General features: G+C 43.9%; 2 pseudogenes; both read left to right on the top strand.

The window, feature by feature from the left end:
* Nucleotides 1–9,759: 9,759 nt before the first annotated feature.
* On the top strand, nt 9,760–10,485 carry LOC103088426 (eukaryotic translation initiation factor 4E type 2 pseudogene; annotated as a pseudogene).
* Nucleotides 10,486–35,651: 25,166 nt separating this feature from the next.
* Nucleotides 35,652–46,853, top strand: LOC103070423 (hypoxanthine-guanine phosphoribosyltransferase pseudogene; annotated as a pseudogene).
* The last annotated feature ends 5,266 nt before the right edge of the window (nt 46,854–52,119 follow it).

Genomic DNA, 52,119 nt, shown 5'->3' with positions numbered 1-52,119 from the left:
GGGGGGGGGGGGGGGGGGTGGCCCTGAAGCTGGGGAGGGTAGGGACAGGGTAGGCATCAGGAAAGATTTCAGTGGAGATGATGCTTGACCTGAGACTCTATTTACCTGGTCAAGAAGGTAGGAAGGAGAAGAGGAGAGGGAGAGGGAGGCACCAGCAAGAAGAAAGCACTGAGGAATCAACAACACAACCAGTTAGTGGGAATTTCTTGGTTTTGTTCATTCGTTATTTTGTTTTATAAAACTTCTTTTGCTTACTTAAGTAATGTTTGTTTATTGTAGCAAATGTGTCAAATATAGAAAAACAAAAAGAATAAAGCTATAATCCCACTACCTTAAGATAAATATTTAAAAATTAGGTATATATTCTGTCATTTTTATGTGAGTGTAAGTGTTTGAATAAAAATAAATGTGCATTTATGTGTGTGTATATATATATATACACATACATATATTAATGTATCAATAAGTAACAAAATGTAAGTGTACATGCTTATACCTCTCCATCTTATGTCTATACTGTATATATCAAATATCCTGCTTCACCAGCCCTAGGTATAAAATAAGATTACATTTCTTTAATGTACAAACTTGACAGGCAGGCTAGTTTTCCTCTGGGATTCTCAAGTAGTTTCTAAGAATATTCAAAAAACCCTTACATATTCCTCAACCTGTCTTAATAGTACTGCTCTCCATCTTCCCCCGGACGTATGTCTAAGATTTAAATAGGGAAAAGATGTATGGGTAGACTATTCATTCCAACTAACCCTAGAAGGAAAACACTTCCTGGGCCAGGAACCATGTCTTTCTTGTCAACTGCTATACCCCCAGCGCTTAAATAACACCCACCAAATGATAGATGTTCAGTAAATATGCTGAATAAATAAATGAATTCAAACGTCTACTTGTTCATAAAATGAACATTTATTGAACATTTTTGATGTGATGAGTTCTGTGCTGGGGAATAAAACTTTCATCTACGATGGATATAACTTAAAGATAAGCAGCTTTTAAAAACAAACTAGGCTTCCATGGGAGGCAGTGAGCTTCCTAGCATAGGAGGTATTCAAGCAGACTACTGACCAAGATTGTAGAAGGAATTCCTGCTTTGGGAGGAATGTTGGACTAAATGACCACTGATGACCCTTTCAAATGTAAAATTCTATGACTGAATAAATTTTAGATAATAATTTCTAACTTATGGGTCACAACAACCAAATAGGTGACAGAGATCTCCAAAGGAGATATATTTGCAAATGAAAAGCAAATGTTCTGATGGGATCTAAATATTTCTTGATAATAAAAGAGATTTCTTGAGAAGACAACAGGCTGTTGCTCTTGATTAGAGATAGATCATTTTAAAATAATGGAATTAGAGAAGTATTGTATTTCAGAATGTGTTTAAACATTTGTTCTTTAATCCATTTACCATATTCAAAACCCATATTTACAAACAACATAGCCAAGACCTGAATAAGACAACTAAAACAAGCTTTGGATGAATCTTTTTTGAGAAAGCCTAAAGGTCTGGACTTTGTTCATTGTTTGGGAAATCTGACTTCAACACTTTAAGACAAAAATTTCAATATGTTGGTCTTAAAGATGTGGGATTCAAAATTCATTCATTTATTCCTTCCTTCATTCAAGAAGTACATAGCTGGAAAAAAAAAGACATAGTTAACATCCACTAAAACACTACAGACTGAGCAATATGAATAATTCCAAAAGGAAAATGAGATAATCTATGATATATTTTAACAGGCTTTTAAAACATTTATTCTATTACAAAGTCATAATCATCCATTAAATAAACTTTTTTTTAAAAATGGAAAGAGTAAAAAGATCACCCATAATCATATTATTTAATAAATAACTACTGTTATTATTTTTTTATTTCTTTTGAGTGATTTTACACATGTAATTTTTATATAATTATAATATCACTGTAGAAGTTATTTTGAACTTTAAAATACTAATCTTTGGATAGGTTGGTGGAAATTTCTTAGTTTGTTGGAACTTAAACCTAATTCCCTAGAGCTTTTGTTTATGTGCCTTGGCTTTCCTTTGTGGACCTTAAATATAAATCTTTTGAATTAAAAAAAAATTATAACATAGGTTTGTGTTTAAACAACATTAAAGTGGATTTTAAAAAACTAGAATTAAAAAAAAAACAAAAGCAAAACTAGAATTTTATAAATTTAATGGCCAGATTGTAAAATTAGATTACAGATTAGTAGCTGGATACCTAAATGGCCAGAACTGACAGTTGTTGCCATCAGCCTTAATAGCACACATAGTATCAACCATAGATTATTTGGCCACTGTTTGTTTAATGGCAATCTCCTTTGTTAGACTCTAGGCTCTGTGAGGCCCGGGCTACGTCTGTCTAGTCCACAGCAGTATCCCTAGTGCTTGCTTATTGCCTGGTGTAGGCTTGGTTCTTAGTAAAATTTGAATAAGACAATGAGTGATTCATTTACTGGGAGGTTTGGGGGTGGCCAGGCATCCATCCATCCATTCATTCATCCATCATCAGATACCTTATGGAGAACCTGCCATGCACCAGGCACTTTGCTGGGCACCACAGACACAGGGTTGAGCAGATGTAGTCCACCCACACTGGGAGCTTGCCACCTGGTGGAAAAGGAGTAAGAGTTTGCCACCTGGTGGAAAAGGAGGAAGAGCTTGCCACCTGGTGGAAAAGGAGTAAAGTCCTTCACCATGGGCCCTCAAACACCTCTTCCATGGATCTCTTGCCTGATGGTCTACTATGGAAGCTATTCCTTGGTATCAAGGCACTGTTCCTTTAAATCACAAATATGCTGGGAGATGGGCATGTCAGTCATTCACAGTTCAGGGTTTTTGAGAACTAGTTTCTCAAATTTTGGAGGGGAAAGGGAGAAGGCAGGTCATACAGCCATGGAAGGAGCATTCAGGGAATCATTTTCTTCCTTTTCTGTAGCAGGAGGCCCCAGGCCGTGGGGAGGCAGCAGTGTAACAGCAAACATGCTCAATTGGCTGAGTCCATCACCACCTGTGAGGTGACAGGTAGCTCAGGTGCCCTACCTGCCTAAAGACGATGCAGATCAAATGGGGCTGCAGGTATGTTGGAGCCCTGGGAGTCACACCGGCCACGCTCTCCCCCCCATCAGGGAGGAGGCCAGCCTCTCAGACCTGCTGCTCTACAGACGCCTCTTCTGTGCAGCTTATTCTCTAGAGGAAGCCCTTTTGGTCTTCTGCCACAAGAACACTAGCTGGATCTCCTTTTCCCTCCGTCTTGTGGGCAGAGGCTGGAGCTGAGCTCCCAGCTGTCCCAGGTAGGAAGGAGGCTGTGCTGGAGAAAAGTCAGACCTGGGGGGAGAGGCAGAGCTTGAACCAAACTCTACTTTATTGCCACACAGTCCCAGCCACCGGGGCAGCCCTCCTGGCCCCCTGCATCTCCTGGCCCTGGGGCACTGAGCATCCTGAGAGGCGGCCCACAGAGGCCTGCCATGCTCTGTCCTGTCCAGCAGGACCTCATTTCAGTCACATGAGCATGAGGACAAGGCAACTCCCCCCTCCTTCCCTGACTCACATGGAGGTGATTGTGCAGGGCTGCTGTCAGGGTGGAGGTGGTGATTGTGCAGGGCTGCAGTCAGGGTGGAGGTGGGGAGGGGCTGGAGCGGAGGCCTCACTTTGCCTCTCCCTCAGCTCCGGAGGATTCCCAGTTTCTAGCTTATTCTCTGTGTAGTTCTCACACTGTCTCCTCTCCCCCGTAAGGTGGACCCGAGAGGAGAGACGCTCAAATAAACACAAGGCCAATGGCTCCCTCAGCTGGTCTCAGACAGGAAGCTCTGTCGCTTAGACCTCAGAGAAGGCTTGGGGAAGGGAGGAAAGGTGGCCTTCCTACGCTGCATTCCTGAGGGAAGCATGCATCGTGTCCACGTGGTTTTACCTGTTAGCAGTGCCATAGTTTTAAAAAGTTACAGTATAAAATTTAGAGTTGGGATGGTTGAGGAAATGAGGTCTGTCTGTTGAGTATAAATATGAATGCAAGGAAATAACTGCTCATTTCTGTAAAAGATTTTATTCAAGTATTAATTTCACCCTGTATGTGGGCTTCCCTGGTGGCGCAGTGGTTGAGAGTCTACCTGCCGATACAGGGGACGCGGGTTCGTGCCCCGGTCTGGGAAGATCCCACATGCTGCGGAGCGGCTGGGCTCATGCGGTGTACCGCAAAAAAAAAAAAAAATAATAAATAAATAAATAAATAAAAATAAAAAGACAAGTGCTTGAACATTGATTTTTCACATTCAGATGTGAAGCAGGTAGTAAAGGTGTAATTATTTCTATTTCTGACAGGTGGGGAAACTGGGGCTGCAGAGAAGCCATAGGACCTTCCCTGTGGGAGAATCTTGAGTCTGTGCCCTGAGCTGGTTCTTGAGGACTATGGTCACATGAGCCAAGTCTGAACATTGCAGAATCCTGACACACAGTGAGTTCTTAATAAATGCCAGCCAATCAGAGCCCCCCCGCCCCTTTACATAACTTCTCTGGTATGCTATGCTTTTCCTCTTAGCATGCCATACACCAGGCAGTTGACTCTTGAACTACATGGTTTGAACTGCGCAGGTCCACTTATACACGGATCTTTTTCAATAGTAAATACTATAGTACCATACGATCTGTGGTTGGTTGAATCCAAGGATGTGGAACGGTGGATAAGTAGGAATCTTGTATATGGAGGGCTGACTACAAGTTATGCACAGAATTTTGACTTCGTGGTGGGTCAGCGTCCCTAACCCCTGTGTTGTTCATGGGTTCAATGTATATACTTATTTGTTCAACGTCAATCCTTCCACACCCATTTCTTTTCTTTTCTTTTTTTTTGGAGTATAGTTTTTTCAGTTTCAGGTATATAGCAAAGTGAATCAGTTATACATGCACATATATCCACTCTTTTTAGATTCTTTTCCCATGCAGGCCACTACAGAGTGTTGAGTAGAGTTCCCTGTGCTATACAGTAGTCCTTATTAGTTATCTATTATATATATAATAGTGTGTGTATGTCAATCCCAATCTCCCAATTTATCCCTCTTCCACCCTCCATTTCTTGTTTTCTTTTTTTTCTTTTTTAGATTCTCTTTTTTGATGTGGACCATTTTTAAAGTCTATATTGAATTTGGCCCAGAAGCATGTGGCATCTTAGCTCCCTGACCAGGGATTGAACCCACACTCCCTGCATTGGAAGGTGAAGTCTTAACCACTGGACCACCAGGGAAGTCCCATCCCACCCTCCATTTCTTGATGACAGATACCAAACCTGTTTTGTTCAACACCTGTGTGCTAGCAAATTGCCTGGCACAGTGGAGGCCCTCGCCAAATAGGTTCTAAAGTAATGAATGAAAAACAGTCTTTCTCATAGCAATTCTGCACAGTTGTGACACTTGGCCACTGTTTGCCTCAATTGCTAATTAATTAAATGGGAGTAATATATCCTTTCTCAAGGATCAGTTGCCCTTCTAAAAGTTGGGAAATGCTGATGCTTGGGAAATGCTGCTGTCCCCATGGAGGTTCCAGGCTGGTGTGCTAGAGAGCATTCTCCCAGAGGCTCCACAATGCCACGGCCAATTTCTTCTCTTTCCCCACCCACGTATTAATTGGAAGGAGATGTTACCTTTCACAAGACCCAATAATATTCTTAACTTATACCCCAAACAGAAGTTTGGACATTGCCATATTATGAAGGAAAATCAGATCAGAAACTATCTCAAGGAGCTCCTGAAGTAGAGGCCCTTTGAAGGCCGCCATTGGTCATGGATCATTTGTCTCAAATCTTCTGTTGTGCTCAGCATGCAGACACTGAGGCATATGTTAATGACACCGTGTGTGTGTGTGTGTGTGTGTGTGTGTGTGTGTGTGTGTGTGTGTGTATGTGTCCCGGAAGCAGGCCAGGTGCTCAGGGAGAGGCCTAAGGATCTCTAGTAAGTCTTGAAGGACAAATGCAAATTAGGAAGCAAAAGTAGATGTTCAAGGTCAGGGGTCCCCAACCCTCAGGCCACGGAGCAGTACCAGTGGGTGGCCTGTTAGGAACCAGGCCGCACAGCAGGAGGTGACCTGCGGGTAAGCGAGTGAAGCTTCATCTGTATTTAAAGCCACTCTCCATCGCTTGCATTACCACCTGAGCTACCCCTCCTGTCAGATCAGCAGCAGCATTAGATTCTCATAGGAGCGCAAACCCTACTGTGAAGTGCGCATGCGGGAGATCTAGGTTGCGCGCTCCCTATGAGAATCTAATGCCTGATGATCTGAGGTGGAGCTGAGGCGGTGATGCTAGTGCTGGGGAGCAGCTGCAAATACAGATTATCATTAGCAGAGAGGTCTGACTGCACAGAGACCATAATAAATCAATGCACTCGAATCACCCCTAAACCATCCCCCCCCCACCCCATCAGTGGAAAAATTCTCTTCCACGAAACTGGTCCCTGGTGCCAAAAAGGTCGGGGACCACTGTTCTAGGTGAAGAGGACAGGATGATGAAAGCCACAAAGGTGTGAGAACTCCCAGCAAGTCTGGAATCCATCTCTGCATATTTTCTTAGGGTGTGTATATGGCTTAGTGGTTACTGTTTGTTTCAGGTGACAATGCTTTCTCACCTTGGAGTGTCCACACTCCTGGCCAGCTGATGCCAGTGGGGGGATGAGAAGGCACCCCATTTTCAGCTACTTCCTTAACAAGGATCCCAAAAGAGCACTGTATTGCTATATTTATGATTCAGTTTTTGGAAATGGAAAGACCTCTTGCCAAATCCCTGTCAACAGAGGTAGGAATGAGGACGGGGCACCCAGGGTCTGGGAGAGGTGGATGGGCTAAACCTTGGGGTTTCCCAGAATTTCAGAATTAGAAGGGGCTGAAATGGGTGGGTTGGCTGGCCTCCCCTGGACGCTGATGTCTGAGACCTCTGTGGAAAAGTCCAGTGGGTTGCACGCTTGCCCTCTGGCTGGCTTGTGAAGGAACACGGCCTGAGCCAGTTTGGGCCAGTTTACCTTTAGGGTGGACCACTGGGCAGTAGGCCTGGGAGAGGCACCCCCTCAGATTAGCCTGTTCCTCAGCACAGGAGGTTGCTTTGTTTCCCTCAAGGCTGGTCTGCTTATGTTGACACTGATTCTTGTAAAGTGATGCATGGGCAGGGTTTTACTCACAGGTGAAAACACCATAAGGCATGGATCTCCGTGAGGTCATTTTGCTCCCACCTGGGAGGTAAAGCCTTCTTTCTAACTCAGGCTGATACAGGGTTTTGTACCACCATCGTCACCATAAACTAATGAGTAGCCCATTTTCTTATTGAGGCTCCTACAAGTTACCACATTTCCGGGGTGTCCAACTCTCACCAGCAGCTCAGCTTTCTGTCCCAGTGAACTAATGTTCTCATCAGTAGTTCCCTCTGACAAGCTGAGGAAAGTGGGGGAGTTCAAGGACTGAAAACTAATTGGGGAAAGTGGGCACTTAAACTTCCTACCTGGTCAATGATCCCTTTGCTCTAGTCTAGCCTTCTCAGGATTTGGGGTGCAGTGAGAAGTGGATCTGCTATTTATCTCACATATTTTCATGTCGCCGGGCTCCTCCTTCACTGGAACCACAGACCGGAAGGGACCTTCGGGATGATTTAGCCCACCCTGCATCGCGCATTGCGCTCAAAGGCCCAGAGACATTATGCCTGAGAGCACACAGTTATCAGTGAAGGGATGGACCCAGAACCCAGGCTTTTTGACATCCAGCTCAGTGCTCAGTCCACCAGCCCATGCTGCCTCCATGCTCATGTTCAGCCCTGGGTATTTTATTACCTTCTTTCCCCCAACGCTTCGTGGCTTTGTAACCAGAGCACAGTGGTCTTTATGCAGATGATACTTAGGAAGAGTGTAGCCTAACTTTTGATTTGCTGGGGGTTGTCGCGTCAACTTGCAGGAAATGCACTAGAAGTGTGTGGGGAAACACTGCAAGGCATCCTCCATGACTTCCACGTTCAGTTTTCAAGGAATGGGGCAGTGATATTGTTCATTCTTGAACAGAAAAAACAAACCAAGCTTGTTTTCAGGGTCTAGCACAGCACTTCACACAGAGGCTGGAATTCCCCTACTGGCCATCATGCTGAGTACAGGGCATCACCAGTAGTGTAAAGTCTCTGGATCTTTTGGGCTTAAATGGAAAAGCATCATCTCTGAGGTGGGGAAGAAAGTACAGGCTTTGTAGTTTCACATAAGTAATATCCCTTGGAATATTAGCTACCACTGTGGCCTGTTTTCTATGTGTCGGTTATGGTGCTCCTATTAACTCATTCAGTGCTCAGCCCTAAGTGGTGCAATTATATTATTCCCAATTTTATGAATGAGAAGAGTGAGACTCAGTTGCTTGTCCAAAGTCATAAGGTAGAATGTTGTAGAACGTGGAGTCAAACTGGCTGACTGTAAGCCCTCCAATCCAGAAATGTCTGAAGACATGGCAGGAGGGCTCCCAGGGATAAAGGCCATTGAGCTGCCATCTCCTGCCAGATACTGGGCTTCTGTTCTCCATGCTCAGACTCCTAACGGGGACAGCAGAACACTTGCTCACGTTCTCACCTCCACATCCCATCCCCATGGAAGGGTGAAAAAGAAGCAGAGGAGATCCAGCCACCTCCACTTGCCCTCTCAATGTTTGTCACCATGAGCTGCAGCAACGAGGATGGACTGGACTCTGGTGTGATGGGTTGGCACATGGTCTCAAGTTTCTGGTCCAGGGGTTTGGAACACAGCTGCACTTGCTCTGGGGAGGAAGAGGGATGCTGTTTACCAGCACTGAGTCTCTGAACTCGTTCTAGTGACCTTTGAGAATTCACTCTCTATGGGAATAAAAGTTACGGAGAAGTAAGGTTTTTTATCCTCTATACACGTCTAGGTCGAATGATGATTGCCAAATAAAACAAGTATAATTTTCCCCTCCCATAATCTTAAATAGACATATTCTAGAAACATTTCATCCACATCTTCAGAAGACTGCTTTGCTTTTTCTGGCGTCAGGTCAACAGAAAAATCTGGTGTCAGGTCAACAGAAAAATGTGACACCCTGGTCGTGAAAGCCTGGGTCAGTTTTTGAGCAATATCTCAAACTGGTAGGTATAACTGGTATAACTGGTAGGTTTTATTTTGTTATTACTTTTTGTTTGCCCTTCATCATACACTCCTCAATAGAACTAAAGACACTCTCTGGTCTAAGGAAGCTCATGATCTAATGATGCCATTGGGAAGTCACTGGTTTTTATTGTGGATATTTTGCAAATCAAAGAAACAAAAAAGGTCAATGCAAGTCGTAATCCATATAGATAAACCTATTAAGAAGGAAATGGAGAAGCTACAAAGTATCACTGGAGATTTGTTATTCTTGGAGTTTGTTTTTCTCTCTGTAAGGAACTGGGTTGTTTTTTTTTTTGGTTTTGTTTTTAAAACCAGTTGCAGAAAAACTCCATTAAACGTGGTGGGAGGATGTACCCGTAGGACCACTTTACAAGGACCCTCCCTGCTGTTCCCCTTCCCCACCCTTGCCCTTTTGCCCTTTCATAATTCCCAAGGAACCTGAAGCCCTCAAGCCAGTCAAGCTCGCTGAGGCTCAGTGTATCTCCCACGATCTTCTCTGACACATGGAAGAAGAAGGAATATTTCTGAGTTCGATGATTTGCTTCTAGTTTATTTAAGGGTCAACAGCCAAAGGTGGAAAAGGGGTGTAAAGACTAGATCCAGGTGAGGCAGTGGCGACGGCGGCGGCGAGAGGATGAACAACGAGTTCGACGCATTGAAAGATGACGACAGTGGGGACCGTGATCGGAATGAAGAAAACAGCACACAGAAAGAGGGTGAGAAGGAAAAAACGGAACGAGACGAGGCTCAGAGCAGCAGCAAGAGGAAGGCTGTTGTCCCTGGGCCAGCAGAGCACCCCCTGCAGTATAACTACACTTTCTGGTACTCCAGGAGAACCCCTGGCCGTACCACCAGCTCGCAGAGCTACGAACAGAATATCAAACAGATTGGCATCTTTGCCTCTGTGGAGCAGTTCTGGAGGTTTTACAGCCACATGGTACGGCCCGGGGACCTGACAGGCCACAGTGACTTCCATCTCTCCAAAGAAGGAATTAAACCCATGTGGGAGGATGATGCAAATAAAAATGGTGGCAAGTGGATTATTCGGCCGTGGAAGGGCTTGGCATCCCATTGCTGGGAGACCCTCATCCTGGCCATGTTGGGGGAACAGTCCATGGTTGGGAAGGAGATCTGTGGGGCTGTGGTCTCTGTCCGGTTTCAGGAGGACATTATTTCAGTATGGAATAAGAATGACAGCGACCAAGCCACCACAGCCCGCATCCGGGATACCCTTCGGCCAGTGCTAAACCTACCTCCCAACACCATTATGGAATACAAAACCCACGCCGACCGCATCAAGGGTAATTCAAGCTTTTGAAATACAAAAATCACATTGTGAAAGTACACAAGCTGGCAATAATCCTTTTCTATATGTGTGTGTTTGTCCGAAACGGATGGGAGGTCTCCGGCTGGCCCGTCCATCTGCTCACTGAGGGGACGTCCCTGAGCCTCGTGCTCCCCTTTTGCATTCATTCCTGGAGGATGGATTCCGCTAGACACCCTCCAGCATCGCTGACTTTATAAAGCAGAGAAAATGGAAAACGTGACTTTGTAATAGACAAACTTTTTTTTAATGGGGCTCTGTGGCGGGGAGTTCAGCCTTCCCTTTTGCTGTGTGCTGTCCAGATGCCTCCCGGGCACCCTGTCGTGCTCTCCTCTGCTGTACGACGGGCGTCGTGACCACGTGTACAAGCCAGAGCTGTCGACTGAGCGTGATCAGTATTATGAATGTCTGTGCATCCAGGAAAAGCTTTTTGTTGGAGAGTCCCGGAATAGCTATAAATGCTGTCTTCTAGATCTGCCATTAAATTACTGGGACATGTTGTTTAAAAAAAAAAAAAAGACTAGATCTAAACATTGTTAAGGTAGAAAACTGGTACTTTGAGAGTCTGCATTTCTGCATTCAAGGGTAGAAATGGAAATTTACCTTTGGGGCACCCTAGTCATTTTTGAAGAAACGGTTAGGTGGCCCTTCCTCCATTATGCTGGCCAGTATAGCAGCAGGTGACTTGTTTTCCCATTTTGGAATACCTGGGAGGTGCATTTTGTTCATTGCTGTATCTGTAGCACCAAGAGCTGTGCCTGGTGCAAAACAGATAAATATCTGTAGGAATGAATGAATGTTTGATCAGTGGAGGTAATTCTCTTAGGCTGCCAAGGTGTGAGGGCTGGGAAGCACGTCTGAGAACCCTGCATGGGAGCTTGACATGCACTTTTTAAGAAGTTATATAATTAATAGTGACCGGAAGGAGTTGAAATAGCACTCTTGGCACCACAGTTACCGTAGGCACTTATGGCTTCACCTGAGGCCCTTGCACAGTCTGTCACACTGTTTCCATTGAAAATGCATCTGAGTCCCAAGAATTGGCTTATAAGTGAGCTTGGGAAATACAAACCAATCTTAGTTGAAACCTGCCTGAAACTCTGGTTCAGCTGTGGCTGTTTAGTAATATGTCCACAAATAAGGCGTTGCTGGGAAACCCGATGGCCTATATTCTTGCGGTTTGTTCCTAGCAGGAAGCGTTGGTGTAGCATCAGGAATGTAGACTTGGACTTTGTAGACCACTTTGCAGCTGTGACATTTTCCTAAGTGTCCCAAGAAGACCAGAGGATCTTATATGGGCCAGGGAGAGGTCCTTCCAGGTATGTTAATATCTTAGATGCTCTGGCAGAGCAGAGTGTGACTCAGAAACATCCGAGTGGCCACCAGCAGTCACGAGTTTCAGTAAGATGCAGATGAACCAGAGAAAATCAGGGTAACATCACAGAAGATCATAAGGTTTGACATGAGGCTGGTTGATCAGCTTTGAGAGATGGCTGGGCTATCGCACACAGCAAATAGCATTATTGCATAATGATGCAGGTTTGAAGGGATACTCTCCATGTAGGCTCATTTAGGCACCCCAACTTGTTGTCCTGGAGGTTGGGGTTTGTGAGAAGCAGGCAGTCTCAGATGGCATCTGTGCTGAGGCCACAGATATCCAGGCAGAAGCCTGGCACCTTGTTCTTCTGCATGAGGACCCTGGGGCCTCAGGGGAAGGTGGAGAGTCTAAGGCCTTCTGGCCATAAGACTGTGCCACCCTGCTGATGGAGGGGCTGATATCAGCTCGGAGAGAATTCCAGACTGACTGCTCAGATGTACTTCCTGGAACATGAAGAAGGGGCTAGCAGGTCTTGGCAGGGCATAAGGAGAGTGTTGTAATATACTAAGCAAGAGAGAGATTTTTAAGTAGCAGGAGAGGTTGTGCAATCAAGGTCGGGTGAGGGACAGCACTGACCTCTTCAATAAAGGCAGTATCGGTGGTCACTGTGTCCCCTATCAGGGGCTCCTCTGCTAGTGTCCGGTTGCAGTGACACTTGTAGCCTCTCGTGTGGGGAGGGAGAAAGCCATGAAGGGCATTAACCAGCCTGAGCAGAAAGATGGCACTGGGTTAGCTTCATTTCCACGCTGGCTCTGCTCAAGCGGTGACACAGATAAGCACTGGTAATGCCAAGTTCATATCCCACCAGCTTGTTACCAGAGTGGGAAGAATTTTTCCCTTTCCCAGGAGGACCAGTGACAGTTCCAAGGCTGGGGGTGCTCACTGGCTCAGCATGAGTCAGGCAGTATGACTGTGACCTTGGTCCGCTAGGCCAGGGGCAGGTAACTACTCTCAAGCCCTTGGCCTGAGACTGGGGAAGGAGTGGTTCTCCAAGAAAAACTGAGTTCCCTTCATCTAAGAAAAGGGGATGAGTGCTGAGCAGCAAAAAAGTCACATTTCCACACTTTCTGACTTGAAATGTGCGACTGGGTGTAAGTCAAAGCCAGAATTTCAATGAAGAACCGGTTACCTAAGGTCTTCGTGTAGCTGCAGTGTGCCTAGAAAGTGAAGGGGTTTCCCTGACCTGCTCTAGAATGTTTCTTAAGAAGTAAAGCATGCCCAAGCACTTAGCACTGAAAAAGAATCACGTGACTAACAAACAAATGGACTGGAAACTGGGGGAAGGGCAGGCAGGAACCTGAGAAGGCTCATATCCTTTCAACAAATAGGCAGCATTACTTAGAATAAAGGAGGAAATGAGGCAAGAATTGAAATAATGAAGTGGTTATTTTTTTTGGCAAAAAAAATGGTGCAACATCTGTGTGAATATTTAGCCTAAAGAAAACCCCAGTAATTTCCGTTATTGTGATGTTATTAGATGACAGCGACATTTTTAATTTTTTCCTTATCATTTTCTAAGTTATGAGTTAATCTAATCTGGCACTCAGGTCCTTCTCCATCAGGTAAAGTCCCGCTCATTCTGCAGCGCTCCCTCTTCGAAGGCACCATTCGTGTACCTTCTTTCCAGATCCAAGTAGGGGGAGATCCTTTTTCTCTCTTTCTTGTCAGCTTTTCTGCTTTTGTACATACCACTAAGATAGCACTTGTCACGTTGCACTGTGGTTTTTCATTTGTTCAAAAAGTTCTTTCATGCAAGACAGACTTGAGGTACATCATTTGACTTCTCTGAAAGTCAAAGGGGAATAACAGTTCCTTCCACAGAGAGGTGCTGTGAGAATTCAATTAAAGAAGCTGATGCATGAAAAGCACGTAGCATGATATCTGGCACACGGTGAGAGCTCAGTAAATATTAGTGCATTTTAGTATTAATTCTCATTGAAATAATAGTTATTATTATTGATACGTATTTTACCAGATGATGAGTTCCTAGAGGACAGCGGCTGTTCTGAGGTCATAGTAGATACTCTATATATGTGGAAAGAAAAAAAAGACAGGGAAAGGAGGGGAGGGTAGGGGAAGAGAGGGAGAGATGGAGGGGAAAGAGGGAGGAAATAATAATGGGAACAACTAAGAAGGGAGCACTGCCAGGTTTGTCCAGAAGTAATAGCCAATGGAGCTAGAACTAGCCTATCCAGTGAAGCAGGATCTTGAGAACGTTTGTTTTATAGATGAGGAAATGTAGGGGCCCAGAAAATTTAAGGAGCAGGTCTAAGACCACGAAGTGGGGCTGGAATACAGGCTGTCTCCCGGGGTTACTCGTCACAGCCCCTGCTGTTACCGGATCAGCGTTTTGTCCTCTCCATTTTCCTTAGCAATGCCACGGCATCCACATGGCTTGATAAACCTCAGCTGACCTCTGTCACTGGGAGAACAGGGCATTTCCTGTCCACCCCCAGATGGAGACTGAGGAAAATGTACGTACTTGGTGGGACTTTTTCAATGTCTCCTGTGAAAACCAGAAGACAGCCATTAAGGAGTAACACGGTCCTGGCCTTAATGTGGTTGGCTCCAAGGGATCAAATCCTACCTGCACCCATACTGAGGATCACGGACTCTGACTGCAAGTGATGAGGCAGTTAAAGAAATACAGTGTATGTCCTTCTTGAATATAGGTTTGGACTGAACTGCCTACAAGGATTACTGCCTTCCTTGGGAAATGGGCTTGCATTTAGCTGATATAAGAGCCTAGACAGGGTATCTGCAGCTCCTTCTAGAGGGAGTATCAGAAAAGAAACCCACTCCTGTGTTTGGGCGGATCTGGTTCCTTAGAAGTGAGTGAAAACTAATAAAGAGACTTGCAGGGGATGCTTAAGAGGGGATGTAGGAATGAACTTGAGAAAAAAGAGCCACACTGGGTGTTGTAAGGTCTGTAATATATTTTAAAATATTTCATCACAGGCAGTGTGCTCTCATGCATGTAGTTTACATTATACTCTAGGTACAAGCATTTGCCCTAATCGGGAATTCACACCCTAAGGTGGCAATCCAGCATTCTAATTAGGAGGGCTGTATTCCAGAAGCAGCTACTATAAGAGTTTCCACGATCTTTATCTCTGATCAATAGCGGTTGCTTTACCAGTTGACATAGAAATAGGTTTCCATTGCTGAAAGCAGTGGCTTTTTAATTGGCATAATGGATGCTACCAGTGGGGTTTCAATAGTGAGATTGCTAGTTGTAAAGATATGTGGATTGTCTAAAATATTTTAGAATAGCCCTTGCTTGAAAAGAGTATAAAAACCCAGATAGTTCGGTAGCTCTTGGTGAGCTTCCTGTGTTCAAATTTGAATTTAGAAGATTCTGGTTGCTCGATAATTATTGTAAGATGAATTGAATTCTGCTCCTAGAATATTGTCACATTTTCTGACATGATGATGTGATGTCAGGAGCTACAGCAGCTTTGCCTTAACTATGAAGGACGAAAGCCAACATGTTGAATGTTATTAGTTATATAATGCTACCTAACAAATTACCCCGAAATTTAGTGGCTTAAAACAACAACAATCATTTATTACTTTCCAGTGGGTTCTGTGAGCCAGGAATTTGGGAGAGGTCCTGGCTTTGGTGTTTCTCATGAGGTTGCAATTAATGTTGGCTAGAGCTGTAATTATCCAAAGGCTTGCCTGGGGCTGGAGGACCCACTTCCAAGATGCCTCACTCATATGGCTGGGATAGTGCTGTCTGCTGGAGGGGAGGCTCAGTTCCTCCCCATGTCAGCTTCTCCGTGTGGCCTGAGCTTCCTCACAACATGGCTCCCAGACAAGCATCCCAAAAGAGAGAGTGCCAAGGGGAAGCTGAATCCTTTCTGTGACCTAGCTTCATATAGCATCACTTCTACCTTACTCTGTGGATTGGGATGGTCATAATCCCCTGCCTAGATCTGGAGAAATATACAGGTGTAGCCATCTTTGTGAAATACAATCTGCTGCACTGTCTTAGTCTACTTTGGCTGCCATAACAAATACCATAGGCTGAGTGACTTAAACACTTAAGAAATATTTATTTCTTCCAGTTCTGGAGGCTGGAAGTCCAAGATCAGGGTGCTACCATGGCCACGTCCTTGGTGAGGGCCCTATTCCTGGTTATGCCCTCAAATGGTCTTTCCTTGGTAGGTGCACAAAGAGAGAAAGATCCCATGTCTCCCCCTCTTTTTTTTTTTTTTTTTTTTTGGCGGTACGCGGGCCTCTCAGTGTTGCGGCCTCTTCCATTGCGGAGCACAGGCTCCGGACGTGCAGGCTCAGCGGCCATGGCTCATGGGCGTAGCCGCTCTGCGGCATGTGGGATCTTCCCGGACCGGCGCATGAACCTGTGTCCCCTGCATCGGCAGGCAGACTCTCAACCACTGCGCCACCAGGGAAGCCCTCCCCCTCTTTTTTATAAGGGCATTAATCCCATCACGAGAGCCCCACATTGGGGGTTATGGTTTCAACTTATGAATTTTAGGGGAACACATTCAGTCCATAACATACATTAAAGATAATGTAAAGAGGAAAGATAGAAAAAACCTAGGTCCTTGATACCATAATTGTGCTGCTGAAATAACAAACCTTAGAAACATTTCTGAATGTCTTGTTTCATAAGATAGTACATTTTCTTTATTGATTTATTCTATTATTGTAGCTGAAACTTTATTACTCGGTATAAAAGCCAGAGCAAAAGAATTGGGTTCAGATTCTCCCAAAGCTGCTTAGATGATATGACTTCAACCAAAGCATTTAATCCAATTCATTTATTCAACAGATGTTTATCCATGGCCTTCAACGTGCCAACCAGGTACCAGGTACTGTTTAAGACACTAGGGATGCAATATAGTGAGTAAATAGAAATCCCTGTCACCGTGGAGCTAACAGTCTCCTCTGTGTTCTGTGGGTCTCTGTGTGTGAGGGCGGTGGTGGAATGTGGTGGCAAGTGAGAAACCAGATGAATAATTAAACTGATGTGAGTGGTGAGGAGTACGATGGAGAAAAATAAAGCAGGAAAGGAGGATAGAGTGGCAGGGGAAGTCCTCCCCTCAAAACTGACATTTGAGTAAAGACTTGAAGGAGGTGAGGAAGTGAAGCATGTGCAAAGGCCCATGTGGGAACAGACGTGTGTGCGTTAGGCGCATGGAGGAGCCAGTGGGACCCGGGGACTGAGGACCGTAGGAAATGAGGACAGAAAGGTTATGGAGGGGGCAGCAAATTGTATAGTGATATGGGAAGCCATCTGAGCTTTTGATTAGAGAGTTAATATGATCTGACACACTTTAACAGGATCACTTTAGCCACTGTGTCGAGGATTAGATTGAAGAGGGGCAAGCGTGGAAACAGGGTGACTAGTTGGGAAGCTATTGAAATAACTCATATGAGAAATGATGGTGAAAATTTGATAGCAGTGGAGGTGGTAAGAAGAGGTCAGATTCTGGACATGTTTTGTTAGAATTTTTTGACAGATTGGAAGTGGGCTACAAGAGACAGAGTGGTGGCAAGGATGACTCCAAGGTTTTGGGACTGGGCAGCGTGAAGAACAGTGTTTTAGGTTTCTATTGCTGCATAACAAGCCAATCTTAGTGGAATAAACAATAGCGACATGAATTCTGCTCCCAAATCTGCAATTTGAGCTGGGCTCTGAGGCAACAGTTTGTCTCTGCTCACTTGAGTCAGCTGAGGCAGCTTGAAGTTGGGGGCTGAAATCATCTGAGAGTTTGCTTGGTCACATGTGCAGTGATTGATGCTGGTTGTGAGCCGAGGTTGGGTCACCCCTGTGTGGCCTTTCCATGTGGCTGCTTGGCTTCCTCACAACATAGTGGCTGGGTTGCAAAGGTCCAAGGGTGAGTGTCCCCCAAAAAGAGAGCAAGCCAGGGAGAAGCTTTATCAACTTTATGACCTCGCCATGGAAGTCTGTGTCACTTCTGCCACATTTACTGCAACAAGGCGGTTACAAAGTTCTGCCAAGAGTCAGACAGAGGGAAATAGACTCCCTCTCTTGATGGGGGAGTAGCAAGAGCACGCAGGAGTAGATATATTGTCGCAGGATTTGGTTTTGGAAAATAAATTTCGCCACGGATGGAGTGGCCATTTATTTGACATAAAGAAAACTATAGAAGGAGCAGGTTGGGGTGCTTTGAGATCAGGAGCTGATATCAGGAGTTTGAGATAATTTTGTTTGACATGCCCCTTGGACTTTCAAATGGAGAAGTCAGGCAGGTAGGTGGATATGTGAATCTAGAGGTCAGGGGTTGTCACCAATGTATAGTTAATATTTAAAATCAGAAAGCCAGATAATATGACCAAAGAAGTGAGTGTAGACAGAAAAGAATGTGATGCAAGCATCGAGTTCTAGGACACCCAACATTTAGCAGTGAAGGAAAAGTGGGGCAAATGAGACTGATAGGGATAGGCCAGGGATGTAATGTGGCGTCCTGGAAGCCGGGTGAGAAAAGCGCTGAAGGAGGGGGCAATGAACCAGATTTTTCAGTTTTGAAGATTGTGATTGCGTGATGGGAAACACCTGAAAAGGCGTTTGTATTCCTAACTCAGGCTGTTAGGCTCCATCAATCCAAATTCTTCTCTCTTCTGCTGGATCAGAAGCTTCTGGAGGGCAGAGATGTTAGCTTTGGTCATCTCTGGACCCTCTAAGGTCCTGTCATGATGTTCTCCACACAATAGATACCTAATAAGTGAGGGTGAACAGACATTAGCAACAAAGGGATACTATATAAGTTAAATTCCCTTAAAAGGGCAGTTATAAGCTTGAGGAATTAGTCGATTCTCATTATTCGTGGCAGTTATGTTCTATAAAGTTGTTGTGAACATCGAATTAGTGAATACTGAACCATCACTCCTGCTAGAAATACAGGGTTAGATTCCTGCGAGCCTCTGATCACAAGTTTCGTCATCCAAGCAATATATAACCATCTATTATGTATTTCTGTTTAAAGACACCTTATTTAGGATATACTGCTGACTCATTAATATTAAGCTCATGGTCAACAACAGCACTATACCTCATGCCTGAACGAAGCTTATCTAACACAGATTTTCTCCATCACAACCTGTCTTCTGATTAGAAACACTAGACGGCACTTCAGCACGTGCTTGGGAGTTACCTTAAACAATGGAATCACCAAAAAAAGGGCACGAAAACGTGAAAAACATGACACTAAATAGACTGTGAAAAGAAGGCTTGTTTACAGTAAGAGAGCATAGAGCAGCGCCCTGTTCTGTACCCCTCTCCTTGCTCAGACCTTAGGTAGAGATACGTGCATTGGGTGACTCAGCTTTTCTTCTCTGCGCGTGTCTGCTAATGACCGCGGAAGGACAGAGCGTATTCATTCTGCGATTACAAATAAATTTTAGCGAGTACGCAAATTTGAAAATACGGAATCTGAATGATGAGCATAACTGTATCTAACTTGCCTTAAACTGAACGTAAAGGGCCAAAGAAGAAGGGTTTTATAGCTTTTTCTCTGTACATACATTTGGAAGGGGCCATAACTTCAGTATTTTTTTTTAAATTTCAAGATGTCATCAATATTTTGGGGCTTAACACCTTGCACAAATAACTGGAATTTTAGCTTACTCTGATCTCATTAGTTTGAAATCAGATTTTATTACTTTGAAAACGCCTTACCATTTCTGAGTCCATCCTCTTTGGTTAGCACGTTCTTCCTATATTCCCATATATCAGATGGTCTGAGCAGGTTTTTCTACTTGGACACTGAGGTCATTGAACAGAACATAAGTCGGGGTACCCCTTTAACACTCTTGGGGAAGATAGACTTCTGCAGTGTGTTTCAGGGTCTAATGTTTTGCTCTGGGCCATAGCTGAGTCCACCTAGAATCCCGCCACAGCACAAAGGTGTTTGTACACAGGCTCTCAACATTGTGTCAGTGGCAATTCACAGAAATTTTCTGGAAGATTTAAAAGCCCATAAGTGGGCCAGGTAGGTGGAAGTTGGGAAAAGCACAAACTAAATAATAGTATTTATGGAGATTGAGCCAAAGCAGCACTAGATCACTGAGGAGAGGTGACCACGTCCCTCCTGAAGATGCTATGAAAGAAAACTTCCCGTGAAGGAAAATAGACCACATGTGGCTGTAAGGGAGAAAAACATCTTGATCTTTTGGTTTTAATAAGCAATTTCCTAAACAGCTAAATTAAGTTAAATTTAAGAAGAAAACTAAAAATAAAATGAACAGAAATATGAACCCTAATGTCCTTTAAAAATGCCCTTATAATTTTCCAAGGAACAGTTTTTTGTTTTGTTAAGGAAAAGCAAATTTGTCATCTTTTCTGGCAGCCTCAAACTATTTGGTTTCTAATTCCTAAAGGAGTCATTTAGCTCATTGAAGGGTAAACCCAGCTCCCCCACCAAACACCCACTGCCTGCTTGGAGCTTGGGAATCCCTCTGGGGAGGCTCAAGGGCACCCCAAGGTCATGGCTCTGTGTCCAGTCCCTGCTGGACGCTGCTGCATAGCAAGTTCAAGACAAGCCAAGGGGCTCCAGGAGAGAGGGCAGCACCAATCTTGTCATTAGGGTGGTCAGCTTTCCTCTGCCTCTTCTCTTTCCCTAAAATATTAAGTCTTCCTGCCAAGATAATGTCCCGGATTGTGCAGATGCAAGAAACAGGACAGAAAGCTACTCCATTTTGTTTTGCCTGGAAGTTAACCTTGGACTCTCAAAGGAGCACTTAGAATTCTGTGGAAGCAACACCCTCCAAATACAGCAACCCCACCATTCTGGAGGGCAGATTGCTGTTGACCTCAGCTTTCCCAGCCACAAAATATTGGGAAAGGGCCTTTGAGGAAAAGGTGGTCACAAAGCCTATCCACTTTTCTCAGGCCGGTGGACCAGGCAGATTAAGGAGGAGGCCCCAGGAGCGGTAGGGACATTGCCTAGGATACTGGTTTTGAAGGAGTACTAAAACCCAAGTGGAATAAACTAGAAATGTGATGTCAGTTACCTCGGGCTTTCACTTACAGTTTTTCAGTGGAAGTGAGAGGTTCCTTGTTGCAAGGAAGGGTCTTCTCAATGAAGCATTCAGTTTTGTGATGCCTCCATGCAGGCAGCGGAGCACAACTGCAGGCCGGCCTCAGCCTCCCCCTGCTTGGGTCCACAGGTCAAGACTGGAGTCACATTTCCGTCAGCTGACCTGTGAAGCTAAATAATGCATGGCTCCTAAGATGCTGTTTCCTGGAAATGAGGGTTTTAAAAAATCTTTTATTGCCTAAACAATAAGCTCTTTAACATACCTCATAAACAGTCTAGCTTAGAAAATTGCCCACAATAAGTGTAAGTAGCCATTCTCTTGTTTTGAATGTGAAGAAAGAACTATATGATTTTTATTCATAGAATTTTCTAGCCTTCACTGTGTTGAACAAAATCTGCTTTCAAGGAGAGTGTCATTATTACTGTCTTGGGAGCCGCTGTGTCTGTCTGGCCCTAGTGGTTTGACTTGCTTGGTTAATGGTTCTTTCCCTGTCCCCAGTGGCTAGGGATGGACCACTGACAGCAGAACATCTGGTCTCCAAGAACCAAGTGTTATGGTGAGTGTTTTCTTGCTCTCAAGTGAGGGTGACCAACTATTGTGGTTTTTCCCGGATGGAGGGTTTTCAGTTCTAAAACCAGGATAGCCCCAGACAAGTCAGTCACGTTATTTCTGGCCAACTTGTGTCGAGGGAAGCAGCAGAGTAAGGGTTTGCCACATGCGGGCTCTGGAGCCGACCACCTGGATTAGGGCCTGTCTCCATCCTTTCACTCACCATGTAACCATGCGGAAGTGACTTCACCTCCCTGCTCTTCAGTTTTTCACACCTAAAAATAACATCTACCTCTTAGGGCTGTAGTGAATCCAAAGTAAGATAATGTACGTAGAGTGCCTCTCAGTGTGCTGTGCACGTAGGAAGTGCTCATAAATGGTAGCTGTTGCTGCTGTTGTATGTATTATTATCTGATGGTATAACGGCAGTAGTTGGTTGGGCAATCGTGTGGGAAAAATAGCAACTGATAGATCTGATGTCAACCCAGAGCTAGCCAGAAGTGATCAAATAACATTCATGAAAGCTTAAGAAGGGGGGAAAGTGGAATTATGCTCTTCCTTTTGGAAACTGTTTATCAAAATGAATTTTAATTTGAAAAGTTTGGGTGTCTATAGGGACAAATTTCCACGATCTGGAAAATCCAGGCAGATGGATTTTTTGGATAAGGGAGGCACAACTCTGTGTGCAGGCTCAAAGCTCTGCAGGGAGGGAGCCTGTTGTTAATCAGCCCCTCTGGGGCACAGTATCAGGCTGCAGACCCTTGGCATGTGTTATGGAAAACCTGAGCTGGGGCTCCAGACACATGTGTTTTAGATCAGTATTAATAGAGTCTGCTTCTGAAACTCTTTATTTCCTGTCAGTAAATTTTTGCTGAGTCATTTGAGCTCATGCTCAATGTCTCTTCTGAGACAGTGGTCACATGACCAAACGAAACTTGTGGGCCCACTGCTTGCCTGTAGGCACGTATTTTTGCAAACTTGATTGACTTATATTCCTTCACAGATCACACACACTGCATGCCCTGCATTGACTTAGGGGCCTGGAGCTTACTGGAAGCGGTAAGATCCAGCTTTGTCCACAAAGAGGTTGCTTTCTAGCCGGAGGACAGGTCCATATTCAAGAACTACAAGTTGAATCTTAAAGAGTTTTCTAAACCATAAACAGAAGTATAAACCGTGTGACCGCTAAGCACAGAGTAATACCTTCCGACTGGGGAGGATCGCAAAGGAAGGCACAATGAGTTAGGCTTTGGAAGAAAAATAGAATAAGTAGGACTTTGAAAAGCTGAGAAAGGGAAAGAAAGTTTGGGCAGAGGGCGTGAGGAAGCTGTAAAATGTATACAGGTTCAGGGCATCACGTCAAGCAATCGGCGTGCTTTATTGGACCATAGGAAGCCCAAAGGCAGTTTCATGGGAGATCAGTTGGGCCAGCTAGCGGAAGATGTGGACTGGATGTGAGACTACAGAGTCTGTGCTTTCTTTCATATGCAAGGAGGGAGGGAAGGCAGTTAAGAAAAAGAGTGGTATGATCATGGCTAGGTCATAGAAAAAGGAATTGGTCAAGGAGGGAGTCTGTCGGCAGTTCTATGCAGGATGCAGGAAGACAGGAGAGAGCAGAGGTATTAGCTACAAAATGCAGGTCAGAGTTGTTGAGGCCCTGAACTTTGGAAGCGCCAGAGAGAATGGAAGGGAGGGAAGAAAAGAGACTAAGGAAACACTTGGGAGGTGGAAAGAGAAGATTTATCTACACTTATCTACATCCAACTCCAGTGTGGGAATTGGGCAGGGTGGGAACAACTGGGAATGGAAGAGGGAATAGGATAACAACCTGTATGACAGGTGGTGAAGATGAGGGAAATGGGGTTGTTTAGCTCAGAAAGAAGGTTGACCAGCACCTTAATGAGAGTGTGAAAGAGACCAATGACAGCTGTTTCCTGATCTCTTCAGAAACTGGGTGAAGTTAAGGTTTGAAGAATGTGGAGGAGAGATAAGAAAGAATTTTCAAGTGGGGATCCAACAGCAGGAGACGTTTTACTGTGAGCTCCAATCTTGCATCACTGCCTGGAGATGGGGAGATATGCCTCCTTCCATCCCCCTTACTAAAAACCCAGCTCAGTCCCTCCTTGGTCAGTTGTTTCCTCCTAACCCAAAAAAGTCAGCATCACTGTTGCACGAAGCAATGGACATGGATTCACCACTGGAAATAGCTGTGCTAAATTCCTTTGTTAATTTAAAATAAGCATACTGAATGTAGCAGGAATAAGTGGGTTTGGGTTGTAAAACTATCAAGGACAAATCTCTAGAGGTGATTGGTAACAGAATGCCACTTAAAACAGCTTTGCCAGAAAAAAGGGTGTATTGGTAGGTTATGGGATCATCTCGGGTCACCCAAGACAGAAAGTGACTGAGACTTACTGAGTCCTGAGAGCCCTGCTTTGTTCCCTGCTTCTGCCTCCCTCTCAGTCAGCTGCCTTTTCTCTCTGCAGGCTGACCTTGACTGTTTCAGCCACCCCACAGCACCCGAATGGTCTGTGCTCAGTGCAGGGGGCCAGAGACAGCCAGATCTTGTCTTTCTATCCCAGTTCCAACTGCCTGTGGTCTCTGGCCCAGCCTGATGAGCAAGGTCCTACAGCACAAGCATAGCTGCTGAAAAGTGTGCATTGCTGTGGACAGGGTGGCAGTTCTCAGGGAAGGGGTCATGGGCCAGACAGTCACCTCCTAACATCTCTTTAAAAATCATGACAGGAACCTCAAATCTTCTCTGCGTATGTGGCAGAATATTTGAAATGTAGAGACCAGGAATATATTAACCAACATAAAGAACATCTAACAAAATTATTTAGAAAAGTCACCATTCAGAGTTACAGGATCATATTATGCAAATAAATTATCTATTAAGGTGACAAAGAAAACATTGACCAGCCAGCCTTTGGCATTCTTGAAACTCACAAGGGGTCAACCAGTCATCACTGTTCTGTGAACACGCAGGAGCCACCACTTCCAAACCTTCTTCAAGCTTCAAGTTTTGGCAGCTTTGTTTTGATTATGTCACTTCCTTTCTCAGAAATCATACGTATTTGTGTTGCAAGTCACCATCAAACTTTTTAGCAAGAATTTCAAGGCCCGTACCATCGCGTCTCATTACGCTCTAGTCCCTCCTATTTGCTTTGATTCTGTTTGCTTACCTCCTATTGTATCCAATCTCAGTGGTTTCAAATCCACGTTGTTTATTAGATTCCTGTGTCTCACCCCTGAAGATTCTGATTCTGGGTCTTGGGAGTGTGTATACTTTTTAAAAGCGTTTTAAAAATATATATAATTGGCATACAATAAACTATATATATTTACAGTGTACAATTTGACAAGTTTTAACGTATGTATATGCCTGTGAAACTACCACCAAAATCAAGACAATGAACGTATCCATCGTGCCCCAAACTTTCTTCATGCCCCTTTGTCACCTCTCCCTCCTGCCCTGCCCTTCCTTCTGCTCTGTCCCCAAGAAACAGCCAATCGGCTCTCAGTTACTATAGATCAGTTGTATTTCCAAGAATTTAACACAAATTCCAGCTCTTTCTCGTCTAGCTTCTTTTACTTTCTTTTTATAATGATTTTGAGATTCATCATGCTGTTGCATTTATCAATAGTTCATTCCTTTTTATTGCTGAGTAGTATTTAGTTGTGTGGATATACCACAATATGTTGATGCATTCACGTGCTGATGGACTCGGATTGTTCCCAGGTTTTGGCTATTACAAATAAAACTGCTGTGTATGTTTGTGCACAAGTCTCTTATGGGCATATACTTTCATTTATCTTGGGTAAACATCTAGGAAGAGAATGACTGGAGAATATGGTAGTTATACATTTAACTTTACCAGAAACTTCCAAACTATTTTCCGAAATGGTTGTACCATTTTACATTTCACCAGCAGTATATGAGAGTTCTAGCTCTTCTAATTCTTGCCAACATTTGATCAGTCCTTTTTTTTTTTTTTTTCCCCTGCGGTACGTGGGCCTCTCACTGCTGTGGCCTCTCCCGTTGCAGAGCACAGGCTCCGGACGCGCAGACGCAGCGGCCATGGCTCACGGGCCCAGCCGCTCCGCGGCATGTGGGATCTTCCCGGACCGGGGCGTGAACCCGCGGCCCCCCTGCATCGGCAGGCGGACTCTCAACCACTGTGCCACCAGGGAAGCCCCTGATCAGTCCTTTTAACTGTAAACATGCTAGTAGGTTTATAGTGATATCTCATTGTGGTTTTACTTTGCATTTCCCTAATGACTAATTATGTTGAATGTCTTTTCATATGTTTGTCATCTGTGTTGTTGTTGTTGTTGTTGTTGTGGTTTGGTGAAGTTCCTGTTAAAATCTTTTGCTGATTTTTAAAAATTGTGTTGTCTTCCTTTAATTGAGTTTTGAGAACTCCTTATATAGTGTAGATACAAGTCTTTTATCAGATATGTGATTGGCAAATATTTTCTTCCAGCCTGTGGCTTATCTTTTTATTTTCTTAACAGTATCTTTTGAAGAGCTCCTAATTTTGTCTTTTAAGAGTTCTAAGTTTTAAGTTTCGATTATTTGTTTTTTCTTCCATGGATCACACTTCTGATGTTATAAGAAACTTCTGTCCAACCAAAGGTCACATAGGTTTTCTCGCCTAATTTTTTTTCTAGAAGTTTTACAGTTTCAGGTTTTTCACTTAGGCTTATGATCCACTTTAAGTTAATTTTGGTTCGTTGTAAAAGTTATGTATTGAAGTTCAGTTTTTTGTGTGTGTATGTATAAGCAATTTGTTCTGGCACCATTTGTAGTAAAGACTACCTTTTCTCCATGAATTGTCTTTATGTTACATTTTTGTTGAAAATCAACTGACCATTACATGTGAGTCCATTTCTGAACTTTCTGTACTGCTCCGTTGATCGAGTTGTCTATCTTTACACCAATACCACACTGTCTTGGATACTGCAGCTTTGTAATGTCTTAAAGTTGGGTAGTGTAAGTTCTCCAACTTTGATTTTCTTCTTCAGAGTTGAGCTGTTTTACTTTATTTAGGTCTGTCATGGGCTGAGTGTTTAGAGGATTATGTCCCCAACAAAATTCATATGTTGAAATCCTAACCCCAAGTATCTCAGAATATGAGTGTATTTGGAAGTAGGGCCTTTAAAGAAGTGCTTAAGGTAAAATGAGGTCATGTGGGTTGGCCCTAATCCACTATGACTGATGTCCTTATAAGAAGAGAAGAACACAGGTATAAATAGAGGGAAGACCCTGTGAACACATAGGGAGAACATGACCATCTTCTACAAGCCAAGGAGAGAGACCCCAGAAGAAACAACCCTGCCTCCAGACCTGTGAAAAAATACATTTCTCTTATTTAAGCCACCTAGTCTGTGGTATTTATTATGGCAGCCCTAGCAAACTAATATAAGGACCATCACATTTCCACATGGATTTTTAAATCAGTCTGTGATTTTCTAAAAAGTGCTTCCTGAGATTTGGATTAGGATTGCATTGAATCTATAGATAAATTTGAGGAAGATTAATGAATTAACAACATTGAGTCTTGCAATCTATGAACACAGTTTATCTCTGTCTTTATTTAGATCTTCTTTAATTGTTATAAGCAGTGTTTTATAGTTTTCTTTGTGTGCCTTACCCAGCTTTTGTCAGATCTATCTCAAAGTGTTTAACATTTTTAATGTTATTATAAATAATATTGATTTTCATTTTAATACCTATTTCTTCACTGTGCATACACAGATTTTTAAATGTTTTGTTTCTTTTTTGTTTGTGGCACATGGGCCTCTCACTGTTGTGGCCTCTCCCGCTGCGGAGCACAGGCTCCGGATGAACAGGCCCAGCGGCCATGGCTCATGGGCCTAGCCGCTCCACGCGCGGCATGTGGGATCTTCCCAGACCGGGGCACGAACCCGTGTCCCCTGCATCGGCAGGCGGACTCTCAACAACTGCGCCACCAGGGAAGCCCAAATGTTTTGTTTCTTAATCAAACTTTTCATTTTGAGATAGTTGTAGGTTCACCTGCAGTTGTAAGAAATAATACAGAGAAACCCAGTGTGTCCTTTATCCAGTTTCTCCCAATGGTAACATCTGTAGTACAATATCACAGTCAGGATATTGACCTCAATACAGTCAAGATATACAATCATTCCATCACCATTCCATCACCGTAAGGATCTCTCTGTTGCCCTTTTATAGCCACACCTACCTCCTGCCTCACAACTCATCTCTGATCCCTGGCAACCACTAATTTGTTCTTCATTTCTATAGTTTTCTCATTTCAAGAATGTGAAATGTATGGAATCACACAGTATATAATCTTTGAGACTGGCTTTTTTTTCACACAGCATAATTTCTTGGAGATTCATACAAGCTGAGTATATCAATAGTTCATTCTGTTTTATTACTAAGTAGTATTCTACCCTATAGATACACCATAGTTTGTTTAACCATTCACTCTGTTGTTTCTTTTTATCCTTTTTGTTTCAGTTTTATTGAGGTAAAGTTGACAAAATTGTAAGCTATTTAAAGTGTACATTGTAATGATTTGCTATATGTATACATTGTGAAAGGATTCCTGCGTTAAGCTAATTAAAACATCCATCACCTCACATATTTATCTTTTTATAATTTATCTTTTTTTGGTGTTGGCGTTGGTGAGAACATTTAAGTTCTAAGCAAATTTCAATTATACAATACAGTGTTACCAACTATAGTCACCATGTTATACATTAGATCCTCAGACATTGTTTATCTTATTACCGAGAAGTTATTGAGTTGATCATAGTTTTTCTTTTGGAGTCTGTTATATGAAGAATTACACTAATTAGTATTCAAATAGTAAACCATCCTGCATTCCTTAGGTAAACTCCATTTTGTCATAGTAGATTTTTTCCCAATATATTCTGTGTTTTGACTTGTTAAATACTTGTTACTAATTTTTGCATCTATGACTATGAGGGTTATTGATCTGTAGTTTTCTTTTAAAATCTGTTTAGTTTTGGGCTTCCCTGGTGGCGCAGTGGTTGAGAGTCCGCCTGCTGATGCAGGGGACACGGGTTCGTGCCCTGGTCCGGGAAGATCCCCCATGCCGCCGGCTGGGCCTGTGAGCCGTGGCCGCTGAGCCTGCGCGTCCGGAGCCTGTGCTCCACAACGGGAGAGGCCGCAACGGGAGAGGCCACAACAGTGAGAGGCCCGCGTACTGCAAAAAAAAATAATAATAATAAAATAAAATCTGTTTAGTTTTTATATCAAAGTAGTGGTGGCCTAATAGAGATTTCCCTCTTCAGTCTTCTGGAAGAGTTTGTGTAGAGCTGGTATTATCTCTTCCTTAAATATTTGGTAGAATTTACAGTAAAACCATCTCTTCCTGAAGGGTTTTTTTTTTTTTTTTTTTGGTTTGGTTTTGTTTTTTATGGCAAGGTTTTTGAGTATAAATTTTATTTCTTTAATAGATATAGCAGTTATCTCTATTTTCTTGAGTGAGATTTAGTAGTGTGTGTCTTTCCAAGTATTTGTCTATTTCATATAGGTTGTTGAATTTATTGCCATAATGTTCATGTGCTCTTATTCTTTTAAATATCTATAGAATCTGTAGTTATACTGCTCTCTCATTTGTGACATGGACAATTTGTGTCTTCTTTTATCCTTATCAGTCTGGCTAGAGTTTTTTCAATTTTATTGATCTTCTCAATGAACCAGCTTTGGGTTTCAGTGGTTTTTTTCCCATTGTTTTTCTTTTTGTTCCATTAATTTAAAAATATTATTAACTAAAGTCTATACTTTATTGAAATTTCTTTAGTTTGTACCGGTCTGACCTGCATGATAGCAGACCCAGGTGTTCAGACAGTCAAACATCTGCCACTTGGAACAGGCAGGAACATATTCTGTGTGACTGCAGAGAATCACCTCACACCCATTAGCTAAAGTTAGGGAGGCGCTTAGACTCAGTGGTAGCAAAACTGCCACTCCAGCCTGAACTGTCCAAAGAAAAATTGGCCTTCCTATGAAATATACCCATGGTGATCTAGCTCCCAGCTTTCTCCCTGCTTCCTCTCCTGCTCACACTCCTGTCCCTTCCTCAATAATCTGCCAAGTTGCTTGAAATTCTTGCCTTTAATAATGCTACTTACATGTCTCCAGAAATTCTGGTTAAAAGGAGCGAGTACCATGGGATGGATATCTCACTAACCTATTAGTACCCGTCTTATCAGGAATGGCTTGATTACATAGGCTAGCTGAGAACCTAGATTCTAGGGTGGAGACAGAATGGGATCTAAGACAAGCAAATTTTGATGGAGAAGGAAGGAGAAGCAAAGGACCTGATGGGGCAGAGTCTAGGGAAGGAGACAGGGCAGAGAGGGGCCCTATAGGGCAGATGTAAGAATCAAATGAGAGTGTGAACATGATGACTAATGTATGCATTTTCTGCCTTACCGTATATAAGAGTATTAATGGGACGAGGATTTGGACTAGCTTCCCAGTCTCCTGAGAGCAGCATCGCGAAGACTTCTCCCACCTGGGGCTGCTGCTTAGGGCTGCTTCCTACTGATGAAGCAGGAAAACCACAGAAGTAAAACCTTCTGGCCCCAGGTGCAGCCTGTGCTCATTTCCAGGCCTCCCTCAGAGGCTTTGGAGTGGCAGGAAGCATGCTGGTCTTGGAGTCAAAAGACTTGGCTGCAGGCCCAGCAATACCATATACCTACTGAGAGATCTTGGGCCAACCTCAGTTTCCTCATTTGTCAGACTGTTACCAAATTAAATCTTATGGACCCTACTCAGGCCCTAGCCTGGCCGAGGCTCTCTGCCTTGGTGGGGGAGGCTTCTTTTTTCCTTTTGGGTTCGAGCAGCCGAATAACAACCTAAGCTGAGATCAAGACAGCACAAACTTCATTCAGTGGCCAAGTGGCCAAGTGGAGAAGCGGGACCTAAGTACACAGATCAACTTCTCACCCATGTGGTGAGAGGGATTTAATTTTACAGAGAGGAGGAGTGAGGCTAATGATGGGGAGGCATATGAATTGGTCTACCGGGGAAGGGGCAGAGCTTTTTCCCAGGAAGCACAGGGTGCCACTCCCTTTTATTCTTTTCTTAATGTCTGGTCTTGGCCACTGGCAGGTGTGTCATTTAATATGCTAATGTAGTAAATCAGTGTGCAATAAGACTCAAGGTCTGTTGCAGGTCAGATTTGTCGCCATCTTGGTCCCAGCTGGTGCCATCTGTTTTCTTTTTGTTTGTTTTGTAGCTTCCTTTTTTTTTAATCTCTGGACCCTTTAACTTAAAGACTTATGTTAACTCCTGCTAAAGGTGGGGCTTGGTGGGTTTTGAGCAAAACCTGGAGCAGCTCTGGCGAAAAATGACATCAGCCTTCTGCATCCACCCCCTGGGTGACCTCACATACTCCTGTTATAGCAGCTACTGCTAATATGCCAGTATCTCCCAAATCCAGATCTCTAAGCCAGACCCCTCCTCTGAATTCATGAGGCCTGAATCCAAACTTCCCTGAACGTTTCTATTTGGGATTCACAGGCCCCTGGAGTTTAGCATCAATCTATCTGCTCACCTTTCGTTCCACACCTGCTCTCCCCTCCTAGTCACACTTAGGTGAAGGACAGTGTCTCCCACCAACAGGCCCCCAGAGAAGGCTGGATGTTGGCCTTAGCTTCTCCCAGACTTCCCACATTCATCCAGTCACGAGTCCTGTATAGTCCTCTTAAATCTCTCTTTTTTTTTTAACATCTTTATTGGAGTATAATTGCTTTACAATGGTGTGTTAGTTTTTGCTGTATAACAAAGTGAATCGGTTATACATATACATATATCCCCATATCCCCTCCCTCTTGCGTCTCCCTCCCACCCTCCCTATCCCATACCCTTAAATATCTCTTGAATCCATCCCTCCTCCCCAGCCCCACTGCCACTGCTCTGAAATGAAATCTCAGTGTCTGTCTCTCCCAGACCACATCAGTATCCTCCTGCCTCACCCTCAGTCTGGCCACTGCCCAATTACGTTTTCTAAACTGCAAGACTGCAAAAATGTGCCTCTTTTACTTCACACCCTTAGTGATTACCTATTTATTCCCCTTAGGGTAAAAATCCAAACTCCTTAACATGTCCTGAAATATAGTCCCCTGTGATCTGGCCCCTGAGTTCCTCTCTTGATTCCTTCCCTGCCCACCTTCCCTACCCCATTTTACATTCTATCTCAAACTACATTCAACTACTCAGAGTACCACAAATGGGCCAGACTTGCTCTTTTATAACTTGAATGTCCTGCTCCCTTGCCTAGCATTCCTTTGGCCCCCTTCTTTTCCTGCCCAACCCCTATCTGCTCCCCCGCAATCAGGAGTGAGATCCATATTCTCCCTCAGGAAGCCTCCCTGGTCCACCTGAGTTAGAATGCACTGTCTTGAGGCACCTCCTCCCAGAGAGCTAGCATACTGAGTGGTGCTGCCTATTTCCCCCAGGGGTCTGTGAGCTCCTCTTGTGCTGGCAGTATGCCTCAGCCACCCCAGTCTCCCCAGTGCCTGGCATGGTGCTGAACCCTCCGTCAGTGCTTGTTGAATGAATGTGACTGAGTCTCCGTCACCTCACAGAGTATCTGTGAGAATTAAATGATGACATGTGAAAAGACTTTGCAAACTGTAAATGTGTTTGTTAGGGATTTTCTGGACAGTCAAAAGATTTAGGGAGGAAATGAACAAGCTAGATAGGTCCCCTGGACAGTAAACAAAGAAAGATGTTGAGCTGCGATGTCCTAGGGAGTCAGGAGAATGTGAGGACAGGCCTGAATACAGTACATGAGCTGGGACTACTCGAGAAGGGAAATGACGTCTTGAGGAATCACTCTAGGTCACGTATGCTTGGGGGGATCATTCTTGTACAGCCCTGGTCTGTTCATGTAGCACAGTCATTCTGTTACATGCTCGGGCGGGTGAGCAAATATATTTATAGCTTGAAACCAGAGCTTCCTTGTGTTTATATGATGGAACATGCAGACTTTTAGAACAACAAACACATGGTCCTCATTAAAGATGTAGATTAGATTTTGATGACATTTTGGCAGAGGTCCTGGGAATGTCCATATTCTCCTTGTCAGTGATGCCTTTCTTGGTGTGTGTGTGTGTGTGTGTGTGTGTGACAGAGGGGTGGGGGGGATGATAGCAAATGGGAAAGAAAGTACTGCTATTTTTTTGGGCGCTGCACAAGACTCACTCTACTCTCTCCCACCCGCATTCCCCTCCCCTCAGAGCAGAGGTCTAAAGCTAGACTGAAGTGGGGTCTCCTATTTCCCCCTAATAGTGAATACAGGTGTCAGGCTCTCACACTCCATGGGCTACAGAGAGAGTGCCAGAGGGACAGAAATAGAGAGAAGGGGCCAGGAGAACCCAGTGTGCAGGCAGGGTGGGGATGGAGGTGTCTGGTTGTGGACATATGGGTGTTTGTTGATTAATGGATTAACGAGGCCCTGTCACCTCATAGGGACATTGTAAAAACTACACCCTTGATGACCTGGGTAGTGCCAGCATATTGGCAATGGCATTTGCCTTGAGGAAGACTAAGAAGGATGTGGGTAAAAGGAGGGGCTCCACATATCTGAGAAGGCAGGCAGATAGATCATTAGTTAATTAATTAACCATTGGTGTTTATTCAATATGGTTGTGGATTAAATTGTGGTCCTTGCCCAAATTTGTATGTTAAATAACCCCCAATGTGACTGTATTTGGAGATAAGAGCTTATAAGGAAATAATTAAGGTTAAAAGAGGTCATAAAGGTGGGACCTTAATCAGATAGGACTGGTATTCTTTTTTTTAAAATAAATTTATTTGTTTATTTTTGGTTGTGTTGGGTCTTCGTTGCTGCATGCAGGCTTTCTCTGGTTGTGGCGAGTGGGGGGCTACTCTTCATTGCAGTGCATGGGCTTCTCATTGCGGTGGCTTCCCTTGTTGCGGAGCACGGGCTGTAGAGCACAGGCTCAGTAGTTGTGGTGCACGGGCTTTGTTGCTCTGCAGCATGTGGGATCTTCCCGGACCAGGGCTCGAACCTGTGTCTCCTGCATTGGCAGGCGGATTCTTAGCCACTGCACCACCAGGGAGGCCCAGGACTGGTATTCTTATAAGAAAAGGAAGAAACACAAGAGATTTCTTTTTCTCCACATATACATACAGAGAAAAGGTCGTATGAAGACACACAAAGAAGTTCTGCAAGCCAGGAAGAGAGCCCTCACCAAAAACAAACCGCGCCAGCACCTTCATTTTGGATTTCGAACCTCCAGAACTGGGACAAATAAATGTCTGCTGTTAAGCCTCCCAGCCTGTGTGTTCTGTTATGTCAGCCCCAGCAGACAAACAAATATCCATTGTGTGCAGAGTCCTTTGCCTTTGGGGCTTGCAAAAGAGGATCCCTTGCAGGGACCCATGGTTTCATAGGGATTCTCCTGTTTGAGTCCCATTCTCTGAGTCTCGTTAGATAGCATTTCTTTCTGTGACACTATGGTTTAAGATACAATGTGGCTCTCTAGAAGTTTTGAGAGAAGCCACCCTTCATCCTTCATGAAAAGCCACTCCCTCCTGTTGCCCTTTCTCCCTCCTAAATTCAGAAGTTCGTGTACCTCTGCAGTAAATGGGGGAAGAGTCATTCTCAAACCCTTGCTGCACAGGCTTTTCTGCCATAAACAGACTCACATCCGCAGTGGCCCCTGCCAGGCTGCGGGTGGGGGAACATGAGCTCTGAATTCCCCAGATCTTCCCAGTTTGCTGCATGAATGTACTAAAACTCCTTGTCTTACTTATAAAATTCCTAAGAGGCACATAGATGACTTCAAGTTTTCTCAGCATCATTGTGACTTTTCAAGGATTAATTTTCAGGAAGGGTTGGATGCATGCCCCCAAGTAAAATACTTTGTTCAAAGAGTGCTCAAGTTATTGAAATAAGCTGCCATGAGTATGGTTCTGAGCCGCAGGGGATGGAGAGAGTTCAGCTTATAGAAGCCAAGGTGAGAGCCCCTGGACTGCTGACAGAGTGGGCACTGGTACCTGCCAGTGTGTCCACCAGCTGCCACTCGCAGAACCTTCCATCTCACATTTATGTCCTGGTGGGAAGTGGAATATCGGGCAGGGCTGCCAGCCCGCCATGTTCCAGAGGATTGTTCTGGGCAAACAGAGGTGGCTCCAACCACAGGTCTCATGTGGGTCAACTCTGAGGGCAGAGAAATTGTGAGGGTCACAATTCAAGTAGGTGGCAGGATGGAGCCTGACTCAAGGAGAGAATACACAGTGTGGTGCAGCCTTTCCTCTTCGCCCTGAATTTCTCAATGAAGTGAGGAAGGAGGAGCAGGAGGGAAAGTTGGAGAAAGAAGACTATCAAGACTTTTAAACAGACAGTTCTATTATTGTGGATTAATAATTCATAAAGAGTTATGAGTGGGACTTTCCTGGCAGTCCAGTGGTTAAGACTTTGCCTTCCAATGCACGGGGCGTGGGTTCAATCCCTGGATGGGGAGCTAAGATCCCATATGCCTCGGGGCCAAAGAACCAAAACATAAAATAACAAGAAGCGGTCTTCCCTGGTGGCGCAGTGGTTGAGAGTCGGCCTGCTGATGCATGGGACGCGGGTTCGTGCCCGGGCCAGGAAAGATCCCACCTGCCGTGGAGCGGCTGGGCCCGTGAGCCATGGCCGCTGAGCCTGCGCGTCCGGAGCCTGTGCTCCGCAACGGGAGAGGCCACAACAGTGAGAGGCCCGCGCACCGCAAAATAAATAAATAAAATAAAAGTAAATAAAAAGAAGCAATATTGTAACAAATTCAACGGAGACTTTAAAAATGGTCCGCATGAAAAAAAAAATTTTTTTTTTAAGAATTATGAGTTAGTACTCACAGGATTGAGAGTTCACAAGTGGCATGTGTTTGCAACCTAAAATGTCTGCGCGAGGAGCTGAAGTAAAACTTCTGCTGGACTTGAATGATGTCTAGAGCCATTCATCGTAAAAACAGGCTGTCCATCCATAGGAGAAGTTTAAATGGCCAATCAAATACGAGAGATACTTAACCTCACTAAAAGTTACAGAAGGACAGGTTAAAGACGATATATGCTTTTTTGCCTCCAAGACAAAATTTTAAATGTTTAACGGTACCGCTTTGGGTTCCCAGTTCAGAGGGTGAAGTGGGCCCACGTGTTTCCTTCCCTCCTGCACAGAGGCCTATTGAAATGGCGGTAGAGATGTGTAAAAGGGAATACATCCATAGCGGTGCAGAGTACAGTAGGTGGGGACATCAGCAGAGTTTTCTGATAATTTTCTGGGAGATAGAAAGCAAATGAGATTGAATCGTCAAATAACCCAGAAACGGGGGAAGCAGTATCTGAGGTGCGGGAGAAATGCTGCAATGGAGAGAGAGCCGATTTCTGGGAAGGGGAGCCATCTTCCTGGGCGCTCTGGAAGATGTGCAAAGCTCTGAGTTGACAGAAAGGGAAAGTAGAGGTGGAAAGCAGGCTGGCAATCAGGTTGACTATCTGCATGAAGATCTGTGGAGCAGCTGAGCCAGTTGCCCACCCTCACTCTCACTACCTCCCCACCACAGATGCAGAGCAGCTGCAACATGTACTGGTTGCCTTCAGAGATGAGTCTGCTCTTCAGGGAACTTCAACGGTTTGTCTGGGGAGGTCTAGGGCTCTTTGAGTGAGGGTTGGCCCTCCAGAGTGAGGTTTTCCTTGTTTTGGCCCCAAGAAGGGGCCTACAGGGTGTGGGGAGCATCCCATCAACCTGATTTCTACCCCGTTACCTAAAGTGAGCAGTGAAAGTCCATGTGCTCCACTTATTGACATATACTCATGAATGTGAATGGATAAACAAGGACAGCCAGAGTTCTTGAAAATTAATCATTTCAACAGAAGGGCTGGAAGAAAAGTTGAGGAAATATTCCAGAATGTAGAACAGAAGGAGAGAGATGGAAAATATGAGGGAAAAATTAAAAGACATGGAGGATCGATTCAGGAAGTCCAACATCTTTCTGGCAGGAATCGCAGAAAGAACAGAGAACACAAGGGAGAAAAATTATCAAAGGAAAGGCAAGAGTTTTCAAATTGGAAGGAGCCGCTGGAGATTGAGCCAAAAAAATAAATAAAATTTTAAGGACCCACATACATTGTGTTAAAACTTAGGACATGCAATATAAAGAGAAGATTCTTAGTGATTCCAAGGAGTAAAGATGGGGTAACATAAAAGAATAAGAACTAACATGGCCTTGGCCTTCTTGTCAGTAATTTTGGGTGCCAGAAGAGTAATCTAGTAGAGCAATGCCTTCATAGTGTCAAGGGAATGTGATTTTCTGTCTAGAGTTATCAACCTAACCAAACTCTTCACCAAGCATTGGGACAAATAAAGAGCTTTTTAAGAACCACACTACTCAGATTTTCAGTTAATAATATTTATACAAGTATAATAATACAAAAACTGATAACTGATTTTCAATTTTCAGAATTAATTTTGTTTATAAAGACAAACGTTTATCTGCTGTCTTAGTCCATTCAGGATGCTATAACAAAATACCAGAGGTTGGGTACCTTATAAACAACAAAAATTTATTTTTCACAGTTCTGGAGGCTGGAAGTCCAAGATCATGGTGCCAGCACGGTTGGGTGCTCTTGAAGACCCTTTTCTGGGTTGCAGACTGCCGACTTCCTCATGTGGTAGAAGGGGCAAGCAAGCTCGCAGGAGCCTCTTTTATAAGGGCACTATTCTCTTCATGAGGGCTCCACCTCCTAAAGGCCCCACCTCCAAATAGCATCACATTGGGAATTAGGATTTCAGCATATGAATTTGAGCAGACACAAACATTCAGACTACAGCATTGAAAGATTACTTGTGTGTACATTCCAATAAGATGAAAGAGGAATACAACAAAGAGGAAGTCATGGGATTAAAACATATTAGAAATAAATGTGTAATTAAAATTAAAAAAACATGGCAGCAACTGTGGTGCATACCTGGAAGACAATGAGGCAACATTAAACCATTCAAAAATGATATGTTTTAAGAAATTGGATGATCATCATATGGTAATGAGCATATATATTTCTACTGTCAATTAGTTAAAAAAGAAAAGCAAATAGAAACTCCAGGAAAAACAAAAATCAGAGGGAAACTCTTAATCCAAATAAGAAGCAACCTAAATTAAGGCATAGTTGTGAGAAACTGATTAGGTTAAGGAAAGAAGATTCATTTGATTTTGACTTTTGAACATTCTCTTCAGTGGTTCAGGATTATTTTCTTCCTTACTTGATTCTTCAGCAAATAATTTTAATATATTTACAGAATTATAAAAGCTGCCTATTGATCTTCAATTTTTAGAATGAATTTTTAGACAAAGTATGAAAGGCTTAATTTTGGTTTCAGAATAGAATATAACTATTGCAAACCCAATAAATGTAAAAAGGAATGGGGCAGTGATGGCAGAAGACAGAAGGTGAAGGATGTGGGGAGAAAGGGTGGGGGAAAGAGTAGAGGGACTGTTTCTTCAGCCGCAATAGTGACAAATCAAGGGGAACACTGTCTAAAATTATGAAGGTGAGAAGAGACAGTGAGAGGATAAGTTAGCACAAATCTCTGACAGGAGTCAGTAGAGAGATGATAAATCAAGAAACTGAGGCATAAGCATATTATTTAGTATTTTGTGGCGACCACCAGAATAACTAAAATCAGAATTGGCTAAAGTCAGTTAGCACAGGGAGTGGAACAGTGTAAGGAGGGGGAGAAGGAAGTTTTTCACAGTGTTGTATGCTATTTAAATGTAATTTTCATCATGTGTCAGTATTACTTTAAAAGTAGAAATAATAATACTATTACCAAGTGTTGAAATTGGTGAAGAAAATAGACCCTCTTACACTCTGCAACAGTGAAAATGAATTGGTCCAAACTTTTGAAAGAGCAATTTTGTAATATTAAAAAGAACCAGACTGTCCCTCAAGTAATAATATTGTGTAAGTCTCCAATCCATAAGGATACTGCTGAGTGGCAGCTGGCAAACCAAGAGGAGGCAGAAGGATACACAGAGGCTCTCCTTCATTGAACACGAGTGTGAACAGGTACACACACATGCTCACGTCCTGCCACGTCTCACATATTGACTCACTAAGATGGAAACATCAGCCGCCCAGGTTCTTAGAGTTCTACCGTCTCCAGCTTTAATTCTTTATAGTGATCCTCACATGGAAAGCTGTCTCTAGAGGTTTCTCCATCCTCACATGACTCATCTTGGTTTACTGTTGTGGAAGCGACTAACTTGGGAGCTGGAACTTGTCCCTTCTGACAGAGTCTGAGGCTAACCACAGTGTTCTAAAGCCCGTGGACACTGGCCAGCCACTTGGAGGCAATGCCCTTTAGTCTGCTTGGCTTCTCCTTGTGGTTGCTCAGAAGAGACTCTGTTTGTGTTCCAGATGTGGTCAGCCTATTAGAGAGGCAGTCCCCGTGGCCTGACATGCTCACTCTCCCTGTGTCATCACTGATGTTATGGGAAAGAGAACACCGTCGCCTTTGGACAGCCTTGGCAATGGCCGTCCAACTTGAGAAGGGAAGCCAGGTTCTTCCCGTGATTTGGTGATGAGGCTCCTGAGAAATACCTATGGTCAAACTACATTTTTGTAGAGCATAAGAGTTAACACATAATTACCCACATAAACCCTTAATCTCTGTTTTTGATGAGGAAACTGATGCTCAGCAATGATAAGGCCATTGTCCATGATGATTCCACTAGAAAGTAGGAAAGTGTGGATTAAGATCCAGATCTGATTCCTAATCTTTATTTTTTCATACTACTCTGTGAGATGTTTTTAGGACTTCTTAGTGTGATACTCGTTGGGATTAGACGAGAAGCTCTTTACTCTGCTTCAGAGTTTTGTAGAAATCCCTATACTGAATAGTGATATCCAACATCTCACTTTGTTGGGCTTTGGATTGGATCCTAAGTTCGCTACTTAATGACTGTGTGCCTTTGGTCACGTTCACACGACATCTCTGAGTTTTAGTTTCCTAATCTGTGAGATGGGGATAGTTGTCTCCAAGAAAACCTCACCAGGTTGTTGTGAGGTTTAAATGACATAACGTACATCAGGCACTAAGTAGGAGCTCAAAGCAGCGGTGTTGATGGTGGTTTTCAATGTGTAGAGAATTATGTTGAGACATATTGGATACAATAAACAGCCTTTCAAAATTTCTGCTTCAGATGAGTTCCTAATTAGCTACACTTCTGTCTTCTAAGATGTCAACTCATCTTCACAAATTAACTTTAAAACTAGCTGGTTATACTACTTTGTAAAGATAATTTTGAGTTAGCAAACTCTCTTGCCAAAAACAACTGTAAAAGTGTTGTTATGTGCCAGATACTGAGCATCCAACGCAGGCATAATGCAATAGATGACAGAATCTCATTCTTTTTTGTCCACAAGAACGTGGTTTCTCAAGGAGGAATGAAAACTGTGTGCATGGTACGCAGGGTCATTTTCAATTCATGAGACAGCATCCTTTCTGTGTGGGAGAGAGGCATTTGTTAAGTGAGTGCCAGCATCACAGGTGACCAGAGCATTTGTACTTGGTAAATTCATGCTTATCAGGTTCATAGGCAAACAAGTGGAGACTATTAATAACAGCTTTTGCACTTTGGAGAAAATGAATGTCAGATAAAACCATAGGCTGTGCTCGTCAAAGGAGGGTAGACAGGAGATGGGGAGGAAAGCAAGCATCTTGTCTGCAATGCGAGGACTGTGACACTGGCCCCAGCCATCGGGGGGATGGAAAAGTTACGTCATTGCCTGTGAATTGGGGTAAGTCCACAAAGACACCAAATGCAGAGGAAGGGAGGGAGGTGAGGAGCAAAGGTACATGTGTAAAAAGGAAGATAGGTGTAGATCACTTAGGAGAGACTTGTGCTTGGTGGTAATATAAAGTGTCCACACCTAAATGTATACATGCTATAGACCTAGGGTCCCTCTAGTGCAGTGAGGCTCACAGAGGGGACTTGATTTTGTGTCTGCTTGGGGGAACTCTGAGAAGTCAGGCCATCACAGGTCCTAGGGGTAAGAAGCTTACTTGCTTCTTAGAAGAAATGGTGATGGAATTGGAGGATTGGTCTTCAAAGTCTTGGTGTAAGGGATAGACATTAAGGCTGTACCAACCCCGAGTATGGAAAAAGAATAAGGGAGAAAGAGGGAATTTCTCTGGCAAGCTAGGAAATTCTCTCTGACTAAGCGAACGTGTTGAAGGACATGAGTACCTTCAAATCCAAGTCAGTGAAAAATGCTTTGAGTAGGACTCAGACTGGTCTTATTTTGCAGCACTTAAGAGACGTGAGTTCATACATTTCAAATATTGAGAAAGTTAATACTTAAAGATGCAAGAGAAAAAAAGCATGAGTCAAAACTTCAGAGCAATAGAAGGGATGGGGGCAACTTTGCCCCCTCTCTCCTTCCAGGGGACATTTGACTTTTTGGGGTGTTACCTTGGTCGGGGGGAGGGTGATACTGGCATCTGGTGGGTTGAGGGGAGCTGCAGTGCTGCTAAATAGCCTACGATGCACAGGACAGCTCCCAACCCCCAACAAAGAATTATTTGGCCCAAATGTCAATAGTGCAGAGGTTGAGAAACCCTGGGTTAGAGTTATCATCCTTTATACCAAATGTATCAACCATTAAACAACGTAACTCACTGAATAAAAACAAAACAGAACAAAACAAAAAACACCACATGTGAGAACAGAGGCTTATGCTAGAGACAGAATAAGTCATGTGATTAATGAAGTCACTATAAATGAGAAATCTTAGCTTTTCCTCATCAATCCTTTACCCTAAGCTTTTCAAATATGAAGTAAGACTAATTTAATAGAACCATATTTTTAAAAGCTGTACAAATTTTATAATGGCCTTGTTATAACTTTTAGACATATGTATTATTATTCTTTATAGTTTATAAATCACATGAATTGCCTTATTTAATGTTTATAACTTGGTATAATTATCCCAATTTTGTAGACTTCTAGAGGTTACATTTTAGTTTTTTTGGACATCTGCTATGTGTCAGGCACTGTACTAGTTATTGTGGTTGTTACCCAGACAGATAAAAGCTTAGTCTTGAGAAGTTCAGAATCTCCTAGGGAGCACAGAGAAGTGATACATATAATAATAGAAGTATAAACATAGCCATGGGAGAATGGGGGAGGGAACTGAAGCCATCTGCCAGAGGTTACAAAACTAGTAATTGGCAGATCTGGGGCTTGTCTTAAGGCCTGCTGAGTCTCAAGCAAGTCCTCTGTCTTGGCATAAAAATATAACCCCCTCAGCTTTTCCAGAGATGTAAAATGAAACGTGAAGAAAATCACTCAAACACATCCATAAATTACGGAGTTGGCAGAAGTACAGAAACACGGTTGAAAAGTCAAGAGTAGGATATTAAAAGCCAAGATAAGACCTTGCAGGACAGAAAAACAGAGGCTACTGGCTTCAAACCCACCCGTGCGTGGGCTGGTCTTGAGGTTTGTAATTATTCTAGGACCCACGCCCCCGGGGAGGCGTGCGACTTTGAGTTGGAGGAGCAGGAAACAGAAAGCTCTTGCGGTTGGGCTGAGAAATTCCCTCACACGCCACCACGTGCCCCTTCCTCCCGGGAAGGAGGAAGCGGGGGTGAGCAGTTCTCCATCCAGGGAGAAGGCTTAGTGGGGTGGGAGGAGCGGCCTGACGACGCAGGTAAATAGCGGGGAAGGCGCAGCCCGCGGCCGGCTGGAGAGACTTGCCTCCCACTGGTCAGCTCTTTCCCGACTCGGAGGGAAATGTGAAGCCACAGTCTACCCACAGGTATTCATCCTAATGACAAGCAAGAAGCTGATTGCAATGAAGCATCATTTCACAGCTGTTTGCTTCCGCTTCTCCTTCCGGGGAGACGTACTTTGTGCCACCGGCCCTTGCTCAGCCGGCCCTGAGCCCCGAGCAGCCAGGCCGCGCTGCTCCCGTGGAGGAGGGCGGCCCGGCAGCCCCAGCGGCGGAAGCCGAGGGACTAAGTCATTCCCTTTGTCCTTGCAGGCAGAGACGGCGTAATGGCACGCATGCCAGTGTCACAAAGTACTCTGTCCACTCAGGCAAAGGCTTTGTCCCCAGGGGAAGGAGCAAGAGGTGGAGCAAGAGGTAAACGTGAAATCTGATTTGCCTGTGTCGTGTGGAACCACAAAATCTGGAAGCCATGGGCTCTCCTGCCTCCCCCTCCACTTCCTTGTCCCTGATGCTGACTTCACCTGGTCATTCTGACTGGTGCTCCACCATGAACACAGTTGATTGGACCAGAGCAAACACCTGACCTGGCTGGGCCAATCACAACCTTTCCTGGGAATTTGGAAATGGGCCTCAGAGACATGGAACAGGTCCCACTACTATGGGTTATTCACCTTTGCTCTGTGTTGAAATTGCCCAGGGAATTCTGAAAGCACACACACACACACACACACACACACACACACACCCCTGATCTGTCTGTAGTACAGCGTGCTCTGCAGACCCTCCTAGTGCAGCTAGGCACAAGTGCACGGAGAAGCAGACACAAAGGATGATGAGGTGGACCTTCAGAGAGAAACTGGAATGAGAAACCCTCGCTCTAGAAAGAGTAGACAGTGATCTTGACCCATGATAGTTTTCTATTTCTGGATTCCAAGCCCCCTCAGGCCTGGTTGTAGCTCTTGCCCTTGAATCCTCCTTTTAAAATGTCTCTTCTGAAGCTAGTTCTAGTAGCTTCTATCATGTATAACAAAATGAAACTTCACCGAGACTTTCTCACAACCCAGCCAACACTGGTCACTGCAACCTGCATATTTTACCTCAGAAACCTCTCTTACATCTCATCCTTGTGGCCTTTTCAGTGGGGTTCTCATCCTTACCCTTCCTGAGTGGGCTTCCTGGCCTCTTCTCTCTCATCCAGCCTCCACATAAAACAGATCTGACCCACTCACCCCCAAACGTAGAGTCCTTCACTGGTTCCTCATTGCCTATTAAAAATAACAAAATAGTTCTGTATAAACTGATCTGTAAACATATCTCCTATGTTACTAACTGGGGAAAAAAATGCAGGTCAATACGTATAGGATCTTTTAAAATGTGATTTAAATTTGTATACATAAAAATACCTGCGTAAATTTAGGAAAAAGGGAGGACATCTATTAAACTATTAGCAGAGGTTTCCTTGGCATGGTGATTTTGGATGGGCAAAGAGGAAATTTCCATTGTGTCGTACTTTCTATAACATTAATAAAGGATGGGGAGTATAGGTAATTTTTAATCTTTTCTATTTTCCTCCAATATTTGTTTTAAAACTTTCCAAGGTCCTTCACATGCTGCCCCCACCTACTTCCCAGTATCCCTCCCACTACTCTGTGTCCAGCTATTCTAAGCTTTTCATTCTTGCCCAAACTTAGGATCCCCTTTCATGTAACTGTGGCATTACCTGTTCTGTGCCTCCTTCCTGAAATGCTTGTACTGCATTCTTCATCTGAAGTGCTTCTACTTTTTCTTTCGACCCAGCTCGAATATCACCTCCTCTGAGAAGGCTTCTTAGACTGATCCATCTCTATCCCACGTCAGAGTTAGTTGTTCTGTCCCAGTGACCCTTTGGTCCCTGCTTCTCTGTCTGCTATTACACCACCAAACTGTGTTATGATTGATGAGGTCGCATGATTGATTGTCTCCCCAGTTTGAGGTGTGCTCCTTGAAGGTGAGGCTTGAGACTTATTCGTCTTTCTCTTCTGTATGTAGCACAGAGCTGGACTAGTAATGGCTGCACAGAAAAGTCTTGGTTGGTTGAATAAATGAATGAATGAATGAATGAATGAACGGGTGAACAGGCTCTGCCACACAAGGTAGAGCCATGATGCAGTTGCAGCCTTCCCTACCTCTACCAGATAAAACTGACCAACTAGAACTCATCAGAGTCCTGTTCCTGAGCCAGTCTCAAGCACAGAGCTGTTGCTTTTCACCAGCCAGCTGCGTCAGTTACCAAGCTGGGATGGTAATCGTTAACATGACACTTTAAACATCGTAAGATCAGTAGGAACATGTTTCTAGTGGTTAGTGACTAAGAATAAAATCATGAGGCTCTGCCTATTCTGAAAACTAAGTGATGGACCAGAGCTGATTTCTGTGTAAGTACTACTCCCTCTCTCCCGGCACATGAAGAGAATTCTTTAATTGTGCACTCCTGACTCCTCCCCCACTTCCAAAGAGGAAGGATCCCTGTTGCTGGGAGAGAAGCTAAGTCAAGCTATATAACCCAGTCCTGGGGGAGCAGGAGAATGGAGGCGGAGGCAGAGAGTAGAGGAGTTTTCTTCAGGGATGGGACGAGAGCCTCTCAGAGCAAAGGAGATAGAGACGAAAATGTAGTAAATGTTTATGAGTTCCTGTCTTTGTCTAGCTTCCATAATGACTTGCATGAGGGATGAGCAAAGAAATTCCTTTTAATCTATTTTGGCTCCTGTCCTGTGCTTCTGAAATGTGACACTGTCCCAAGGCCCACACATAAGAGTTCAAGTTTTGTAAAAGGTATACCTGTAAGTGGAGAAGGGACTGCAAAAAGATCAAGCGTGTCTTTCGCTCAGGGCTTTGCTAGCTCCACAGCTGGCTCTGCCAGAGAGAACACAGCCAGGGCAAGCAGAGGCAACAGAAGTCCCAGAGCTGGTAGTTTTGGCTGTGGGCGAGGAGACATCCTGGACAATGAGGCACTGCATTGTGGGGGAGGCGCGGAGGGCGACCCAAACAAGACACTGTCCTCACCATTCCCTGGGGCCCTTAATCCAGGGATGTCCAGGAGTCCGTGGGGATGATTGGAGGGAAAAACTGAAGGGAAACTCAGTCTGGAGCCAGGTTACAGCTTGATGTGGGTACCCGGGGGCAGCCTGAAACTAGACAGGCTTCCACCCCGACCAGGGATGCCCCAGGAGCTGCCAGACCACCACTGGGTCGTGGAGCTCACTACTGGCAGGTGGTGGCTCTGGGGGCAGCCAGGGTTTCTAATACAGTAAGTACCCCACATACGAACGAGTTCCATGCCGAGAAGGTGTTCCTAAGCCCAATTTGTTTGTAAGTCCAGCAAAGTTAGCCTAAGTACCCAGCTAACACGATCGGCTACGCAGCACTGTACTACAACAGGTTTATAATACTTTTCACAAAAATAATACATAAAAAACAAACACACACAAAAAATAAAGAAAACATTTTTAATCTTACAGTACAGTACCTTGAAAAGTACAGTAGTACAGTACAACAACTGGCATACAGGGGCTGGCTTTAAGTGAACAGGCAAGAAGAGTTACTGACCGGAGGAGGGAGAGGAGGTGGGAGATGGTAGAGCTGAAGGATTGTCAGCAATAGGAGACCGAGGGCAAGCTGTATTTCACTCATGCCTGACATTGATGGCACAGGCTCTGGTTCCTTGCTGGATCAATTCTATCTACCCTCTTGAAAAAACAATCCATTGATGTCTGGGTAGTAGCTCTTTTCTTCTTGTCATAGATGACAGTAAAGTGCACAAAAGCACAACCCCTTGTGGAGGATGCACGCACGTGACAATGTACGTCAGACACGTGAACTAGCTTACCTGATTGGACATGCAAATGCACGTTTGCATCTTTGAAAGTTCACAACTTGAATGTTCGCATGTGGGGGACTTACTGTATCTCAACAATAGTTTACTCAAAGAGAAACCACTGGAGACTGCCCTCAGCCCACACGCCAGCCGGCTCCGTTACAGCGACCACAGCCCCAGAATCGTGATTAGTGGTGATGAACCAGGTTATGACCTAGATTTATTTTGTATACCTAATCATTATGCTGAGCATTTGGAAAAGGTATTTATTCCTCATGGACTAATTATAGACAGGACCGAACGGCTAGCTCGAGATGTGATAAAGGAGATGGGAGGCCGTCACATCCTGGCCCTTTGTGTGCTCAAGGAGAGCTATAAATTCTTTGCTGACCTGCTAGATTACATCAAAGCACTGAACAGAAATAGTGATAGATCTATACCTATGACTGTAGATTTTATCAGACTGTAATGACCAGTTAACAGGTGACATAAAAGTAATTGGTGGAGATGATCTCTCAACTTTAACTGGAAAGAATGTCTTGATTGTTGACGATATAATTGACACTGGCAAAACAATGCAAACCTTGCTTTCCTTGGCCAAGGAGCATAATCCAAAGATGGTCAAGGTTGCAAGCGTGCTGGTGAAAAGGACCCCTCAAAGTGTTGGATATAGACCAGACTTTGTTGGATTTGAAATTCCAGACAAGTTTGTTGTAGGATATGCCCTTGACTGTAATAAATACTTCAGGGATTTGAATCATGTTTGTGTCATTAGCAAAACTGGAAAAGCAAAATACAAAGCCTAAGATAAGAGTTCAAGTTGAATTTGGAAACATCTGGAGTCCCATTGAGATCACCAGGAAAATTATCAAATGTTCCAGTTCTGTGGGCAGCTGCTTAGCAGAGCTTATTGCAAGTATCTTCTAAGAATTTTATCTGTTTTGTATTTTAGAAATGTCAGCTGCCGCATTCCCGAACTCTTTATTTGTACCATGAGTCTACAGGCTCTCAGTTCCCTTTGGGTGGATTGTTGTTTGACTTGTGAATGAAGAATCTCTCAAACCACACCACCATTGAATGAAAATATTGAAATTGTATCTATAAGAAACATTTAAAGAAAAGAATATATTAGTTTTTTAATTGGTATTTTAATTTTTTTATACTCAGGAAAGAACAGAAGTGATTGAATATTGTTAATTATACCACTGTGTGTTTAGAAAAGTAAGAAGCAGTCAGTTTCATATCAGTGACAGTATTTAGAGGTAATGTTATGTCAGATAAACCATATATCCTGGAATTATTTTAGTAGGTTTCAGCAGTATTAACTATTTTCCCGCTTGTTCAGATTATTTCTGGCGAATCTTTGTCAACGGTTCCTTTTAAATACAGGTCAATAAGTTCCGAAAACCTACCACTTTTTGAAGTCTTCAGTGTAAAAATCCTTAAAATAAAGACTGTCTCTTTAAAAGAAAAAAGAGAGAAACCTCTGGGATATACTCAGAATCTCCCCCAAAGTGGCTGCAGATCCTAAGATCAGAAGGGGAAGATTCTGGGTCAAGGCAAACATTAAAGAGACAGTAACACATATGGGTTAATTAGCTGCGGGGAGAGGAGCTCTTGATCATGGCAGCCCCTGTGGTCCAGGCTTATTACTGAAAAGCTGAGCTTGGGCTAGGGAATAGCAAACGTAAAGCAAAGTGGCTTGTTTGAAGGGAGGCATCTTGGATGGGAAGCAGTGGGGCGCATTTGACTACAAAAGCCAGAAGGTCTGTGGTTGAGGCCTTGCCCACTGCTGACATAAATAACATTGGTCTCTCAGTTTTCACATGCGAAAAATAATATCTCCAATATTTTGTACATGAGAGTGTTTGGCACATAGTGTGCATTCATTCATTTATTCATTCTATAAAAACATTAGGCACTTGCTATATGCCAGGCAGCAGGTTACACACTGGGGACACCGGTAAGCAGGTAGACGTGGCCCCTGTCTTCATGGGGCTTACATTCTACTGGAGGAATCAGAATGTTGGTTGAGTCTGGATCCCTCACTGCTTGCCCCTTCCTGGGACCTCTTTCCTGTGGAATGGGCTTCAGCCAGTACTTTTTAATTTAATTTAATTTTATTATTTTTTAACATCTTTATTGGAGTATAATTGCTTTACAATGGTGTGTTCGTTGCTGCTGTATAACAAAGTGAATCAGCTATACATATACATATATCCCCATATCCCCTCCCTCTTGCATCTCCCTCCCACCCTCCCTATCCCACCCGTCTAGGTGGTCACAAAGCACCGAGCTGATCTCCCTGTGCTATGTGGCTGCTTCTCACTAGCTATCTATTTTACATTTGGTAGTGTACATATGTCCTTGCCACTCTCTCACTTTGTCCCAGCTTACCCTTCCCCCTCCCCGTGTCCTCAAGTCCATTCTCTATGTCTGCGTCTTTATTCCTGCCTTGCCCCTAGGTTTTTCAGAACCATTTTTTTCTTTTTTAGATTCCATATATATATGTTAGCATACGGTATTTGTTTTTCTCTTTCTGACTTACTTCACTCTGTATGACAGACTCTAGGTCCATCCACCTCACTACAAATAACTCAATGTCATTTCTTTTCATGTCAGCCAGTACTTTTAGAAAGTGTTAGCTGGGAAGGGAACACTCAGAACACCAAATTTTAGGACAGATAGGGAAATAGAATTGGTCTGGCCATAAGCATTTTCTCCAGAATAAGGGACTGGTGGAGGAGCTGAAGAGGCCCCACAATAAAGCCAGGAGATGGTTACAGCCTCCCTCCAGGCCTTTCCAGGAAAATCATCCAGGCCTGCAACAGCAGCAAAGATAATCACCACCAGCATTTTAACAGTTCTTCTGACACCAGCAGGATACTCAACAGGTCATTTCTACAGACCCACTAGAAAAGTCGGAAAAGAGGACCATAGGAGAAAAATGAAAGGAGCTATGATGATCAATTGTAAAGGTAAAAACACTATAGTGGTGATTTAATTAAGGCTATCTATTTATCCATCTACATACCAGTTCTTTCCCCTCTCTACAGAGAACTGTTTAAAATGCAATATGTTTCTGTCGTGGTGGGAATATTTTAAGTAAGACATAGGAATGGACTTCCTGACTCTAAGAATTGTTAGGTGCCAACCAAGTAGAGGATTACAGAATGAAGTCAGCTTTCTTACATTTGAGAGAAAAAACTTGTAGATAAAGTAACCAAAATTGGCCCATATGAATGCTTGTTATCTGATTCTATCCTTCAAGGCCCAGTCTCAATGATTATTATCTATGGTACGTAAGCGAGACTTGACACCTGCAGGCTGAAGGAGGCTCAGTCCCCCTTGAAGGCTCTGCTCTCGAGTTTCCCTTTGGGCCTCCAGCCCATCTTCCATCTTCCCCATCTGCTCACTGCCCAAGAGGCTGACCTTCAGGAGCAGTGTGAGTACCGCTTGCCCTGGGCTTGACTTGGATTCAGCCAGTGGGAAGCACCGGCAGGGCGTCCACCAAATAAGCTGGAGAAAATTGAGGTGGAGCATCTCTTCAACCCCCGTCCTGATGGTTTGACACCTGCTAGGTTCCTTCATTGAGGCTATAGCTCCCGTTGGGTGGCCTTTCCTCCAGCTACAGTTCTCACCGGGTTCAGGGACATGCTCCCCCATCACACCTTCATGCCTACAGGTGGTAACAGACTGTTGCCAACCCTGGACTTCCCTCAACCCTGCTCAGACCTTTGTAAAGAGTCCTTTAACAAACCCTCCCTTAGTCAGCCCTTTGAGTGTATGTGCCGTCTGTCTCCAGCTGGAATTCTGACTCATACACTCTCTGAATTGGACTTAAGGAATTTCTGAAATTTCATTCAACATTTATTTTAACAAAAGTGTTTTGAGCAACTACTTTATACAAATGATAAATACTGAAAGACTTAATAATATCTAAACATTTTTGAGTGTCTGGTGTGTGCCAGCTAATGGACTAAGCAATTTATATAATTTAATCATCACGATAATCTTGTGATGATGTGTTTTTAAACCTCTTTTCAGGTATGGAAACCAGTGTTTGTTATAAATAAGTACCTTGATTGAGGCTACATCACCAGTAAGTAGAGGAGGCAGGATTCATACCCAGATGGGTTTCATTTTTAAACTTATACTTTAAACTTCCTCTTTTTATGGTCTCTTCTATACACTGATAATTATGATAGGGTATTCAGGGAAAAAACAGGAGGAGGGAGCACCTCATGTACTAATTGCATACAGAAAACTAGGCTCTTTTTTCAAACTTGAAGACTTAGTAGGAGGGCAAACCTACACAGACAGGATGAATGAAATGATGAAGTGTTTGGATGAAATGTTTATCAGATGAACTAGGGGTGGGAGACGATTATGGAGGGGTGAGTATTATGTGCAGTGATAGGCAGTGATATGTTTAGCAGGTGGTCTCCATCCTCCCCAAAAGCCTGGTTTACAGTGTTTGCCAGTCTCTGTGGCATAAATACTCCCACGATGGCCAATGTCAAGCTACCAATATGGCATCACTGAATGGCACGTGGGGAAGAGATGTGCAAAATTGGCTCTTGAGAGTGGGTACAGGCCTGCTGCTGTGCACCACTGTATTTATGTGCAAGGGCAGGGAGTCAGGAAACAGCACGTGTGTTTGGGATACTCTAGGTTGTTCAGATCTGCTAGAACACAAGGAACAAGTGGCAGGGGAAGGTGGAATGGGAACAGGGATGAGACAGGAGAAGTGGTAGAAAAGACCACGAGAGAGGGCTTTGTCTGGAGCTGCGCTGTACAGTTTGGTACCCACACGTTGCTACTGAGTGCTTGAAATGTGTCTGGTCCAAATTGGGATGTGCTGTAAGAGTAAATTATACACTGGATTTCAAAGACTTAGTAAATATACATATGTTATATAATTAATAGATATATGAATATATATAATTAATATATTTGTGTTGATTACATATTAAAATGATAATATTTGGATATGTTGGGTTAATCACATATTTACAATTAATTTCATCTGTTTTCTTTTTACTTTTAAAAATGCAGCTACTAGAGAAAGGCAAACTGCATGTGTAGCTCGCAATATATTTCTTTTAAACAGCTTTGAGCCAGAGAATTTGGACTTTATCCAACAGGCAACAGAGAGTCTTAGAAGAGTTTTAAACAGATATGGTCTGCTTCTCATAATGATCCATCTGGTGCCGTGTAGAGTTTGCTGAGCCCAGGCTGGAGGAGGGAAACTTGAGAGAGTCCAGGCCAGAGGGATGCAGCACTGAATGAGGCAGAGGACGTGGGGATGAAGGAGGAGAGAGAAGACTGGATGGGCCAGGGTGGCCGATTGCATGTGAGAGGTGGGCAGAGGGAGGAATCGAGGGTGATGCCCAGGTTTCTGGCTGGACCACTGTCCAGCTGGAGTGGTATTACCAGAGATGGAAGTGTAAGAAGAATGAAGATACCTTGGGGGAAGATAATGTGTTCAATTTCAGACCTGAGGAGTCTGAGGTGCTAGGGAGCTTTCAGGTGTCCAGCAGGCAAGTGGGTACAGGGTTCCAGAGCCCTGTTGGCACCGTCTACAAAATGCATCCCGAATCAACCGTCTCCTGCCACCTCTGGTGCCTCCTCCTAATCTAACCACTATAATATCCTGTCTGGATGATTGCTGCAGCCTTCTAGCTAGTTTTTTTGCTGATGCATTTGCCTTGCCTTTTCTCAAGTCTCAATCAACAGGCAGAATAACCTCATTAAAAGCACATCAGAACATGGCACAGTCTTCCAGTGAATTCCACGGCACTCACTCCACTCTGTACAGTGGCCTAAGGTCCTATGCGACCTGACCCTGCTACTCTGAGCTCCACTGCCCTCTCCCTCAGTGACTCTGCTTTAACCACACTGAGCTCCTTGCTGTTCCTGGGACTCACCAGGAATCCTCCTTGCCTCAGGGCCTTTGCACCTGGTACTCTTCCCTTGGATTTCTGAGGAGCTATCTCCCTCACCTCCTTCAGGTCTTTACTCAACTACCCCTTCTCTGTGAAGACTTCCTGCTCACTCCATCTAAAATGA

Source organism: Lipotes vexillifer, unplaced genomic scaffold (assembly GCF_000442215.2).
Source record: "Lipotes vexillifer unplaced genomic scaffold, Lipotes_vexillifer_v1.1 scaffold905, whole genome shotgun sequence".
NCBI lineage: Eukaryota > Metazoa > Chordata > Mammalia > Artiodactyla > Lipotidae > Lipotes > Lipotes vexillifer.
The sequence above is the reverse complement of the archived record's forward strand: the minus strand, read 5'-3'. Positions and strand labels throughout refer to the sequence as shown.